At 43.6% G+C, this 67,663-nt stretch overlaps 2 protein-coding genes across 2 annotated transcripts; both read left to right on the top strand.

The window, feature by feature from the left end:
* The first annotated feature begins 7,726 nt into the window (after positions 1 to 7,726).
* LOC130366700 (olfactory receptor 6F1-like) lies at positions 7,727 to 8,671 on the top strand. Its single transcript, XM_056569020.1, has one exon. It carries the CDS (start codon positions 7,727 to 7,729, stop codon positions 8,669 to 8,671), a length of 945 nt encoding a protein of 314 aa, XP_056424995.1.
* Positions 8,672 to 16,733: 8,062 nt separating this feature from the next.
* Positions 16,734 to 48,239, top strand: LOC130366699 (olfactory receptor 1500-like). The gene is given in 5 exon segments (XM_056569019.1): positions 16,734 to 16,899; positions 18,454 to 18,605; positions 20,460 to 20,516; positions 47,282 to 47,602; positions 47,604 to 48,239. Coding segments are annotated over 5 exon segments (1,332 nt in total).
* Positions 48,240 to 67,663: the final 19,424 nt, after the last annotated feature.

Raw genomic sequence — 67,663 nt, 5'->3', positions numbered from 1 at the left:
ATCTTATGCTGTGGGTTCAGCTCCACTATTCAGTGAGGACGATCTAATAGAGGACAGTCAGCAGCTACTGCCCAGCCAAGAAGTGGAGGAGACATCTGCGCTTCCTCCACTAGGCGGGCAAGTAGTGATGAGAGGAGAGTGACTTTGGAGGTGATGTTGCCAGGGTTCAGGGTCCTGAAGCAGACACTGTTGCGGCACTGCTTCGCGGCAACCTACCTTCCCGGGAGGTAGTGGAACAGGGGTTCCTGGAGACGGCGGCAGTAGCAGTCAATTAGTGCGGACTGTTGGTGGGAAAATCAGCTACTCGGCGGTGTGGCAGTTTTTCATCAAGCATCCGGAGGAGGTTCACGTAGCCACATGCAATTTAAAAAAAATATCTTTAATCTTTCCAATTGTGAGGCCCTATGGTCTCGTCAGAAGAGCTTCTACAGGAGGGAGACCATGCCCATAAGAGCTTACACTCTACAGGAGAGATAGAGAGACCTCACTGATCATAAGAGCTTACACTGTACAGGAAAGAGAGACCTCACTGACCATAAGAGCTTACACTGTCCAGGAAAGAGAGACCTCACTGACCATAAGAGCTTACACTCTACAGGAGAGACCTCACTGATCATAAGAGCTTACACTATACAGGAGAGAGTCCTCACTGACCATAAGAGCTTACACTCTACAGGAGAGAGAGACCTCACCGACCATAAGAGTTTACACTCTACAGGAGAGAGAGATCTCATTGATCATAAGAGCTTACACTATACAGGAGAGAGACCTCACTGACCATAAGAGCTTACATTTGTCAGGATTCGGCAGGCTGGAGGTGGATCCTCTGTGTCAGAGAGGGATTGGCGTGGACCGTACTGGTGGACCGGTTCTAAGTTGCTACTGGTATTCACCAGAGCCCGCCGCAAAGCGGGATGGTCTTGCTGCGGCGGTAGCAACCAGGTCGTGTCCACCGGTAACGGCTCAACCTCACTGACTGCTGAGAGTGGCGTGGGACAGGAGGACTAGACAGAGGCGAGGTCAGACATAGCAGAAGGTCAGGGCTGGCGGCAAGGTTCATAGTCAAGGGCAACGGCAGAAGGTCTGGTAACACTGGTAAGGCAAACACAGAAACGCTTTCACTAGGCACTGAGGCAACAAGATCCGGCAATGCTGGGAAGGGGAAGTGAGGTTTTATAGGCATGGAGCAGATGGAAGCTAATTACACTGATTGGGCCAGGCACCAACTAGTGGTGCACTGGCCCTTTAAATCTTAGAGAGCCGGCGCGCGCCCTAGAGAGCGGAGCCGCGCGCGCCAGAACGTGACAGCCGGGGAACGGGACAGGTAAACAGATTGGTATGCGACCCGCGAGCGGGCGCGTCCCGCTATGCGAATCGCATCCCCGCCGGCAGTGACAGTGCAGTGCTCCCGGTCAGCGGGTCTGACCGGGACACTGCAGAGAGGAGAACGCCACGAGCACTCCGGGGAGGAGCAGGGACCCGGAGCGCTCGGCGTAACAACATTATACAGGAGAGAGAGACGTCACTGATCATAAGAGCTTACACTCTACAGGAGAGAGACCTCATTGATCATAAGAGCTTACACTCTACAGATGACTCATCCTTGCCCATGAGAGCTGACAATCTAAAGAAGTAAGATGCCCGCTTATAAAAGCTTACAATATAAAGGAGAGAGAGGACCTTCCTGTAAGAGAGAGGACCTTCCTGTAAGAGAGAGGACCTTCCTAAAAGAGAGAGGACCTTCCTTTAAGACCGGACAATCTACAGAAGAAAGTGTAAGAGTCTGAGCAAACAACTCAACAATAAGAAATCCCCAAAGTGTTATGAGACATTGTTGTCAAACACATCATCCAATTACTTCACTAATTACCATTTCTGTCAATCTGTGACTAATAAAGTAATTACCAGTTAGGACCTGACACCAACTAATTATTGAACGAGGTAACGAGTCCCGAGGGATCCTCCCCCGGCTGTGTCAATGATATAAAATGACACAATCTTCACACTGACAGCTGTTCACTATTGATTGAGGGGAGAACGTATCATTACGAATCAGGTAACCAAGGTAAGGAGTTATTCCATTCATTTACACACAAATACTATAACATTCCCGTTAGAGATGATCTTATTACTGGTGAGGTGTAAATTGTGCCTGTTATTTAACCCCTTAACGACCACGGGCGTAAATGTACGTCCTGGTCTGGCAGTACTTAGCACACCAGGACATCAGTACACATTACGGCATCTCCGGCAATGCGCATGTAAAAATAGATGATTGGATCGCCTGCAGCGCTGCCGCGGTGATCCAATCATCTGAAATGGCGGAAAGAGGTCCCCTCACCTGCCTCCATCCGTCTCCCGGCATCTCCTGCTTTTGTCTGAGATCGAGCAGACCAGAGCAGAAGAACACCGATAATGCTGTTCAGTGCTATGTCCTATACATAGCACTGAACAGTATTAGCAATGAAACTTTTAAAAATAAAAGTATCTAGCCATGGGTGTCATTTTAATCGTATTGACCCACAGAATAAAGAACACATCTCATTTTTTCCGTAAAGTGTACAGTGTGAAAACGAAACCCTCCAAAATGTGCAAAATTGTGGTTTTCATTCAAATTTCCTCTACATTTTTGGGTTTACCGTACATTTTATGCTAAAATGAGAGGTTTCATTACAAAGTACAATTGGTCACGCAAAAAATAAGCCCTTATATGGGTCTGTAGATGGAAATATAAAAGAGTTATGGATTTTAGAAGGTGAGGAGGAAAAAACGAAAAGGCAAAAATAAAATTGGCTGCGTCCTTAAGGTTAAAATCCCTTAACCCCTTAAGGACTCAGCCCATTTTGGCCTTAAGGACTCAGACAATTAAATTTTTACGTTTTCATTTTTTCCTCCTCGCCTTCTAAAAATCATAACTCTTTTATATTTTCATCCACAGACTAGTATGAGGGCTTGTTTTTTGCGCGACCAGTTGTCCTTTGTAATGACATCACTCATTATATCATAAAATGTATGGCGCAACCAAAAAACACTATTTTTGTGGGGAAATTAAAACAAAAAACGCAATTTTGCTAATTTTGGAAGGTTTTGATTTCACGCCGTACAATTTATGGTAAAAATGACATGTGTTCTTTATTCTGAGGGTCAATACGATTAAAATGATACCCATTATATATACTTTTATATTATTGTTGCGCTTAAAAAAAATCACAAACTTTTTAACCAAATTAGTACGTTTATAATCCCTTTATTTTGATGACCTCTAACTTTTGTATTTTTCCGTATAAGTGGCGGTGTGGGGGCTCATTTTTTGCGCCATGATCTGTACTTTTTTTTGATACCACATTTGCATATAAAAAACTTTTAATACATTTTTTATAATTTTTTTTTAAATAAAATGTATTAAAAAAGTAGGAATTTTGGACTTTTTTTTATTTTTTTTCGTTCACGCCGTTCACCGTACGGGATCATTAACATTTTATTTTAATAGATCGGACATTTACGCACGCGGCGATACCAAATATGTCTATAAAATATGTTTTTTACGCTTTTTGGGGGTAAAATAGGAAAAAACGTACGTTTTACTTTTTTATTGGGGGAGGGGATTTTTCACTTTTTTTTACTTTTACTTTTACATTTTTTTTACATTTTTTTTTTACACTTGAATAGTCCCCATAGGGGACTATTCATAGCAATACCATGATTGCTAATACTGATCTGTTCTATGTATAGGACATAGAACAGATCAGTATTATCGGTCATCTCCTGCTCTGGTCTGCTCGATCACAGACCAGAGCAGGAGACGCCGGGAGCCGCACGGAGGAAGGAGAGGGGACCTCCGTGCGGCGTTATGAATGATCGGATCGGATAATTTTTGCTCTGTCTGGTTTTCAGTGCTATGAACTAGCAGGGAGAAGCGCTTAGTGGTAGACTTCACGCCCCAGCTCATAGTAATCTCCATCCTGTGATCACATTAGAAATCTATGGGGCTGTCTAGAAAAGCAATGCACGGCAAGAACTGAAGCGCGTTACCTCTTTACATTGTTCAAAAGGTAGTTAAATTATTGCTATTGTGTATTCTACTGTTAATTTGTTATGTTTTTTTTTGTAGCAGTTAAAGGGGTACTCCACTACTGAAGCCGGCGCCAGGAGCTCGTGACGTCATAGCCCCAACCCCCCTCATGATGTCACACCCCGATCCCTCAATGCAAGTCTATGGGAGGGGGGGTGCGACAGCCGTCACGCCCCCTCCCATAGACTTGCATTGAGGGGGCGGGGCTATGATGCCATGAGCTCCCGGCGCCGGCTCCAGCATTAGGAACAGTTTGTTCCAAATGTTGAGCAGTGGAGTACCCCTTTAACCATTGATCTAGAAGGAATTCTGTGTTTTTTTTTACTTATCGGGTATTTGATCCTGATGAAGTCAGAAAAAGCAAAACTAGTCAGACAGTAATAATGATATCCTTATTTTATTATTCTGTGCACCCGAGGAAATTTGGCCTCAATGGTGATCTGTACTTTACGTTAGAGGAGGAGGTTAGAGAGCAGCAGAGAAAACTAGTGAGATTCGCAAAAGATTATCACTGAGCTACATCCACTGTCTTCACACTATTAAACAGTCACTGTTGTCAATATGAAAATTGAAGGGGTACTCCACTGGAAAACCTTTTCTTTTAAGTCAACTGGTGCCAGAAATCCAAAAATCTTAATCCTTCCAGTACTTATCAGCTGCTGTATGATCCGCAGGAAGCTCTTTTCTTTTTAAATTTCCTTTCTGCCTGACCACAGTGCTCTCTGCTGACAGCTCTGTCCATGTCAGGAACTGTCCAGAGTTGGAGCAAATACCCATAGAAAACCTCTCCTGCTCTGGACAGTTCCTAAAATGGACAAAGGTGTCAGCAGAGAGCACTGTGGTCAGTCAGAAAGGAAATTCAAAAAGAAAAGAACAGCAGCTGATAAGTACTGGAAGGATTAAGATTTTTTTAATAGAAGTAATTTACAAATCGGTTTAACTTTCTGGCACCAGTTGATAACATTTTTTTTTTTCCTGTGGAGTACCCCTATAAATATGAAGTCACTTTGTATCACATGTTCTGAGGTTTACCAGGAAGCCTAAACTCTCAGTGCCAGTATTCTGAATTCTGGGGGAAAAAAAATTCTTTATAACTTATACGAAAGCATCAGCTGTGACCATTAGTATTCCTCCATTGCATTCTCCTATGAAGCAACTAAACTAAAATCAAAAAGATTCCAAAGATTTTTTTAGGAGACTCCATAGCAAATGATACCTAACTTGAACTGTAATAAAACAGCAGAATAACTCAAACTATGCGTAGTCAGTCCAATTGTCCTCATTTTAGAAATAAAATAAAAATAGGGCTAAAAGAATAATGTGACACATATGTAGAGGAACATTCTAGACAAATATTGGAGCAGAACATTGGTTGGTAAGGGGGATATGCCTTTTATTCTTTTGTTCGCAACAAGTTGTTACATACGCGCCATTCCCAGTGCCAACAGCGCATCTATCTTCTCGACACACTCAGCAGCATCCTTGGTCGTCCCCACAACAGCCTTGCAAGTCACAGGGCCTTTCATCAGTAAAACACCAGGCCAGCCAATTAGGAGTTGGGAGCCCATGGCCGATCAGCTGTGGCTCTGGTGCTTACACCTCCCGGTGCCAGGACCTTTAAACTTGCTCTGTATATTCACCTGCGCCCATGATAGAGGTTCTTCCAATCAGTCGTTTTCTTTGTCCCCTGTGTCTGTTTATCCTTGCTGACCTCCTGTGACTTAACCTTTGCTTGTTCCCTGATGTTGCTATTTCCCAGGTTTGACCCCTTGATGTATACTGTTCTTACATTTTCCATCTGATTTTGTACCATGCTTCTCTCTAGGTTTAACACACAGCTTGTCCTGACTCTGGCATTGCCTTTGTAATTTTGTACCTTATGTTACTAGTGAGGAGCGGCAGGGGCCATATTCGAATTTGCGATATTTCGCGAATATATTGACGATTATTAGTCCTATGTTCGCGAAATTCACATATTCGCTATGTTTGTTCACTTTTTGTTCCATGCGAAAATTCTATTGGAAAATTCACATAAACATTTGCATGTGAAAAAAAAAAAAAGAATATGCGTCATTACGAATATATAGCACTATATTCTAAATATTTGCGAAATCGCGAAGTGACGATATTCGCGATTAAAATTCACATTTCGAATATTCGTGCTCAACACTATTACTGACCTGGTTTTTCTTACTATTCTGACTACTTCTAGGCTCCTGCATGTAGTCCAGTGTAGTAACCATTGACCAGTTGGGGGCTGCCATTTATGGAAAATCCTCCAAAAAAATGCAGAAAGGGGTTTGGGGCAAGCAGTAGGTTAAATTTGTTCCTTGCACCAGATGTGACACAAACTATATTTAACACTTGTCCAAAAGATAGATGACAAATATATGATTGCTTGGATTCCAAGATCACTAGACCATGGGTCCCAATTCTCTTGTCCTTCTAACCACTTTGAGGAAGATTTAGAATTTATGATCAATAAAGCATGCATACTGCCTCTCTATTCCAAGTCTTTGGATCATTAGCTAAGTACAGCTTGGACCTACGACCTCCATTGTAGTGACTGGATGTGCTGTCAGAGGTGGATACCCCAGTGAACATACATTTACTACTTATAATATTGATAATTTCCTATTGAGAAAAAACGTCTTTAAAAAACAGATCAGTACTAAAAACATTTTTTAGTCAATATCATAAGATGCTATGGGTCCTTAAAGTGGTACTCGGAGGCTCGCGATGTCATGGTCACGCCCGCTTGTGACGTCAATGACCCCTCAATGCAAGTCTATGGGAGGGGGAGTGACGGCTGTCATGCCCCCTCCCATAGACTTGAATTGAGGGTGTGTGGCCATGACATCACGAGTGGGGCCCAGACATGACGAGCCTCTGGCACTGCACCAGACGCTCTAAACGAGCTGATAGGGTATAAGATGTCTAGGGTGGGAGTACCCCTTTTAAGTAGAGTCTTTGGATGGCATTGTGTCTTTTTGGCTCACAATGATAATTAAAGGGGTTAACCACCATTAGGTGATTTTAGTATGTACCTAGCAGACAGTAATGGAATGCTTAGGAAGGATTTGCGCTTGTCTTGGGGATAAATGGCTATGTTGTGAGATTACCATAATGCTGTGGCTAGCTTTTTGTGAACTGGTCTTTCCTGTTTGACTTTCCTTTTTTTTTACTACAAATCCCACAATTCAATTTTCCTCCCTCCCACACAGCAGCCACCCCACCCATTGAAACATAAATGAGCTGCATCCATTCAAAAGACCTGTAGTTTTCAATCAGGGTGCCTACAGCTGTTGCATTAGTTGCAAATTGATCTTTCTCCCACCAAGCGATCGCTCCACCCATTTTGTATGCTGGTAAAAATAAATATTGGAGGGAAAAATCACAGAAGAATTGTGAGAAAACTGTCACAAACAGGTACATACACTATATTATGAACTACACTAACTTTACAGCCTCTGTAGCATAGTCCTATAAAAAAAATCCTGGAATACCCCTTTAATGCTGTACTTTACATGTGCCATTGGAATATACTGAAGACTTCCTCAATTTCAATAAAAATCCACATTAGCGGACCTGTGTGATAAGACGTGTCTTTGCATTTTCAGAGCCCTATATGTAGAGTGAAGAGTCCTCTACAACATGGCCGGAAACCAGACAGATGTGATGCAGTTTAAACTCCTTGGATTTTATGAACTTCAAGGTCTTCAGATTCTTGTGTTTTGGATTCTTACAATAGTTTATACAGTGACGGTGGCAGGGAATACCCTCATCATTGCTTTGATAGTCATCAGTCATCCCCTCCATTGTCCTATGTATTTCTTCCTTTCTCACCTCTCGGCCTGTGATATCTTAATCAGCACCAACGTCTTACCCAACACTCTGAAGGTTCTCCTAAATGGTGGCCTCCAGATGTCCGCCCAGAGCTGCTTCACTCAGTTGTATTTCTTCGGAGCTTCTGCCATCATAGAGTGTTGTCTTCTCAGCGTGATGTCCTATGACCGGTATTTGGCCATTTGTGACCCTCTACACTATTCTTCCATCATGAACTTTAGACTTCCTCCTTACTTGGCTGCTTGGTCCTGGATGATGGGTCTTGGGGTGGCTTTGATCACCTACTTTCTTTTACTGCAGATTTATTTCTGTGGACCGGCCACCATTGACCATTTCTTCTGTGATTTGCCTCCTCTCTTGAAGATTGCTTGTTCGGATTCGTCGGCCATACAGATAGCAGTGTCTCTAGTGGCCATTGTCATCGCTCTTCTACAGTTTGTATTCGTCATCATCAGCTACATTTTCATCTTTTCTTCCATCCTTAGAATATCCTCCACAGCTGGAAGAAATAAAGCCTTCTCCACCTGCAGCGCTCACCTGTCTGTGGTTTGTACCTTTTACGGGTCACTCATCGCCATCAATATCATTCCATCTGAAGACTACTCCTTCAATCTGAAGAAACTTTTATCTCTTTTGAATACGGTGGTGACTCCGTTATTTAACCCTATCATATACAGCCTGAGGAACAAAGACATTCAAGAGGCAATTTACCAAGTTGTGTTTCAGAAAACAAAATCCAAAGAAAGATGGTAGCAACGCTCGCTTTAAAGGGGTACTTCACTGAAAACATCTTATCCCCTATCCCCTGGGGAACCATGCAATCTCCGGGCCGGCAGCAGTGGCGTCCAGAACACGGAAACTTGCATCTTCCGCAATCGTGAAGTCACGCCATGCCCTCTTCAGTCATTTCTATGTACTAGCCATCACACCTGCTCCTATATACGTGAATGGAGGGAGTGTGGTGGCTGGCATCTTCAGTCATTGGGCACGGAGCGGAGTTCGCTCCCTGCACTGAATGACAGGGGTGCCGCAGTGGAGATTTCGTGAGTCTCTAGCGACCGGACCTCTGCAATCTAACACTTTTGGATAGAGGATAAGATGTTTACCCCTTTAAAGTGTCCAATGTTGGTTTCCTGTCTGTTCTTCAAAGATCAGTGAGGAGAGATGCAGCTCCCCCTGTGCAGTACAGTTGCTGAGGCAACTGCACAATTTCTAGTGAGTTCTGAGTCCAGTTCATCAGAAAAGGGAAAGCGAGCTGGAGACCAATGCTGGACTTTTAAGACAGAAATTCTCATAGGGATTTTTTTTAATGGTAATGCAGCCATGTGTACTTGTGTACGTGTAGTCATGACTGACATAGCAGGGTGGTCTGGGGGGTCTCGCTTAGCTTCTCTGAGCTATGCACTACTGAGTAGACCGGTTTTGTTGTACCTATCCTGGGTCTACCTGTGTAGATGTTGTGTTCTTTGGGATATTTGTCCTTGTTACTTAAAAACATTTGTCTCATTTATGATACTTTTTGGCATTTTATTTTATTTATTGATTATTAAATGTTAAGTTTTGGGCACTTCAAGTACTATTTCACCCTGAAAAAAAAAACATAAGAAAAAGGAAGTGTTAATAAATGTGAATAAACCCACCCCCCAAAAATAAATAAATAAATAAATAAAATAAAATAAATTACTTTTTTCAAATAACATAATATGAACAAAAATAAATATTAACATATTTGCTGTTGGCGCTTACTGCATTTATTTTACTGCATATATGAAATACAGGAAGAATTGATCCATGCACGGGTGAGTGCCACAATTTCTTCTCAGCTAGTACTGTTTGGATTTGTGGAATGGATGATATGTAGATCGCCCCCGTAGGATGAAACAGAGGTTATTGCTTGAGCAGCTACGAACGTGGGCGAATTAGCAGCATAGAGGTGCAGCAAGCGCTAGACTCACTTTCTAGTTGTGGGTTTTTGTAAAAAAAAAAATAAATACCAGAATTCCTGATTTTTGGTCAATTCATATGCCAGATATAAAATAGTTTTAGGGGCCAGAAGAGGACTAATGTAGGCATACTCATTTACTTACGAAAAGTTATAGGGGGCATTTATAAATGTTCTTTAGAGCCTTTTTTTTTTTTGCTTATATCTGGCCCATGAATTGTTGCATGTGCGCCAAAGAACATTTTTTTTTAGTTAATATTCCTCACAGGGAGCTGTGATTGGTCAGGACTAACCGAGCAAACAAGGCTACCGGCGAGAAATATGAAACCGTGGCATCCGCTCTGCCTGCCCCATCCAAGTAGTGCGGAGCGGGTGCTATTGATGCTGCGTTTAGTGTGATCGCAGCATCAATAGGGTGACAAAGGGAGAGGGCTTCCTCGGGCTCTTCATCGGCACCCCACAAAACAATCGCGGGCTTCCGATGGTAGCCACGGCTGATAATGGCTTCTATTGTAGGGGTGTACTGCACTGTATTATCTGTGTATAAAAAAAGGTGGAAAAATTTTTTAAGAAAAATGAAAAAGAAAATGTAAATATAAAAAAAATATAAAAAAAGAAAAAAATAAGATGCACATTTTTTCTGCACAACTGCTACTTTTTGATAAGTCAAAGGGAAGGGAAGGATCATAAGAAGTGGCTTCTAAAGTGATTTATTATTATCTTTTTTTTTATGTGTGCCAAATTTATAAACTTCAAAAAACACTTTTCAAAGACAACAATGATAAATGCCCCCCCCCCCCCCCCCATAATTTTTTAAACATATACAATAAACTGACAGAGATACCACTAAGTCAAGGCTTAGCCATACACTAGTATGTCTGGAAGGTCGAAAAAATCTATATTTTTCCAATATTGCAAGGAAATACAGTGAAAAGCTGCTGCTGCATCTTGCCTGGATAAAAAAATACTTTAACCCCTTAACAACTACAGAAGTAAATGTACGTACCGGAGCTGTGGTACTTCGCGCACCAGGACGTACATTCACGTCCTGTACATGACTGCGAGCATCGGCTTTTAGCAGTATCTGCAGTGATCGTGCTGATGTCCACCATTAACCCCTCAGATGCTCTGATCAATACAGATCACGGCTTCTGCAGCAATGGTCGTGTTGAACTGGATGATAGGATTGAGGGGACGGGCGTGACGTCACACGGGGGCGGAGTCCTGACGTCACGGACTTCCGTTCCCGGAGTCGCGACCCAGACCCTCCAGCGGTTCCGGTGAAAAACCAGGTGGGTGCCGCATGCAATAATGCAGGGGTTCCCAGCGGCGGGACCCCCACGATCAGACATCTTATCCCCTATCCTTTGGATAGGGGATAAGATGTCTAGGGTGGGAGTACCCCTTTAAGGGGTTAAAAGCAAGTTAAATAGAAAAGTGTGTGACCGCTGGATGTGCATTTCAAAGTTGGCAATTAAAATGAAAATGTTGGGTGTACAGTAATGGTGGAGGAAGATGAGGAAAAAGCCAATCTACTAAATGTCTTTTTCTCAACTGTATTAACACTGGAAAAGCCCCCTCCCATAGAGGGGGTGGGGCGTGAAGTCATGAGGGGGAGGAGCTATGATATCACGAGCTCCCAGAGTCGGCTCCTGCATTCAGAACAAAATGCTGAGCAGCGGAGTACCCCTTTAAGTACTGTGCTAGACAGACCTGCTTATAGTTAAAGATTCTATAATGATAGGGAGTGTTCCACAGGACTGGTGCTTAGCAAATGTCCTACCAATAAGTCAAAAAGGGATGCTAGGAACTAAAGGCCTGTAAGTTTAGGTCTGGGAACTATAGGCCTGTAAGTTTAGTTCTGGGAACTATAGACCTGTAAGTTTAGTTCTGGGAACTATAGGCCTGTAAGGGCTGGTCTTGCAGCCCTCTTACTCATGGAAACAGTGTTTCTGCTGTGGAAAAAGTGCAGGTTCCCATGCGTTTCTTCAGGACTTGAGCCCTGGGTTAGCAACTGGCTCAGCGATAGTAGGCACGGGGTGGGGATCCATCGAACTTACTCTGGCTGAGTGACAGTTACTAGTGAGGACCAGAGGGGGCAGTACTGGGTCCACTTCTTTTTAATATCTTTATTAATGACCTTGTAGAGGGATTTCAAAGTAGAAATTCAATATTTGTGGCTGATACTAAACTGGGTAAGATGATCACCTTAGAGGAGGATAACATAATATTAAAGAGGGATCTGGGGAAGCTGTAGGTGCGGGGTACAGACATGACAAATAAAATTTATTGTGGAAAAATGTTATAAGGTTATGCATTTGGGCCCAAAAAAAAAGTACATTCATATGCTAAATAATAAGAAATTAAATAAAAATACTACAGAAAAGGACTCTGGGGTACTGGTGGACATTAAACTCAACTTTAGTCTTCAGTGCCAGGTAGCGGCTGCCAAGGCTAATAAAGTCATGTGATGTATAGAGAGGTATAGAGGGTCCTGACAGGGACATAGTTACCTCTGTATAAATCATTAATCAGATCACATATGGAGTATTGTTTCTAATTCTGGGCCCCTGTATATGAGAAGGATATGGCTGAACTGGAGCGGGTGCAGAGGAGGCGACAAAAATAATAATGATATGGGAGGATTACAGGACCAAGACAGGTTATCACTTGGGGTTATTTAGTTTGAAGAAGACATCTTAGGGGGATCTGATCACAATGTACAAATATATGAATGGACAGTACAGAGATCTTTCTAGGGATCTTTTTTATACCAAGGCCGGTAATCATGACAAGGGGGCGTCCTCTACATCTAGAGGAAAGAAGGTTTCACCATCATCACAGTCAGAGATTCTTTACAGTAAGAGCAGTGAGACTATAGAACTCTCTGCACATGATGTTCAAGGGGGGCCTCAATGTTTTTCTGGAAAAATATAACATTACAGTTTATGGATACTAGATTTATAGAACGTTGATCCAGGGATTTATTCTGATGCCATACTGGGGTCGGGAAGGAATTTTTCCTCTGTCATGTGGCAATTGGCATCAGCCTTACGTTTTTTTTTTTTTTTGCCTTCCTCTGAATCAACAAAGTAGGGTTCTAGGTTTAATTTGATGGACTCTTGTCTTAACTTTACAAACTGTGTAACTACGTAACAGGAGCACTATTTTGAATATCTTTCTTTACCTCTTAATGACATTGGATGTAAATGTACGTCCTCTGGGACATAGCGCACCAGGAACGTGCATTTACATCCTATACATGACGCTAGCACTGGAGCGGTACTCGCATCATACACGGCAGGTCCTGGTTGCTATCATCCACCATGGACCCGCCGGTAATGGCGGACATCAGCGATCCTGCTGATGTCTGCCATTTACCCCTCAGATGCTGTGACTGTTACGCCGAGCGCTCCGGGTCCCTGCTCCTCCCCGGAGCGCTCGTGGCGTTCTCCTCTCTGCAGCGCCCCGGTCAGACCCACTGACCGGGAGCGCTGCACTGACATTCGCGATGGGGATGTGATTCGCATAGCGGGACGCGCCCGCTCGCGAATCGCATCCCAAGCCACTTACCCGTCCCGGTCCCCGGCTGTCATGTTCTGGCGCGCATGGCTCCGCTCACTAGGGCGCGCGCGCGCCAGCTCTCTAAGATTTAAAGGGCCAGTGCACCAGTGATTGGTGCCTGGCCCAATCAGTCTAATTAGCTTCCACCTGCTCCCTGTCCATATTACCTCACTTCCCCTGCACTTCCTTGCCGGATCTTGTTGCCTTGTGCCAGAGAAAGCGTTAGTGTTGTCCAAAGCCTGTTTTCCAGATCTTCTGCTATCCTCATTGACTACGAACCTTGCCGCCTGCCCCGACCTTCTGCTACGTCTGACCTTGCCTCTGCCTAGTCCTTCTGTCCCACGCCTTCTCAGCAGTCAGCGAGGTTGAGCCGTTACCGGTAAATACGATCTGGTTGCTACCGCCGCAGCAAGACCATCCCGCTTTGCGGCGGGCTCTGATGAAAACCAGTAGCAACCTAGAACCGGTCCACCGACACGGTCCACGCCAATCCCTCGCTGACACAGAGGATCCACATCCAGCTAGCCGAATCCTAACAGTGACCAATACAAATCACAGTATCTGTGGCAATGCAGCACTTGGCCACGGGAATCCCATCAACCAAGATGGCAGACGGAGGTCCCCTTACCTGCCTTCGCCGCTTTTTGGGGGCCTTCTCCTCCGGTCTGACATTGAGCAGACCAGAGAAGAAGATCACCAATAATACTGATCAGTGCTGTCCCTTATGGGAACATAAAGAGTTAAAAAAAAAAGGAAAAAAATTGAAAAAGCCCCTCCCAATAAAAATGCAAATATCCCCTTTTCCTCATTTTACCCCTAACAAGCGTAAAAAAAATAAAAATAAAAAAGAAGAAGAAACATATATAATGGTCACATCACTTAAAAATAACATGTAATTAAATACCGTATATACTCGAGTATAAGCCGACCCGAGTATAAGCCGAGACCCCTAATTTCAACCCAAAATCCCAGGAAAAGTTATTGACTCGAGTATAAGCCTAGGGTGGGAAATACATCATCCCCCCCCGTTCATCATCCAGACCCGTCATTAACATCCTCATCATCATCACTACTGTCATCATCCAGACCCTCATCATCATCACCTGTCATCATCCCCTTGTCATCATCCCACACATCCCCCCTTCATCATCCCCTTGTCATCATCCCCACCCCCCTTCATCATCCCCTTGTCATCATCCCACACATCCCCCCTTCATCATCCCCTTGTCATCATTCCACACATCCCCCCTTCATCATCCCCTTGTCATCATCCCACACATCCCCCCTTCATCATCCCCTTGTCATCATCCCACACATCCCCCCTTCATCATCCCCTTGTCATCATCCCCACCCCCCCTTCATCATCCCCTTGTCATCATCCCACACATCCCCCCTTCATCATCCCCTTGTCATCATCCCCACCCCCCTTCATCATCCCCTTGTCATCCTCCCACACACCCCCCTTCATCATCCCACCCCCCCCCTTCATCATCCTCTTGTCATCATCCCACACCCCCCCCTTCATCATCCTCTTCTCATCATCCGCCCTCAGTGGTCTTCAACCTGCGGACCTCCAGAGGTTTCAAAACTACAACTCCCAGCAAGCCCGGACAGCCATCGGCTGTCCGGGCTTGCTGGGAGTTGTAGTTTTGAAACCTCCGGAGGTCCGCAAGTTGAAGACCACTGTGGCCTTCAACATCATCCAGCCCCCTCTCACCCCCTTTAGTTCTGAGTACTCACCTCCGCTTGGCGCTGGTCCGGTCCTGCAGGGCTGTCCGGAGAGGAGGTGGTCTGGTGGGATAGTGGTTCCGGGCTGCTATCTTCACCGGGGCGCCTCTTCTCCGCCCGGAATAGAGGCGTTGCCTTTACAATGTCGCAGAAGTACGTTGGCAATGAACGCACCTCTGCGTCGTTGTCAAGGCAACGTGACTATTCTGAGGCCGGGCCCGAAGCGCTTAGAAGAGGCCTCCCCGGTGAAGATAGCAGCCCGGAACCACTATCCCACCAGACGACCTCCTCTCCGGACAGCCCTGCGGCACCGGACCAGCGCCGAGCGGAGGTGAGTACTCAGAACTAAAGGGGGTGAGAGGGGGCTGGATGATGTCGAAGGCCGCAGTGGTAATTTTGTGAAAACATGTTGAGTTTTTTTAAAGTAGTACGGTAATAAAAAAACATTTAAAGGGGTACTCCGGTGAAAACCTTTTTTCTTTGAAATCAACTGGTGGCAGAAAATTTAACATATTTGTAAATTACTTCTATTAAAAAATCTTAATCATTCCAGTACTTATTAGCTGCTGAATGCTACAGAGGAAATTCCTTTCTTTTTGGAACACTGATGACATCACGAGCACAGTTCTCTCTCTGCTGACGTCTCTGTCCATTTTAGCAACCGTGCATAGCAGATGTATGCTAAGTGGAGCATGGTGCATGGTGGCTCAGTGGTTTGCACTGCTGCCTTGTAGTGCTGGGGACTTGGGTTCAAATCCCACTAAGGACAACAATAAATAAAGTGTTATTATAATTATAATAACGTCAGCAGAGAGCACTGTGCTCGTGATGTCATCAGAGAGCATTCCAAAAAGAAAAGAATTTCCTCTGTAGTATACAGCAGCTAATAAGTACAGGAAGGTTTAAGATTTTTTAATAGAAGTAATATGTTACAAATATGTTTAACTTTCTGCCACCAGTTGATTTAAAAGAAAAAAGGTTTTCACCGGAGTATCCCTTTAAAGATGAGTGTCATTTTAATCGTATTGACCTACAGAATAAAGAAAACATACATTTTTTTACCGTAAAGTGAACAATATTTTTTTTGGTTTGCCATAGATTTTATGGACAAATGAGTGATGTCATTACAAAGTATAATTGGTCACGCAAAAAACAAGCCCTCACACGGGTCTGTAGATGAAAATATAAAATAGAATACAGAAATTGGGGCCCAGAGTCGTGAATATTAGGATAACATATGTTTATTTCAGTATATAATGTATAACGTTAGTATACTTGTGAACTGTGAATCACAGGGCCCTTGTGAATCAACAGAAACCCAAAATGGTTGTTCAATGGTTAATACAATAAAATTTAAATCATGGCAAATAAAAAGGGTTATTACTCCTTGTTTGTATATTGCTGTTTAAGGTCCCTCCCCTTGGATTCCTGAGGAATCGTTGTTGGATGCAGCTGCACTCAGTGTGTTATCGGCCATTAGCCTCGTGGTATCCCGTTGGTTTGTTTTGGCTCGGACACCTAACTGGAGAAATTGATCTTGTCTACTGGTGACATTAATTATCTCTGTTTTCATATTTCAATATGGATTTTTTATTGGTCCGTGAGTCTGCACGAGATACGATTATTTCCCAACTTATCGGCAATGTTGTAGTTCAGAAATTGTCGGAACCTGAGCAAAATCAGGAGGCACTGTCTGATGTGGATATTAAGACATTGAATGAACTTTTTAAGCAATATGAAGATATTTGTAAGTTAGAAATACAGCAGAGTATTGATGTTCTTTTCTTATCTAGATATGCAGCTAAACACATTTCGCCTAGAGGTCTCCGTCCTTCGATTGAATCCTCTTTTCCAAACTATGTTATTTTCTCCCGTGATTGGGAAGATTTTTTTGAAACCTGTTCACAAGGCATGATTGAGCGCTTGTGGGCTAAACGAAATAGCTTGTCAAAAAATTACCTGGAATCTGCACGTAATATTAGAGCTTCCTTGACATCGTATAGTCATTATGGTATTTTTTGAAAAATGGATGCTGCTGTTTTAAACAGGTTAAAAAAGTTCGAACTTGATATTATCAATAAAAAAGCACATAAATTTAATAGGGATTTGAATGACTATGCCTGTGGCCAAGTTCGCAAATGGCCCAGATATAGTCATAACAACCCCAAACAAATGGGAACTAGTCATGATTTTGTTGCCGATCCCCCTGTATTACCATCTTCAGTAGATATTCACACTACTGGTAAAGTTGACGCGACTGTAGTTTTTATACCCTTAGGAGAAAAAAACGCAAGCACCCATATGGGCTTTAATGCTAATGATATGAATAAGGTTTTGAGTTCAAATTCTGTTAATGTGAATTTAAGACCACAGAATATGGGTGCAGTCCCAAAAAGATATCCGAGTACGAACCATAGTGGTTATCCCAATACTTCCAAGAATAATTATAAAGGGAAATATAATGTAAAAAATCATCATGAATTTAGATCTCCTTCTAATGGGAGTCGTTTGATTTATAATTCTAGATTTCATAAAAAACAGAATACACCGAGGGTACCCATAGACCCTCAGTTATTAGCTATTCCCTGTGAAAACCAACCTGGAAAATTAATACAACAGGCTACTCCCTTACCGCAAAAATTAATTAATACTAATCAATGTGTGAAGATGGTATTGCATGCTGCTCCCCCACCGCAGCATGTAAACCAGGTTTCAAATACTTTGCAATTTGAAAAGCTAGTTCAGACACTGCCGCAACACGTGAATCTGATCCACACACTGGATCCACCTGTTGATGGATCCTGTGGTGATGAATCAATGTCAGAAGATATTAGTCTCAATAGTTCTATACTCACGGTACATGATGTTTCTTCTTCTACTTTGCTTCCATAGTCCGACAGACACCATCTCTGATTCTAGCCTTTTTTTAGGCTCCCGTCCTATAATTGCCAGCACGGTCACACTCCAACACATGGAGGAGTGTGTCACCACCAACCGTATCACTCAATATTTTCAGCCGATTGTAACAAAGTCAAGAAAAATAAAATTCAACATCGAGGTTGCAGGGGAGGCAGGAAAAATAGATCAAAAAGGTCCCAGTCCAGATTCCAAGAAGAACAAAAATCTGCTATAATAAATTCTGAACCAAGTTTTCCTAACAATATAGTTAGAGATAGTGATGGTAAAATAATTTTTTTTAATTTATCTTCTTATGTCTTGGCCCAAAATGAAAGCGACTTATTAACAAAAGGGTTATCTTTCTGTCCAGTCTTGTTACCAAACAATTTTCAATTATTTTTAGATTTGAATCGGTTTACACGTAAACTTACACTTAGTAGTCATTTTTCCCTTTTGAATAAACGTAATGCCCTAGTGGAGGATCCACATTTGGGGCAATCTAATATAAGAGTTTTACCAACCCTGGATACTTCAAGTAATACTGAAATTAAGCATGTAAAAGTAGCCCCCCCTTCATCATTTTACCCTATCCATATTAAAAGCCCTTATGTTGATACTTTCTACCAGATTGTTTCAAAGGAACTTTGTTCTTTACGGGATAGCCATAATTTTGGCAAAATACAAGATAATCTAAGTGTTGTTGAACGACAGGCTGTTAAAAGTTTACAGGATAATTCCTCTATAATTATCCACCCCGCTGATAAGGGGGCGGAGTTACAGTTTTGGATAGAACTGTGTATATTTATGAGGCCCTCAGAATCTTTTCTGATAAGGAGTATTATGAAATCTTGGTCAGTGATCCTTCCCCTAGGTATTTTGTGGAGTATAAAGAGTTAATAAAAAGTGCTACTGATAATAATTTGTTAAATAAAAAAGAATGTGACTTTTTATCAGTTAAAAATTATTCTTTCCCCATTTTCTACTATCTACCTAAGTTGCATAAATCCCGATTTTGTCCCCCAGGTTGTCCTATTATTTCTGGTGTAGGTTCACTCACTTGCAATCTATCACATTATATATATATATATATATATATAGATTTATTTCTACAACCTTTTGTTCTTTCTCTTCCATCCTATCTTAAAGATTCCACACAGTTAATTAGGGAAGTTAGTAACATTATTTTTCCGGCTGATTTTTTGTTTTTGACACTCGACGTTTGTGCACTTTACTCCAATATTACCACCTCTATAGGTCTAGCGGCCGTAAAGGAGGTTCTTCTTTCAGATGGTAATTTTTCACCCACCCAAGCACTTTTTATTATTGAATCTATTTTTTTTTATTTTAGAACATAATATTTTTAGTTTTAATGAGATTATCTATAGACAATGCAGGGGCTGTGCGATGGGGACTTGATTCGCCCCTAGTTATGCCAATTTGGTTATGGGGCGCTTCGAGTCCTCTCATATCGCACAGTCCCCTGCTTTTAATCGGTATGTCACCTTCTATAGGCGATATATTGATGACCTGTTCATTATTTGGACAGGTTATTTTTCTCAAGCACAAGATTTTGTTGACACTCTTAATTTGAACACTTGGGGTTTAAAATTCACTATACACTGTTCTTCCTCTTCTATTGATTTTCTTGATCTCCAACTCAGAAAGAATTCTGACGGCCGTATAAAAACTAAAACATTTTGGAAATAAATAGCCTGTTGGACTTCAATAGTTCTCATTATACCCAGTGGATTCGCAATGTGCCCTATGGGCAATATTTGCGCATCAGAAAAAATTGTACATCTAATACTGATTTTTTGGAACAATCCCATATTTTACAGAGTCGCTTTAGAGAGAAAAATTATCCAAAATCTATTTTAAATGAAGCTTTCAATCAGGCTAAGGTACAATGACAAGAGGATTTGATAATCGATAAAACTGCTGCGAATAATATTGAGAAAGAAATCATAAACCTTACAATTGATAAATGTAAAAACAGTAAAAAATCCAATAAGAATTGCAGTCATAATTTTGTCACCAATTTTAACTGCGCAGCATCCAAGATAAAAACAATACTTAATAAATATTGGTATATATTAAAAGGTGATCCGATTCTCAAAGATATTTTGTCTGACCACCCGGGTGTCACATTCCGCAGATCCCAAAATCTGTGGAATTTGGTGGCCCCCATTGAAGGTCTGAAGAATAACCGATTTGTTATATCCAATTGTGTAGTACAGGATAATGGTACTATTCCATGTGGAAAAATGAGATGTAAATGTTGTATCATGATAGAAAAAGGTGATAATTTTGTTTGTAATATTTCGAAAAAAAAACTTTTGGATCAAGGGAGCGCATGGTTGCGAAAGCAGTTATGCGGTTTACCTTTTATCTTGTATTTGCGGTCTGCAGTATGTGGGCCGCACCGTTCAGACGGTGCGGTCCTGCATGAATAAACATCGGTCCAACGTGGGAAGACAATTCATGTTACACAGTGTCTCACGACATATTTGTCAAATCCATGCAGGGAATTTTGATTGTCTAAAATTAAAAATTATTGAAGTTATACCATCTACTATAAAAAATTGTTTCCAAAGGTTAATTAATAGAGAATCATAGTGGATTTTTTCACTGGGTTCCCTTTTCCCTGGTGGTTTAAATGAGAGGATCGAGAACGCTGTGTAGCTTGACCGGCCTTCTATTATCATATTATAAATATATTTTAAATATGTTATAAATATATTATATGTTTTTGTATATTTTTTATATCTATATCTAATTTCTTTTAGTTATGTATGTGGTATTTTTTATCATTAATCTACTAGTTTTTATGTGTGTTTTTTATGTGCTTCTGCCCATTGCTTTTATACCAGCAATGTGCGGGTTAACTATTATGTATAAATACTGCATGTGTCTCTACCCTCAACATGCCTGATGAAGCTGGTCATCCAGCGAAACGCGTTGCATGCCGGGTAAATAAACCATTTTACCTTTGAAGTCTTGTGCGCTGCCTTTATCCTAGGCTGTTCCTTGGAGGGATCCGTCTGAGTACAATAAAATATGGCTTTTAAAGTACATAAAATAATCCTTTAATTAAGTGTCCACACATCTATAGGAATGAAAGCAATGGCTTAGCGATTTGGTAAAATGCAGTGATTTCTCTCATAGTCTTGGTTTGATATTTCCACAATTATTTAGAATCCAGTTAGAATAAATAGTAAATGTCTTGAATAAAGAATTCAGCGATTTGTGTAAAGTTAGTTAGTGGCAATTGTATCAGTTGACTTTAGAATGTAACAAATCTGGATCCTCTATGCAGGGGGCTCGCTGGTGGAGACACAGCCGTCTCCCAATAGTGCAGCGGCAGTGTTAAAAAAGAACAGCGTTTTAAAAGTTTAGTCAGAATGGGTACCTTCTGTAGATTGTGCTGATCGCCGGACGAGTCCCAGTCCCTGGACAGAGGGTGTGCTGCTAGAGACTCTGCTGTCTCAGATGTGCAGCGGCAGCAGTGGGCTCAGTCCTTGGATACTGCAGCGGTTCTCCATTGTATTCTTGTCGAAAAGGTTGATGTGGCACTTGGATTGTTTGTGGTTGAAGTTGGACGTGTTTCAGGTCCTCCTTAGGACCTTTCTTCAGCAGCTAAACATATGTCAGCACAATACTATCGAACCAAGACTATCAGAGAAATCACTGCATTTTTACAAATCACTAAACCATTGCTTTCATTCCTATAGATGTGTGGACACTTATTTAAAGGGGTACTCCGCCCCTAGACATCTTATCCCCTATCCAAAGGATAGGGGATAAGATGTCAGATTGCCGGGGTCCCGCTCCTGGGGACCCCAGGGATCGCTGTGGCAGCACCCCACTATCATTACTGCGCAGAGCGAGATCGCGAGATGGGCAATACAGGGGCCGGAGCATTATTACATCACGGCTCCGCCCCTCGTGACCTCACAGCCAACCCCCGTCAATACAAGTCTATGGGAGGGGGTGTGGTGGTCATCACGCCCCCTGCCATAGACGTGCATTAAGGGGACGGGCTGTGATGTCATGAGGGGAGGAGCCATGACGTCACGCTGCTCCGACCCCTGTATCACCCGTCATTACACACAGAGCGAACTCGCTCTGTGCAGTAATGATGGCGGGGTGCCGCAGCAGCGATCCCCGGGGTCCCCAGCATCGGGACTGCGGCGATCTAACATCTTATCCCCTATCCTTTGCATAGGGGATAAGATGCCAGGGGCGGAGTACCCATTAAAGGATTATTTTCTGTGTTTTAAAAGCCATATTTTATTGTAATAACCCTTTTTATTTGCCATGATTTTAATTTTATTGAATTAACCATTGAACAACCATTTTGTGTTTCTGTTGATTCACAAGGGCCCTGTGATTCACAGTTCACAAGTATACTAACGTTATACATTATATACTGAAATAAACATACGTTATCCTAATATTCACGACTCTGAGCCCCAATTTCTGTATTCTATTTAACATTTTTTGGCACTGTGGGTATAGGTGTTATTTGGGCAGCTCGAGTCTCAGGTTGCCAGGTCAATAGGAGCCTCTCTACCACTCTTTTTTCTTGGGAAATATAAAATAGTTATGGCTATTAGAAGGCGAGGAGGGAAAAAATTTAACATTAAAATTAATTTGGCTGTGTCCTTAAAGGGGTACTCGGGTGGAAAACATTTTTTTTTTAATCAGCTTGTGCCACAAAGTTAAACAGATTTGTAAATTACTTCTATTAAAAATCTTAATCCTTCCAGTACTTATCAGCTGCTGTATAATACAAATGACATTCTTTTCTTTTTGAATTTTTTTCTGTCTGTCCACGGTGCTCTCTGCAGACCCCTCTGTTCATGTCATGAACTGTCCAGAGCAGGAGAAGTTTGCTATTGGAAATTGTTCCTGCTCTGGACAGTTCCTGGCATGGACAGAGGTGTCAGCAGAGAGCACCAAGGACAGATCAGAAAATAAATTCAAAAAGAAAATAACTTCCTGTGGAGCATAAAGCAGCTAATAAGTACTGGAAGGATTATGAATTTTAAATAGAAGTCATTTACAAATCTGTTTAACTTTCTGGCACCAATTGATTTAAACATTTTTTTTTCCACCAGAGTACCCCTTTAAGGCCCAAACCCCTTAAGGAAGGAGGGTGTGCAGATACGCCATTGCGTCCCCGGGCATAACTGACCCCCTGGTCCCATTACCGAAGTTTGAAGCATGCTCACTAGCTGAGCGCCCTTCATACCCAGTGGGTCCCATTTGCTGTCATCAGCAGAGGTGTGCAGACCTGGGATTTTATCACTCTGTAAAGCTGCTAGTTATAATGTCCCTGCACTCTCTATGTACTCCCCTCCCCCTGCCTGTATACCCCTATGGTGCCATACAGTACAGCAGAGAACACAGCAGAGAAGCCAGGAGCTGTACAGATATAACTGCCTGCTTTGGTGGCACACAGGACAGGTGAAGACACTGTAGAGGAGCCAGGAGCTGCCCAAATCAGATACATAACCATACCTGCCAGCAGACCTCATTGCTGCCGTAGAGGACATGGCAGAGGAGTTTGGAGCTGTACTGATCAGATACATAATCTATAACATCCTGCAGACTTCTATGGTATGGACCACCAGGTCACACCTCTAGGACTGGTTCTTAGTAGGTGATAGTTGGTCAAGTCATACCCCTCGCCATGTCCCACCCCATGCTGAATATGAGCTGCATAATGCTACAAAACCTGACAATTCAAATGCCAAGCTTCTGTAGGAAGGACACTTTATGTAATGTCCGTGTATTTGTTTTTGTATTTTTCTGTTTAGGTGTGTATTCCCACAACTAGGTTGTTCTGAGCAGTATGCTATTCTCCCTGGATAGGGAATAGTTAAAGGGGTTATCCACCATAAGGTGATTTTAGTACATACCTGGCAGTCAGTAATGGACATGCTTAGGAAGGATATGTGCTTGTCTTGGGGCTAAATGCCTATGTCATGAGATTACCATAACACTGTGGCTAGCTTTTTGTGAACTGGTGTATCCTGTTTGACTTTTTTTTGGCTACAAATCCATTTCCTTCCTCCCACACATCAGCAACCCCACCCATTGAAACATAAATGAGCTGCATCCATTCAAAAGACCTGTGGTTTTTCAATCAGGGTGCCTACAGCTGTTGCTTTAGTTGCAGATTGATCCCTCCACCCATTGAAGCAGACAGGCTCCCTGTCATCAGCTGACTAGTCAAGTCTCGGCCACATTGCAAGCTGGGAAAAATCCGGACAACAGTCATTTTGTATGCTGATAATAATACATATTGGAGTGAAAATCACAGAATTATGAGAAAACCGTCACACACAGGTACAGACACTATATTATGAGCTACACTAACTTTACAGCCCCTGTAGCATAGTCAAATTTAAAAAATCCTAAAATACCCCTTTAAAGCTCAGAATCAATGAGAACTCTGATGGGTCTATTATAACCAGCCTACCAACTTGCTCTGGTGCCACTAGCCACTCAGATGCTGCCGTGTTGGTGCACCTCCATCCTGAGCCAAGCATCGGCGTAAAAAAAAAAAAAAAAATATGTATGTTTTTTGCTTGAATTTTGTTTTTTAGAGGGTCCGGTGGCCCCTCTTTAACCCCTTAAGGACCAAGTGTTTTTCAGCTTTTGCACTTTCTGTTTTTCCTCCTTAGATTTTTAAAATAATGTTGCACCTAAAAATCCATATGATGGCTTTTTTTGTGCCAACAATTCTACTTTGTAATGACATCAGTCATTTTACCCCAAAATCATTGTGTGACAAAATGAAAGAAAAAACGCCATTTGGTAAATTTTGGGGGCTTTCCACACAGTACATTTTTCGGTAAAAATGACACCTTCTCTTTATTCTGTAGATCCATACGATTATAATGATTCCCTACTTATATAGGTTTGATTTTGTCGCACTTCTGTAAAAAAACATAACTACATGCAGAAAATGTTATATGTTTAAAATTGTCATCTTCTGACCCCTATAACTTTTTTTTTTCCCCCATGAACGGGGCTGTATGAGGGCTCAGTTTTTCTGCTGTGATCTGAAGTTTTTGTCGGTACCCCTTTTGTTTTGATCAGACTTTTTGTTTGCTTTTTATAATTTGTGTTTCATTTTTTTTATAATTAAAAAAGGGACAAAAAATATACTATTTTGGACTTTGGATTTTTTTGCACATACGCCATTGACCGTGCGGTTTAATTAACAATATATTTTTATACCATATATGCTTGTTTTTATTTTTATTTACACACTTTTTGAAATAGGAAAACGGGGGTGATTCTGATTTTTATTAGGGAAGGGGTTAAATCACTTTTGTTTTTAAACTTTTTGTATGCAGGTTTATAGCCCCCTCTAGGGTTTATAACATTGCAAATACTGATTGCAGGCACTGTTCAATGCATTATCATAGGAATGCATTGATCAGTGTTTTTTCTGCACTTGATTGCTCAAGCCTGGATTTCATGTTTGGAGCAATCAAACTCTAATCAGACAGTCGGGAAGAAGGTAAGACACCTCCCGCTGTCTTATCAACTGTTCGGGATGCCGCAATTTCACGGTAGCGGTCCCGAACAGCTCCACTGAGCTAACTAGCATTGTATTCTCCCATTTTAGACACCACAATCAACTTTGATTGCAGCATCTAAAGGGTTAATACCGGATATCAGCCCGATCGGCGATGTCCAGTATTAGCAGTGGGTCCTGGTTGCTGAAAGCAACCGAGACCCCGCAGATACAAAGCATGCTCAGAAGCTTCACATATCGGGAGCCGGCCGCAGACACAAGTATATATCCGTGGTTGTTAAGGGGTTAAAGGGGGTTGCTGTATTATCCGTTTATTTGTTTTTCTATTTTTCTGTTTAGGTGTGTATTCACACACTAGGTTGTTCTTAGCAGTTTTCTATTCTCTCTGGATAGGGAATAGTTAATGCTCAGAACCAATGAGAACTTTTTAAACCATACTTCTCCTGCATTCTTGGCTGGTTATTTGTGCAATATTATCTGTGTTTCAGCCAGATATTATCTGTGTTTCAGCCATGGTTAAATAGTCTTGTTTATTGTAGATTTTAGTCTGTTACACCTTTTTTATTTTTAGGATTTACGTCCGTTCTGCTTAGTCTGTGTTCACACTGTGTTTGTCTAGTGTTACCTGTGCTCTGTATGTTATAATTCCTCTTTGGTATCCTGGAGTCTATTTAGACTCATCCGGTTCTGGTCTAGAGTTTTGTGTTTTATATTTCTGTTTCCTACTAGGTCAGCATCCTGATCACACAGTGGAGTGTGCCCACTGGCTAGTAGTCTATTTGGCTTTATTATGCTGTCTACTCTTTTTATGGAGTGAGGTGTCCAGTTTGTTTCTGTTCTGTGTCCCAGTGTGAACAGTGTCCTATGTTACCTGATCTGTGTAGTGTTTTAGTTTTCCTTTCTTCCATACATCCCTTGCATCTTCTGGTTTCTGCTGTACATCTGTTCCATACCTAGTCTTGTTCATTTTATCATGTCTGCTGTTTATCTGGATTCTGGTTTACAAACTGCTTGTTAATACTCTGTTAATTTTCTGCACTGTTTGTGAGTTTATATTCAGTGTGGTATATCTGGTTGTCTTGTAGTTTTCCCGTTCAGTTTCTGGACTGTGACCGACTATGTTTATTATTTGTTTTTACGCCACTTCACTTTAGCACAGGGAGTGGGGATTCACTGTTTAGGGTGGGTGGGAAAGTATGCAGGGAAAGTGTTACTAGGGACAGATTAGGGCTCACTCTCCCTGTCCCCCAGTTGGTCATGACACGTTATAGGTGCTAGGAGCTGTACATATCCAAAAGATAATTCATATCTGCCTGTAGACCTCTAAGATGCTGGACAAATGAGGACACTGCAGAGGAGTCAGGAGCTGTATATATCAGATACATAACCTATAACTGCCTGAAGACCTCTGTGTTGCCCTACTAGACATTGGAGGGCACTGCAGAGGAACCAGGAGCTGTACAGATTTGATAAACAATCCAGAACATTCTGCAGACCTCTATTGTGCCATACAGTACAGATGAGGACACTGCAGAGAAAACAGGAGCTTTACAGATCACATGCATAACCCCTAACTGCCCGCAAGCCTTTTTGGTGCCATAAAGGACACGTGGGGACACTGCAGAGGAGCTAGGAGCTGTACAGATCAGATACCTAACCTATAACTGCCTGCAGACCTATTTAGTGTCATACAGTACAGATGAGGCACTGCAAAGGAGTCAGGAGCTGTATATATCAGATACATAACCTATAACTGCCTGAAGACCTCTGTGTTGCCCTACTAGACATTGGAGGACACTTCAGAGGAACCAGGAGCTGTACAGATTAGATAAACAATCCACAACATCCTACAGACCTCTATTGTGCCATACGGGTAAGAAGACTGCAGAGGAGCAAGGAGATGTACAGACATAATTTGCAACCCATGGCCTTTTGGTGCCATACAGAACATGTGAGGACACTGCAGGGGCGCCAGGAGCTGTACAGATCAGACACATAACTTACAACTGGCTGCAGAACTTCTTGGTTCCATATAGAACATTTTTTAACCAAAAACTGCATGCTGACCTCTGTGGTGCCATGTAGGACAGGAGAGGACACTGCAGAGGATCCACAAGCTGTACAGATATAATTTGTAACCCATAACTGCCTGGAGACCTTTATGTTAGCCAAACAACACAGGTGAGGACACAGATAATATTGAACAGTATTCAATTTAAAAACATTTAAACATAGCGTCTTGTAATTCTTACTTCACTTTGGCACGATGTCTACAATCCTCTGGAAGCTCTGTAGGAATATAGGAAGACCTTCCTCTTCTGCCAGGGACTGACCCGGAAAACCCCTGCCCAGGCACAGAACCACAGCGATGGGTGCTTCATGTGACCTTCACATTCAGCGGGGTGTCCATGGCCAATGTGAGCCACCCAGAGGTAAAAGGTAATGCTCTAAGTATTGGCCCTTACACTTGCTTATTCAGGTGCTATGTTACCGGTCTAGTGAGTGTCTAGAGTGTCTAACTACAGTACAATAAGGGGACCAACCCTTTCCTACTGCCACTGGGCCACCACAAAGGAGCTTGGCGACAGGTTTCTACACCCTCCACCTTTGTGACACTTTACTGCTTTGGGGCACTCTGGCTCCCCTGTTGCAAGGGAGGAGTGCATACTCTTTGGCATTTTAAAGGAAAGGTGTTGGCCATGTTCAGGTTGTTCCCTTTCTCCTCAGCAGGAAGTTGAGATCCTTGTTACCCAGCTGAAGGGTGTTCCCCAAGGGAGCCTCTTAGACATGTTGCCATGTCACTCTGAAATCTGTCAGCCAAGTCAATTCTTATCAGGTAGAGGACACTAAAAAGACCTTAAAAGAATATTGAAGGAGCAGAGACTGAAATCCTCAGAAGCTAGCTAAGGAGGGTATTTGTTCAGTACCCAGACAGTTCCTTTTTGAATTATAGAGCTTTTAGTCATCCGTTCTATGCCACCAGCTGACTATCCTGGAGGTGCCAAGCCAACAAGCCCCATGGCAACAGGGGGTTAAATTATAGCTAATCAAAGTGCACAAGCCCAGGTTCTATACCATGTGACTAGTGGTATCTCCAGCTTTATTTATTTATTTATTTATATATATATATATATATATATATATATATATATATATATATTTATTTTTATTTTATTTTTTTTTTTTTTTGGGGGGTGGCAAACTGGGAGCCAAGGTAGTGGGGGGGGGGGCAATTGTAACAACACTACATTTATACTCTGTGAGAGCAAATGATCTCTGGGCTGCAGGAAGCATAGGGGAGTTTGACTCTAAAGCTCCCATTGACCACGTGGAAAAGAAGTGATAAGCCACAGTGGGAAGCCTGACTGCACCACAGTGGGAAGCCCCTTTAGATAGCAGTAGTAGTAATAGTAGTCCCTAGGTCCCTAGGTAGTAATAGTAGCAGCAGCCCCCTTTAGATAGTTATCATAGTAGCCCCCTTTAGGTAGTAGTAATAGTAGCAACAACCCCCTTTAGATAGTAGTAATAACAACAATCTCATCAGACCATAGCACATTTTCCCACATGCTTTTGGAGGACACAATGTTTGTTTTTGAATACTTCAGCCATGTTTGGATATGTTTTGTTTTGCCCCCATCCAAATTCATATGAAGAATACGGGAGATTATTGTCAAATGTAGCTTGCAGCGAATACTTTCCAGAAGTTCCTTAATTTTCTTTTATGTTGCATAAGACCTTTTGGAATCCTACATGACACGTTTTGTTTTTTTCTTTTCATCAGTTTTGGAGGTAATGTTTCTGTAGCGCCATATTTTATCCACTTGACGATGTCCTCACTGTGTTCCATGGTGTATTTGATGCTTTGGAAATTCCTCTCCTGATATCTTTCAACAATGAGATCCCTCTGATGCTTTGGACCCTTTCTGCCAACCGTGGCTTTTGAGATGCAACTAAGTAAATGTCAGGAAAATCCTACTAGAACAGCTGAACCTTATTTGTGATTGTTCACTTTAAATGATGGCCGGTGTGTAACGACTTCTATATAACATGAGTTTGAATGTGATTGGTTGATTCTAATGACAGCCTAATCCCCACTTGTAAGAGGGTATGCACAGTAATGCAACCAGGTTATAGTTTGTTGTATATATTTCTATATTTCCCCTCAAAGATTGCAGTTTGTTTTGCAATTGATCCTGACATTATAAAAGAGTATGTAGACTTTTATATATCCACTGTATATATTGTGGGCAACTGATCTAAGAGATTGTCTATTCAGCACTGATATTCAGGATGGTATAAGAGGGTAAGCCTGAGAAGGCATCTATCAGTGTGTGGGGTCCCGGATATGGAGGAATATGCAGAGATTGTGTTGCTCTGGAGCTGTGATCAGGAGTTATGCAGATGGTCGGAGTCAAAGGTTGACCCTGTTTATGTACCCACCGCTCTCTGTACTTCTGCCTTAAATGAGTTCTGTCGGGTACTTCTCAGTGCTGGTTAGCTCAGGCTAGGAGACCAGTAGTGGCACGCAGAGGGTTGCCTCAAATGGCTCCAATGACACCTATAGCCCTGAAAAAGTGGGGTGTATACCATCAGGTCCAGAGCTTCCAGCCATGTACAGGCTTTTTGTGGACACTGTCAGAGCCAGAGGTGCAAGGGGTTAATGGATCTAATGGCAAGGCAGTGAGAAGTGCGTCCTCTCTCATAATGATCCACGGGTGTCTGTCATCATTAGTGTCCCCCAGCCTGGCTGAAGACAATAGTTGTAGGGAAGCCGATGCAGCCTTGGGACAGTCGACAGTCAGGGTAGAGTCAGTGGGGGAGATTATCAAAGCCTGTGTAGAGGAAGAGTGGTGCAGTGGACCATAGCAACCAATCAGATTGCTTTTAATTTTTATAAAAGGCCTCTAAAAATAAAATAAGTAGCCTGATTGGTTGCTATGGCCAACTGCACCACTTTTGCTCTGCACAGGGGCATGAGGGAGAGGAGGAAGGGGAAGTTTATCCTGACAGGAGAGGTTGAACATAGACTTCGCAATCCAAACTAGGACCCAAGTAAGCTTATGGCAAGGCCTAAAGCACATCACACACACACACACGTGTATATATATATATATATATATATATATATATATATATATATATATACGGTATTTATCGGAGTATAACACGCACTGGCATATTTAACACTCCCCCCCCCCCATTTTAACAGGGAAATTTAAGTAAAAAAATTAATACATGTAAGATAACTGACTTAGACTAAATGTCATATCATCCCCCCAACTTTGATTTCCCCTGTACCTCAGTTTGGTCCCCCCCCCCCAGTGCCACCTCATTCCTCCCCTTTTTCAGCCCCTGTGCCACATTTACACCCCTTACCCCCTCACCCACTCATCATTCGCCCACCCTCTCATCATTTCCCCCATCATTCCCTCACCCTCTCATCATTCCCCCCATCATTCCCCCATCATTCCCCCACTGTCTTATCATTCCCCCATCTCATGATTCCCCCCCACTGTCTCATCATCCCTACCCCCCTCATCATGCCCCCTCTCATCATGCCCCCCCTGCCTCAACATCTCCCTTCTCCCCCTACTTTTTATTGTTTTAAAGTGGCTGCAGCAGCGGCTGCTTGTTAAGGATTAGCAGCCCGGCCGCGGCCACTTTAAATAAGTGACCAGCGGCGGCTCCTGCGGGTTCAGACTTTTCCCCGCTCTGCTTTTTATTTTATTTTTTTTCCCTTGCCTCCCTTCTCCCCCTGCTTTTTATTGTTTTTTTTTTTATTTTTATCTTCCTTACCTAGCTGTGCTCCGGCAGGCATGGTCAGGTGGCGGGTCTTGCGGGCTGTGCGGCCAGTGAAGCAGGGGAGTGACGTCCTATGGCAGCTCCGCTGCACAGCATCAGGGACATCACTTTTCATTCAATGCTGCTGCCTCTGGTCACTATTCTAAGGTGGCCACGGCTGGCTGCTGAAGTTAAACAAGCTGCAGGTAATAATGAGTGACGTCCCTGATGCTGTGCAGTGGAGCCGGCAGAGGACATCACTCTCCTGCTTCACTGACCGCACAGCCCGCAAGACCCGCCACCTGACCAGGCCTGCCAGAGCACAGCTAGGTAAGGAAGATAAAAATAAAAAAAAACCAATAAAAAGCAGGGGGAGAAGGGAGGCAAGGGAAAAAAAATTAATAAAAAGCAGAGCGGGGAGAAGTCTGAACCCGCAAGAGCCGCCGCTGGTCACTTATTTAAAGTGGCCGCGGCCGGTCTGCTAATCCTTAACAAGCAGCCGCTGCTGCAGCCACTTTAAATCAGTGACCAGAAGATTTATCGGCATATAACACCCAGGCAGGGTTTTTGCCTTGAATTTAAGTTTTAAAAGTGCGTGTTATACAACGATAAATACGGTATATATAACAGACCTGCATCCCACAGTTGGGAATTCATGTACTTAACCTATTGATTTAAAGAAATGAAAACTGAGCTAAACTGTTAGAGATGTGCATCAATAGGTGACTACAGCTCAGTGTAACCACCTCTTCACTGCACCAGGTTAAGGGGTATGGGAGGTCTGGTGGAGTCACTCAAGCCACTGTTATTACGGTGAAGTCCACCATGAATTGTATCTTGACTAGACCATGACAACCACTGAGGACTACTACCCTCATCATCATTCACCTACACCAGCCTACAGCCCCTCTGACACCATTGAACTCCCCCTGGGCTGTGTTGCGTATGTCAGAGAGTATGTTCCTCTGCATAGAACCATCTGTTCAAGACATAGAATGGAACATTCCTATTCTGATGATGTCATGTATAACTGAATGTTTAACATATTATTATAAATAAATAATTGTAATTCTTCTTCTACTAATGAATTACACATTTAGTTCTATATTTCTCTATTGACCGGAACCCTGTAGACTCATCAGAGTCTCCAGGGGGTTCTTCTACCTGGTCCCTTGTCTTCATCTTGTAGATAAATATCGGCAGGTAATGCTTCACATTCAGGGGTCTGGTGGTCATAGAAGCTGATGCTGCTCCTGTATAACATTGTCCTCCATCCCCCCCAGAGACCTGAGAGCAAAGAGAAGAGATATTCATCTGAACATGGAGAACAAAGAAATATCTGATGTAAGTGACATTTATATAATATTTCAGTGGAAATATCTGATGTTGGTGACATTTATACAACATTACATGAGAAAGATTTCTTATAGATGACTGGAAATTTCGGAGATATTATTGTTCGTCCACACAGATCAGACATAACTATAAATCTCCTAATATTATGTAATTCCCCCTTAGGCCCCCTTTTCACTGCCGTTGCTCCCCATCAAGAACGGCCGTTAAAGTCTCTCTCTTTTGTGTGTGACTTTAACGGGAGTTTTCGTGACGGGCGGCAATGGGCAAAAACGGGTTCTGACGGCTCCCATTTACTATAATGTTTTTTTTTTTTTTTTTACGGGACTAGCGGTAGAGAGAGACGACACAAGCAGTAATTTTTCTCCCACTATTTCCCCAGGCTCCCCCAATGGCTGTAACTCTGCTAACTGTGTGCTAATGGCAGTTTGTAAGAAGCCTTACACTGTCAAACAGCTCTGACCCATCAAGCCCCTGACTCCATAGACCTGTGATGTGTCATGTGGTATCAGCAGCAGATCCTGTCAGTTGTGAGGTGCGGCATCCATGGATGGATCTTATTTCTCCAGAAAATCCCACAAATGATCAATCGAATTGAAATGAAGTCTTTCCAGTAATGTCCACATGATGCCAGGTCCCATATTGTGTTTTTAGCTCAGCACATTCCATCACCTCTACTTGTAGTGATTCCTGGTGCACATTATGTAAAGGAAACCATAAATTAATAACGAGAAGTTTTTCAAGTGTTGGAAACGGGTCACCATGTTCCCTCAGAATGACCTACTGATACATAACCCCTTACACAGGAAGCTGCAATCCCCTGAGTGATCTGACTCCTTTCTGTAAGTTTCATCTAGACATCACAATTTGTCTCTTGTCATAGTTGCTCAGATTCTTACTCTTTCCTATTCTCAACATTAAAGGGGTACTCCGCTGCTCAGCCGTCACATCCCCTTCCATAGATTTGCATTGAGGGGGCGGGGTTATGACATCACAAGCTCCTGGCACCGGCTCCAATGTTCAGAACAGTTTGTTCCAAACGCTGAGCAGCGTTTCAAAACTGACTGGTTTTTGAAGTTTCCACCCGATGTTGTTCACAACCCAAGTAATCCATATATATACAAAGAAACCAAAACAAATGAGATCAGAAATGAAGTTATGTGTAAAAATGTAAAATGACAGAGAAAAAGTATTGAACACACTTCCTGATATTTCTGTATTACTGTATTTATCGGCGTATAACACGCACTTTTTAGGCTAAAATTTTTAGCTTAAAGTCTGCCTGCGTGTTATACGCCGATAAGCCGCTGCCTCCCCCATCCCCGGTTGTATAATTACCTGTTGCCGGGGTCGGGTCCGCGCTGCTTCAGGCCTCCGGTGTGCTTCCCCTGCGTCATTGCTATGCGCTGCGAGACGCAATGACGTCACTCGTGATTGCGCCGCGCCGTGCAGTGTATAGCAACGACGCATGGGACGCACACCGGAGGCCTGAAGCAGCGCGGACCCGACCCCGGCAACAGGTAATTATACAACCGGGGATGGGGGAGGCAACGGGGCAGCGGCGCCGGCAATGGGTGCTGCTGCCCCTTCTCTCCCCTGTCTGTCGGCGCCGCTGCCCCATTGCCGGCGCCGCTTCTCTCCCCCTGGCTATTGGCGCCGGCAATGGGGCGCCGGCACCGATAGTCAGGGGGAGAGAATGGGCAGCGGCGCAGATAGCCAGCGGGAGAGAAGCAGGGGCAGCGACGGCCCCTCTCCCCCTGTCTTTCCTGGGGGTGTATCGGGGTATACGCATGCACACACATTTTTACCCAAATATCCTTGGTAAAATTAGGGTGCGTGTTATAGGCCGGTGCGTGGTATACCCCAATAAATACGGTACTTTGTACAGAAGCCTTTGTTTGTAACGATGGCTCCAAGACACCTCCTGTATGGAGACAGTAGAGTCCTGCATTGTTCTGGGGGAATTTTGGCCCATTCTTTACTACAAATGGTTTTTATATCCTGAAGGTTCCGTGGGCCTCTTCTATGAATCATGATATTCAGTTCTTTCCATATCTTTTCAGTGGGATAGATGTCAGGTGATCGGCCGGGCCTTTTGAGAGCATGAGAGCATCCTTGGTGGTGTGTTTTTGCCCCCAGATGAAATCTCCGTTTTCAGAATTCCAGAAGTGGAGATTCCATAGTGTGAACATACCCATAGTCTCAGGTCACATGCTGCAGATTTGCTAAAGAAATTTCTGTTTGCCAAATGTGTCTGAATGGGGGCGCGGGAATCCATGTACTTGATGCAAATAAGAACCCCTATCAGAAGTGAGGAAATGATTTTCAATGAATAAAAATTTCTGCAGCAAATTGGATTTCTACAATTTCTAGTTTTGTTTGGAAAAAATCTTATATTCTCGTGATTACTGGGCAGATGAATAATACACTTAAAGGGGGAACAAACTCTTCCGAACGCTGGAGACAGCGTCAGAGGCTTGTGATATCATAGCACCGCCTCCTCAATGTAAGTCTATGGGAGGGGGCGTGCATTGAGGGGGCAGGATGTGACCTCATGAGGGGGGCTATGACGTCAAGAGCTCCCGACGCTGGCTCCAGAGTTCGGAACAGTTTGTTCCAAACGCTGAGCAGCAGAGTTCCCCTTTAACTCATATTGTGGTCATTCATACATTTTCAAAAATTATCCACTTTCCATAGGATCAGGTATAAAATACGGATCAGTGTGTGGGCGGGGGGGGGGGGGGATAGAGGTGGAATGGTCCGACTTTTGAGATCCCCACCAATCCTGAGAATGGTGAAAAAATTATCCCCAGAATTAATGATGCACCATACATACACAGCTAGTCCTCCATTCATTTTCTATTAGTAGGATTTATCGCTTTAATACTTATTTCCCATTGTGTTGTGTTATATGACTTTGAAATAACGTAAAGACATGAAGTTACAGTATAGTAGACAATATATGTGTGGTAGCCCTTGGGGGGGTGTTGGTAGTGGGGGTATTGTTTCGGTAGATGAGGGGTTAATGTTAACCCTATAGTTCGTGACGCCAGGCTGAGGGCTAGTATGCTGAGGTAATTCTCCGGCCTATCGCCGCCCTTCCCAGTAATGATAGGTGCATGTAATAAAATGAATGAAGATCCACAAGGTAGTTGAACTTTAACTTGAAGAACTTTACTTAGATGATTGCAGTACATCCAATGAACAATAACAGTCTCAGGCAAACAGTCTCTATATATCTCAATGACTGACAAGTGTTGCGGACCTTGAAATAATTTAAAGGCTCTGAATTTAGGGTAATTATTGCAGATCCGTCTGGATTTAGGGGATAGATAAGGTCCGGTGATCCTGCAGAGGGCTTAGGGATTGATGCACTCGCGATTCTAGATATATCAGCCGCTGCCGCAAGGCTCAGGCCTAACTCACTGCAATATACAGCTGCGCAGATCCTGCTCGTTTGACAGCCCGGGAACAAGAGAGAGAACAATGGCCGCCGCTCCCTTATATGGGCAGGGGCGGGGCAAATCTGATTGATCCGAACATCCGTCACTCACTGTTACACAGTGTGATGGGATTGACCAGGTCACAAGGACCTCCAAAGGTCCTAAAGCAGAAATACCATAGAGTTCACCTAACCACATGACCCGCAGGTCCTGCTACGCTATAGACAGGTAATTAACTATTTATTGGCATTTATTTCATATTTACATGCTTCCTAAGTAAGCTATTAGTGCAATAACTATCTGGATGAGAGGTGACTAAGGGTGAACTAGACAATGGGGACCCCGACGTCCTAGGGACTCTGGCTAAGGGGACCAACACACGCAGGTATCGGATAGGATACGGTACCGGGACACCACAAGCCCCCTTACTTAAGATAAGTCGACCTTGATGCCTGTCCCCTAAGACAGAGGGACTAGGACTAGAACAGGATGATCTAAAAATTTGCAATACATCATAAGTAAACATTGAACACATTTACATTCTCTGATACTCTTAGGCTGGGTTCACACCACGTTTTTCAAATACGGTTACCGTATACGGTTTTCCGCTAAAAAACGTATGGCAAAAACCGTATGCAACCTTATACAACCGTATGACTCCAAATTAAAACGTATATGGTTTTTCCCCGTACGGTTCTATCCGTTTGCATCAGTTTTTGCGCGCGCTTTTGCTATTTTGTTGGAATCAGTTTTCCAGCAATTTAATAAAGTTACTATTGTTCTATTGAAATTCCAATCTGCGCATGTGTCAACTCCAAAAACGGATTAGAAACACCGTATACAACCGTATTCTGAAATTCTGTGTACGGTTCTCATAGACAGCAATGTTAAAAGAACCGCATACGGTTCGCATACGGTTTTCCAACCGGAGGCAAAAACGTGGTCGACAGCGTTTGTGCCTACGGTTGAAAAATCGGCAAAACCGTATCCGAGGCAAAACGGATGCAACCGTACACAACATTTGGAATACGGTTTACAATGCATTCTCTATGCATACGGTTTCGGATAAGTTCGTATACGTTTTTTTGCGGAAAACTGTATACGGTTACCATATTTGAAAAACGTGGTGTGAACCCAGCCTTACTAGTATCTGGACTAGACAATAGAAATCTATCTAGACATTGGTGCTATCTAGACATAAATGCTATCTAGACATTAACAAAGCTATCTGTCCTTTAGTTTCTAGCTTCTCAGACATTTTCATTAAGCTTACTATACATTCTAAGCTTACTAGACAATTAGGCAGCTATCTGACATATAGTTGCTAGCTCCGAAGATATTTTTATTAGCTCTCTACACATTCTTGTGAGGCTAACTGGACATTCATATAACTCTCTATACATGAGACTATCTAGACATTAGTTCAGCTCTATATACCTTTAGCGTCAAGCTGACTAGACAATTTTAGTATTATCTCACACATTTTATTTCTTTGCCAACAATAAGTTACCTGTAAGTACACATAAGGTTATACTGGCTAGCCGGAAGCAAGGTCACAGTAAGGGTGGCTGCTAGGGTCTATCGGCTACACGCTACTTACCCCTAGAGCACTTTCAAAACAACCTAACTAGGTTATTCTTAGAATTACGTGTTTAATTCTATATTAGCAAGAGCACCTACTTGCCAGGCAGAGCATATCACACACGCAATGAAAGAGAAGAAGAAGTGTACCTAACAGTGGCAGGAATTGGGTATCAATATGCTACAATTCCTAAGTGTTTTCTTAAGTGAGATATATTTTGTTAATGTGTATGTACTAAAAAGACTTGAGGTAGTACATTTAAGTCAGTAATCTAGGGTACTGAAAAGTGATGGGCAGAGCATTGAAGTGGGTTATCAAAGGGACTATGTGTGCATGTACTAAATGTGAGTCCTGGTACCTTATGGGTAGTTTCCCTGTGTAGTCCTTTGAGACCGCCGCAACACCACCTCCGAGTCATCAGGAGTTCCTTCACTTGAGGATTCTTCAAGAACTTCAATCCCCAAGGGACCAGCTGGAGGGCTGGAAACGGAAGCAACATCTTTGGTTGAACTGAGGGGTTCTCTTAAGACAGGCGGAGTAGTGGCATCTATATCTGGAGCAGTCACTGGAGCAGGACTGATGTTGGGTGTAGCAACCAATGGTGGTTGACAGGGAGCAACAGCTACTGGCAACTGACTGGGTGGTGCAACCAGTGGCGGCTGGCTGGATGGAGCTGGAAACGGTATGCCCCAATACATGGTAGGCTGCTGAGAAGGGAACAAAGGAACGTCCATAGTGGGATGAATTCCTTCTCACGGCACATTCTCTCATCGGCCGTGGCGGAGGTGGAGTAGAAGTAGCAGGAGGATCAGGAGGAGTAGGAGGAGATGGTCCAAGCATATCTTCTTTCAGGCACACTTTTATCCTATTTCTGTGGACCACCTGTGGCTCGAACACGTCTTTTTGTATCTCGTACACGTCCATTTCAGGGTAAGGAACCGCAGTGATGGTGTATGGCTCCGTCTCCCACAAGGAGTCCAATTTATGGGTCTAGGAAATTTTCTGAGCCATACTTTATCTCCAAGCTGCAAGGGCTGAGCAGAAGCATGTTGATTATAATCTTTCTGCTGGCGTTCATGAACTTCACCCATTTTCTTCTCAACGATGTCCTTGGCTTCCTCAATTCTTCGTTGATGCTCTGACACCCAACCTTGGGAAGCCTGAGGGGAATTGTTGAAAGGTGCCTGTAGCCCGAAGGTTCGATCCTTTGGAAATTGGCCGTGTCGGCCCATCATCAGGAAAAAGGGCGTATACCCCGTAGAGCAGTGGACAGTGTTGTTGTAAATTTCCAGTAGTTCAGGCAACAACTGAGGCCACTCTTCGTGCTTTGAGACAGAGGCAGCTCTGAGCATCTGGATAAACACTTGATTGATCCTCTCGCAGAGCCCATTCCCTTGGGGATGGTAGGCCGTTGTCCGGAGCTTCTTGCAATCATGCAACCGGCAAAGTTCCTGGAACAACTGGGCTTCAAAGGCGGTTCCCCAATCCGTGAGGACCTATTCGGGACACCCCAGAGGTTGGATCGAATGTCGATAGAAGAGCTGAGCAGCAGTCTTGGCGGTAAGATCCTTGACAGGGACCATGACCACCCACTTGGACTAATGATCCACCATTGTTAGAGCATGACAATAGCCAGATCGAGTGGGGGCCAGCTTCACATGATCCAAAGCAACAATTTGATTCAGCCTTTCTGTACAGATGGGATGCAAAGGGGCTCTTGGGTCCCTCCGGGGGTACTTTATCACGTTGCACACGGAGCACTCGGCACACCATTTCTTGATGTCTCCCCGCATCCACACCCAGTAAAATCTCCTTCTGACGGTGATCTCTGTCTTATGGACCCCGAAGTGTCCGGATTGATCATGATAGGCATTCAGGACCATGGCTGCATCTCTTCTGGGAACCACAATCTGATGTATGCGGTCTCCGGAAACTGGGTCCAGGGAATTTCGGTAAGCCAGCCCCTTGTGCAGTAACAGGCGATTCCTCTGCCGCCACATCCGCTTCAACTCGAAGTCCCCGTGGGCCTTGCGCACCCGAGTGGGCACTTTCTTGTAGAGGCAATAGTCTAGGAGGTCCCCGATAACTCGGCTTTCATCCTGAAGTGTCTTCCAGGTGGACAGATCTTCAGGGACTTTGGAAGCTTCAGGTCCGTCACCCGCCTGGGCAGTTAGAGCATTCTGACTCACGAACCTTCGGTGGAAGGGAGGCATTTCCACATCTTCCCACACATCTTCAGCAGGGGGTGCTTCTCCTGAGGCCATGCGAGAAAGTACATCCGCATTAACATTGGTTTTCCCGCAGCGATACTTAATATTGAAATCATAGTCGGCCAACCGAGAGGCCCAACGCTGTTCAAGAGCTCCCAACTTAGCAGTGTTCAAATGGGCCAAGGGATTGTTATCAGTGTAGACCGTGAAGGGAGTAGCAGCCAGATAGTCTTTAAACTTCTCAGTAATAGCCCAGACCAGGGCCAGGAGCTCCAGCTTGAAGGAGCTAAAGTTGGCATCATTCTTCTCAGCACCTCGAAGATGCCGGCTGGCATAGGCAATCACCCTCTCTTTGCCATCTTGCACTTGAGATAAGACCGCCCCCAGACCTTCAAAGCTAGGGTCTGTGTATAAATGGAATGGCAGTCTGTAGTCAGGATACGCCAAAATGGGGGGTTCCGTGAGGAGGTACTTCAGGGCTCGAAAGGCATCTTCCTGTTCTTCGGCCTACTGGATGGGAAGCCTCCCATTATAATTATCCCGGACAGTCCCTCTCAGTAATTCGGTTAAGGGTCCAGCAATTTGAGCAAAATGGGGGATGAAACGCCGGTAATATCCAGCAAACCCCAGGAAACATTGGACGTCTCGCACCGTCCTGGGTGTAGGCCACTCTTTCACAGCACTCACTTTGTCTTGATCAGGCTGGACTCCTTGAGCACTGACGACATGTCCCAGATAGTGCAATTGTGGCTTTAGCAAGTGACATTTGGAAGAATTAACCTTGAGTCCATGTTGGATAAGGACTTGGAAAACTTCTTTCAGGTGATCCAGGTGTTCCTGATATGCTCGAGAATAGACGATGACGTCATCTAAATACAACAAAACACTCTGGAAGTTAAGATGCCCCAAGCATCGCTCCATTAGGCATTGGAAAGTAGCTGGTGCATTGCATAGTCCAAAGGGCATAGTTTTAAACTCGAAGAGACCCATAGGGGTCACAAATGCAGTCTTCTCTCTGTCCTCTTCTGCCATTGGCACCTGCCAGTAGCCGCTCATCAGATCAAGCAGGGAAAAGTAGGTGGCCGATCCCAATGCAGTCAAAGATTCTTCAATGCAAGGGAGAGAATAGGCATCCTTATGAGTTATGCCGTTCAACTTCCGGTAATCCACGCAAAAGCGGATAGTTCCATCTTTTTTCTTCACCAGGACCAAAGGTGCAGCCCAAGGACTCTGGCTTTCCTGGATGACATCGGCCTCTTTCATCTCCATGAGCATTTTCTTTATGGTCTGATACATCCCAGGAGCCACAGGGCGATGTCTCTCTTTAATGGGTGGATTGTCTCCGGTGAGAATCCTATGTTTGATCATGGTGGTCCTGCCAAAGTCTGTGGGGAACTTGCTGAAAGCTTCTTGATATTTCTTAGCCACCTGGATGACTCCTTCCACCTGTTCCTTTGGGGCATCTTTGCCTCCTATCTGTAGTTGGCGCCACCAAGGCTCTGCAGGAGTCTGGTCCTCGTTGAACCACTTGTGATTTCAAGACTAGTGTTGAGCGGCATAGGCCATATTCGAATTCGCGAATATTCGCGAATAAATGGACGAATATTCGTCATATTCGCGAATATTCGCATATTCGTAATATTCTCGTTTTACTTCCGCATATGCGAATATTCGTGTATGTGAAAATTAAGATATGCGAAAATTTGCATATACAAAAAATTAGCATAAACGAAAATTCGCATATGCGAAAATTAGCATATGCAAATTTTCGCATATGCGAAAATGCGCACGCCAGTCTCACACAGTAGTATTAGAGCCTTCTTACACCACACAAGCTGGAAGCAGAGAGGGATGATCACTGTGATGTGTACTGTGAAAAAAAAAAAAAAAGAATATTCGTAATTACGAATATATAGCGCTATATTCGCGAATATTCGCGAATTCGCGAATATGCAATATTCGGGAATAAAATTTGAATTGCGAATATTCGCGAGCAACACTATTCAAGACCACATCTCTGACGTCTAAATGGTGTAGAGTAGCCACTGGGGTGTACTTGGGTAGTTGGACCGCAACTTAAGAGAGATTAATAAGTCTCACTGGAACCTTCCCATTACGTACTGTTACCAGGCTTTTAGCGGCTCGCTCCAAGGGACAATCTTCCAGTAGAAGGGGTTCCAAGAGTGCTTGGTAATCTTGATTTTTCACCCCGGGTCGGGCACGACACCAAATAACTGTCTCCGTCTGTGGCTGTAGACTAATGGCACGTATATCCTGGATCCTCACTCGACAGATTTCCCCTTGATGATTCACAAACTTCTGTTCTGCTTGGAGGATTTTGAGGTGGTGTTGTGCAGCTCGCCGACCTGGGGGTGACAGGTGAGGGAGAGATGCATGTAGTGCACAGACCCAGGGGCGGACACAGACAGCAGAGGGCCCCTGTGCAAAGAATGTGCCTGCCCCCCCCCCCATATGTCTATTGTTCAGGAACCCCCCCCCCCTCAATGCTACTAACTACTAACCCCTGCTCTCATTAGCCCCCCCCCCCCGGTTCCATTAACCCCCTGCTCCTTGCATTCACCTCATCCTGCCCCTCCTTCCATTCACCCTCCACTTCTATTACCCCCCCTCATGCTTCCATTGACCTCCCTGCTCTTTCTTCCATTCACCCCATCCTGCCCCCATTCCATTACCCTCCCTGCTTCCATTAACCCCCCTCCCTGCTTCCATTAATGCCCCTCCACCGCTTCCATTAACCCCCTGCTTCCAGTAACCCCCTCCCCCCGCTTCCATTAACCCCCTCCCCATGCTTCCATTACACATACACCCCCCACTTCCCTTAACCCCCCTGCTTCCATTAAACCCCCCCCCCGCTCGTTCCATTCACCCCATCCTGCCCCTCTTTCCATTCTCTCCCCCTGCGCTTCCATTACACACACACACCCATTTCCATTAACCCCCCCTTCTTTCATTACAATCAGGTAGATAGATAGATATGAGAGATAGATAGATAGATATGAGAAAGATAGATAAATATGGGATAGATAGATAGATATGGGATAGATAGATAGATAGATAGGACATAGATCAGTGTTTTCCAACCAGGGTGTCTCCAGCTGTTGCAAAACTACAACTTCCAGCATGTCTGGACTGTAGTTTTGCAACAGCTGGGGGCACCATGGTAAGGAAACACTGATCTATGCCCAGTCTACCCATCTATCTATATATCACAGTGTTTACCAACCAGTGTGTCTCCAGTATTTGCAAAACTACAACTCCCAGCATGCCTGGACAGCCAAAGGCTGTCCTGGCATGCTGGGAGTTGTAGTCTTGCAACATGTAGGCACTTTTGTTGAGAAACACTGCAAACTTGCCAAGCCCTAACCCGCTCATCTTTATAAAGTTACCTACTGTTCACACAGCCCACGGCCCTCAATGGGATGCAGAGTAATCTGAGACAGGGGCCACATGATGCCGGGGATGAAGAGGAGCTGAGGCAGTTGTTCTTCATGAAGTTATCGGGGGATGAAGCACGGCCTGATGCAGGGACAGGTCAGAGGGCTTGGAGCTGACTTCCTGCCTGTGCGGGGCACGTCTACTCCCACCAGCCCCTCTGCTCTTAAAGCGACAGTTACACTAACGGTGGGGGCCTCCCTCTCAAGGCCCGGGCCCAGCGTACAGATACCTCTATAGCTATGCCACTGGCGGTGGGCCCCCTTACTTGCTGGGCCCTTGTGCAGTTGAACCTGCTGCACATATGGTTTGTCCGCCCCTGGCACAGACCATATCATCAAAACAGTGCCTCATAATATTCATGCCTAAAATGAAATAAGCTGACCCGTCATCCCTAACATTGTTGACAATTATACCCTGCCTTCCTAACACATGTTTTCCCACCTGCACCGTGGCCTCCCAGTAACCATTCCTGGGTACTGGTTTTCCGTTCCCTGCAATTACTCTAAACTCCTCTTCCTGAAGGTCACACAGCCTTTGCGGGCCCCAGTACATATAGAAAAACCCCTGCGGAATTGTGGACACCTGAGACCCCGTGTCTATCAGAGCTTGTAACCGGATACCTTTAATCATCACCTGTACATAAGGACAAGAAGCTACATAAATAGACAGTCCCTTCTTGTCCCTGGTTGATTCTGGACCTTCATCCTCTACTCCTGGGGTGCGGTCCTCAACCCCAGGGGACACCTGTTTAAAGCCCAGCATTGGCTCTTCCTGTGTCCATTCTTGTTACAATAGCTGCAGACGGGTCTCTGACTCCCAGGTGGTCTCACAGGAGGGGTACCAGGTGGACCAACAGGGCGAGGGTCAGCCTTCTAAGGTGGTGGTGTTGCAGATCTAGAAGGATTTGGCAGTACCGCCATTTCTTTAAAGGCCTTGGGTAACTGTTCAATGTCCTGTTTAATGTCTTGTAAGTCAGCTGTCCAAGGGCTAGAAGAAGGTGTTGGCGGGGCAGATTGAGAAGGGACCGGCGGCTGGGGCGCAGGCCCCAGAGATTCGGTAGTGGGGACACTAGTTTCTTCTGTCTGAGGTCCCGACTCGATCACGAGTCTCTTAAAGGGTACCTCTAATGAAAAAAACTTTTGATATATTATAGATTAATGTATGCAGAATAACTTTACAATTGCATGTTATTAAAAAAATCTGCTTCTTTCTATTTAATTTTCCACTTTGAAGAAATGACCACTAGGGGGTCTCCCAACCAGTCCTGGCAGCAAGCATTTCAGACTCATGCTGGAGTCCTAAACACTACGAACTGCCAGTCTGCTTTGTTCACAAAGGAGAACACTCAGAGCTGCCAGCCTGCTTTGTTCACAGCCTGTTTGGCTGTGAACAAAGCAGGCTGGCAGCTCTGAGTGTTTAGGACTCCAGCATGAGTCAGAAATGCTTGCTGACAGGACTGATCGGGAAAAATACAATAGAAAGAAGCATATTTTTCATTAACATGCTATTGGAAAGTTATTCAACATTCATTAATCTAAAATATATCAAAAGTTTATTTGATGAGAGGTACCCTTTAAAGGCTGGGAAAGCCATGTCAGGATTCTGCACGGCCAGCATTCTAAGTTGGGCCTTGTCCCATTTTTTCAGTGCCCCTTCTATAAAACGGTCAATCAGTACTCGATTGCCCTGATCGGGCGTGATGCCGTCCAACTTCTGCACCGCCTCTAGTGCGCTCTGCAAAACCACTGCATATGCTTGGAGGGTCTCACCTGGCTTCTGGCGCCGTTCATAGAGTCAGAGGTGTACCTCCAAGGGAGAATGAGATTCAAACACCTGGGAAAGTCCTTCAAAAATCTGTCCCACTGTAGCTTTATCAGCCGCTGGCCAGGTGCGAAGTTCTTCCTAGGCGGGTCCCTGGAGCTGTGTCAGAAGCAGCTGTACCTGTTGATGAGTGGGAAGTGCATAAAATCCAAAGAGGCTGTAGAATTTTTCTTTAAAGTCTCCTAATGTAAAAGGGTGCACAGGATTCCCCAAGAAGACAGGTGCAGCAACAGGGGCTCCCAACACATAAGGAGAGACTGAAGGTGGACTTGCTGGGTTCTGCTCCACCTGTGCTGGACGTCTTGCTGGAATCACAGGCAGAACACGTCCTTGTGAGTGTTGGTGAAGACGGCAACACCCTTCTGGCTTGGGTTCGAGAGCCCGTTGGTGGGGCCACTGGGGCATCGCCCCCTTGCTGTTCAGATCGGGATTGTGGGGCTGCAGGTTCTGAATTTGGTATGCTGGCCCTTTAAATAAATCTTGAATTCCTAGGTCCCAAAGAAATACGCAGTTGTTCTCTAATCTGAAACTTGAGAGCATAGATTTTAAATTAGAGAGCGGTGACCTGAAACTCAACAGCCTTTAATTGAAATTTTAGTGCGTTGATCACTAGCTGAAGTGACTCTATGTAGGACTTCAATTCGGCAATCTGGTGTCCTCCTCCTCACAGCTTGCAGCCCGTTGTCGCACTCTGCGCCTTTTCCCATGCTGAACTGTCTCTCTTTGTTGGTTTCTGGCACCAGACTCCAACAAAATGGCCACCGCGCCACCGAAGGCTTCGGTGGGCGGGGTCTCTGGATCACGTGCGCAGGGATGTCCCGCGCTAACTTGTAGTTCCGTTGTACTGTTTGCCTCCCCCTTACTTTGCATGCGCACTTCCTCCACACAGCACTGTGTGCACAACCCCTTACTCCGGAGTATAAGTCAGAGTACATAAGTAAAGTTCTTTTTCTAGGGGGGAGTACACTTTCACTAATGGCGACTGTAGTAGGCACACACCCGTATCCTGTTCGTGCAACGCCAAAAAGGCTTTGTGGTAGCCCTTGGGGGGGTGTTGGTAGTGGTGGTATTGTTTCGGTAGATGAGGGGTTAATGTTAACCCTATAGTTCCTGACGCCAGGCTGAGGACTAGTATGCTGAGATAATTCTCCGGCCTATCGCTGCCCTTCCCAGTAATGATAGGTGCATGTAATGAAATGACTGAAGATCCACAAGGTAGTTGAACTTTAACTTGAAGAACTTTACGTAGATGATTGCGGTACATCCAATGAACAATAACAGTCTCAGGCAAACAGTCTCTATATATCTCAATGACTGACAAGTGTTGCGGACCTTGAAATAATTTAAAGTCTCTGAATTTAGGGTAATTATTGCAGATCCGTCCGGATTTAGGGGATAGATAAGGTCAGGTGATCCTGCAGAGTGCTTAGGGATACACTCGCGATTCTAGATATATCAGCCGTTGCCGCAAGGCTCAGGCCTAACTCACTGCGATATACAGCTGCGCAGATCCTGCTCGTTTGACAGCCCGGGAACAAGGGAGAGAACGATGACCGCCGCTCCCTTATATGGGCAGGGGCTGGGCAAATCTGAATGGTCCGAACATCCGTCACTCACTGTTACACAGTGTGATGGGATTGACCAGGTCACTAGGACCTCCAAAGGTCCTAAAGCAGAAATACCGTAGAGTTCACCTAACCACGTGACCCGCAGGTCCTGCTACGCTATAGACAGGTAATTAACTATTTATAGGCATTGATATCATATTTACATGCTTTCTAAGTAAGCTATTAATGCAATAACTATCTGGATGAGAGGTGACTAGGGGTGAACTAGACAATGGGGACCCTGACGTCCTAGGGACTCTGGCTAAGGGCACCCACACACGCAGGTACCGGATAGGATACGGTACCGGGACACCACATATGTTATAACATTTCTACATTGGTCAAATAAAGAGGTCACTAAGTCTTGAGTCTTATGATAAGTCATTTCTTTTGGATTGATAACACATTATACCTACTGCCTAGATCTACATACAGGAGAACAACAGGACGGAGGTCACAGAGTTCCTTCTCTTAGGATTTCAGGTCAGTCGAGGGTTAAGACTTTTCCTGTTCTGTCTGTTCCTTGTGGTTTATAATCTGATAATATATGGGAATCTCCTGATCATCACCCTGGTGTCCACGAGCAAGAACCTCCACACCCCAATGTACTTCTTCATCTCACATCTGTCCATCAGTGACATCTTGTTATCCACAGATATTGTCCCCAATATGCTCCACATCCTACTGAATAATAGAGGGGCCATGACTTTTATTGGTTGTATCACTCAATATTATTTTTTCAGCTTCCTCAGAAGTATTTGAGTGTTTTCTCCTCGCTGTGATGTCTTATGACAGATATGTGGCCATCTGCAATCCTCGTCGTTACTCCTCTATCATGACAAGTGGACATTGTGTTATACTGACCGTCATCTGTTGGCTGTTTGGATTTTCTGTTACTTTGATTTTAATCATAACAATAGCAAAGCTAAACTTCTGTGGTCACAATATCATTGACCATTTATTCTGTGATCTTCTTGCTTTACTAAAACTTTCCTGTTCTGACACTTTTATTGTTCAGTTTGAGAGTTACGTAATAAGCGTTCCAACTGTCTTCATCCCAACCACCATCATTGTTGTGTCTTATACTTATATTGTCCTAGCAATCCTAAGGATCCCATCCAATACTGGTAGACAGAAAGCCTTCTCCACCTGTAGCTCCCACCTCATTGTGGTCTCCATATTCTATGGGACGTTGTTCGGTGTTTATATTGTCCCAACAAAAGGACAAACAGTGACTATGAGTAAGATCCTCTCCCTGCTATATACTGTGTTTACTCCTTTGGTCAACCCCATTATATACAGTCTGAGGAATAAAGACATTAGAAAAGCTGTACAGGAAACACTTCATAAGCATCTGATCTGGAAATCATCTATAATATAATATATAGGTAATCCACAAATAGAATAAAAAACAGATCTTGTGGGGATTTTTGTATAAAAACCTTGTGGGTTAATGTTTATGATGTCTGGCAGCTCCCACAAGATGTTTTTTCCTTCTATAGTTTATCTGTATGCCCTGGTGTTTTCCCAACATTTTAGGGGTACTCGCCCCTAAACATCTTATCCCCTATCTAAAGGATAAGGGATAAGATGTCTGATTGCGGGGTTCCGGTCGTCACCTCTCATAGACATGAATAGAAGGGGGTGTGGCATGGTTTCACAAGGGGTCGTGATGTGACGTTATGACCATTGCCCCCAAAACCCAGCATTCCAAACAATCCAAAGAATCCATGTGCCTGACATGTTCTATGTGTAACGTCTTCTAAATAGGAAACATGATGAAGTCCTGTCTACACATTTAGACCACATCATGAATAATATGCTATATTTAAAGGAAGGACTGGTAGATTTTTCATTCAGAATATCAGAGCATCCTATGGCGGCCCAGGATCTGAAATTTTGGTCCCAAAATTGAAAGTTAAAGTTGACTAGTAGGTGAGTTCAAAATAACCTCAAAATATGTCTAGTAAAGGAACTGGTAGGACAGGGTAGAGGACAGAATACCCCGGCCATGTCCTCCACCTGTAAGAATGTAGGGGGCAGTTCCAGCACCAGTACAGGTAGCAGCAACAGCAGCCAGGTGCCTGGTGGTAGTAGCAGCAGCCACAACACCCAGTTATCCCTATCTGCTGGAGGTTGTGTCGTTTCAGAGGAGAGAATGCCTATTCAGGACTGGATGAGTCTTAAATCTTCATGGGGGATCTAGAGTCAAGACAAAGGAGTTGTGTGAGGACAGTCACACTGGTGGATGTGAAAGCAATGGCAGAGCGTAGCACTAGAGGGACTGGTGGTGGCAGACGTATTGGACGTGTGGTAAGGCTTTATGGTGGCTATGTTGAGGGAAAGCAAGGAGCCCAAGAAGTTCATGCAAATGTAATCAGTATGACTGCATACCCTTCCTTACTTTTATTATAAAATACTAAATAGGGAGTATACATTGGGGCAAAAAAGTATTTAGTCAGCCCCTGATTGTGAATTTTTCCCACTTAAAAAGATGAGAGGCCTGTAATTTTCATCATAGGTATACCTCAATTATGAGAGACATAATGAGGAAAAAAATCCATAAAATTACATTTTCTGATTTTTAAAGAATTTATTAGCAAATTATGCTGGAAAATAAGTATTTGGTCACCTACAAACAAGCAAGATTTCTGGCTCTCACAGACCTGTAACTTCTTCTTTAAGAGTCTCCTCTGTCCTCCACTCGTTACCTGTATTAATGGCTCCTGTTTGAACTTGTTATCAGTATAAAAGACACCTGTCCACACCCTCAAACAGTCACACTCCAAACTCCACTATGGCCAAGACCAAAGAGCTGTCGAAGGACACCAGAAAAAAAAAATGTAGACCTGCACCAGGCTGGGAAGACTGAATCTGCAATAGGCAAGCAGCTTGGTGTGAAGAAATCAACTGTGGGATCAATTTTAAAAAAAAATGGAAGACATACAAGACCACTGATAATCTCCCTCGATCTGGGGCTCCACACAAGATCTCACCCCGTGGTGTCAAAATGATCACAAGAACGGTGAGCAAAAATCCCAGAACCACACTGGGGGGACCTAGTGAATGACCTGCAGAGAGCTGGGACCAAAGTAACAAAGGATACCATCACACTATGCCACCAGGGACTCAAATCATGCAGTGCCAGACTTGTCCCCCAGCTTAAGCCAGTGCATGTCCAGGCTTGTCTCAATTTCTCTAGAGAACATTTGGATGATCCAGAAGAGTATTGGGAGAATGTCGTATGGTCAGATGAAACCAAAGTAGAACTTTTGGTAAAAACTCAACTCGTCGTGTTTGGAGGAGAAAGAATGATGAGTTGAATCCAAAGAACACCATACCTACTGTGAAGCATGGGGGTGAAAACATCATGCTTTGGGGCTGATCATTGTAAAGGAAAAAATGAATGGGTCAATGTAACCTCCTTCCATCAGCAAGGGCATTGAACATGAAATGTGGCTGGGTCTTTCAGCATGACAATGATCCCAAGCACACCGCCCGGGCAATGAAGGAGTGGCTTCGTAAGAAGCATTTCAAGCCTAGCCAGTCTCCAGATCTCAAGTCCATAGAAAACTTTGAATGGAGTTGGAAGTCTGTGTTGCTCAGCGACAGCCCCAAAACATCACTGTTCTAGAAGAGATCTGCATGGAGGAATGGGCCAAAATACCAGCAACCATGTATGAAAACTGTTACGCTGAGCGCTCCGGGTCCCTGCTCCTCCCCGAAGCGCTCGCGGCGTTTCTCTCCCTGCAGCGCCCCGGTCAGACCCGCTGACCGGGAGCGCTGCACTGACATTGCTGGCGGGGATGCGATTCGCATAGCGGGACGCGCCCGCTCGCGAATCGCATCCCATGTCACTTACCCGTCCCGGTCCCCTGCTGTCATGTGCTGGCGCGCGCGGCTCCGCTCTCTAGGGCGCGCGCGCGCCAGCTCTCTGAGACTTAAAGGGCCAGTGCACCAATGATTGGTGCCTGGCCCAATTAGCTTAATTGGCTTCCACCTGCTCCCTGGCTATATCTGATCACTGCCCCTGCACTCCCCTGCCGGATCTTGTTGCCTTAGTGCCTAGAGAAAGCGTTACTGTGTTTGTCCATACTGTGTACTTGACCTCCTGCTATTGCCTTATTGACTACGATTCTTGCTGCCTGCCCCGACCTTCTGCTACGTCCGACCTTGCTCTTGTCTACTCCCTTGTACCGCGCCTATCTTCAGCAGTCAGAGAGGTTGAGCCGTTGCTAGTGGATACGACCTGGTTGCTACCGCCGCTGCAAGACCATCCCGCTTTGCGGCGGGCTCTGGTGAAAACCAGTAGCAGCTTAGAACCGGTCCACTAGCACGGTCCACGCCTATCCCTCTCTGGCACAGAGGATCCACATCCAGCCTGCTGAATCGTGACAAAAACCTTGTGAAGACTTACAGAGAACGTTTGGCCTCTGTCATTGCCAACAAAGGGAGATAACAAAGTATTGAGATGAACTTTTGTTGTTGACCAAATACTTATTTTCCACCATAATTTGCCAAGAAATTATTTAACCCCTTAAGGACTTTGCCCTTTTTCACCTTAAGGACTCGGCCGTTTTTTGCAATTCTGACCACTGTCAATTTAAACATTAATAACTCTGGAATTCTTTTACTTATCATTCTGATTCCGAGAATGTTTTTTCGTGACATATTCTACTTTAACATAGTGGTAAATTTTTATGGTAACTTGCATCCTTTCTTGGTGAAAAATCCCAAAATTTGATGAAAAAAATGAAAATTTAGCATTTTTCTAACTTTGAAGCTCTCTGCTTGTAAGGAAAATGGATATTCAAAATAATTTTTTTTGGTTCACATATAAAATATGTCTACTTTATGTTTGCATCATAAAATTTATGAGTTTTTACTTTTGGAAGACACCAGAGGTCTTCAAAGTTCAGCAGCAATTTTCCAATTTTTCACAAAAATTTCAAACTCGATATTTTTCTTCATATTAGAAATACCCCATAAATTACCCCATTATAAAAACTGCACCCTCGAAAGTATTCAAAATGACATTCAGTCAGTGTTTTAACCCTTTAGGTGTTTCACAGGAATAGCCGCAAAGTGAAGGAGAAAATTCACAATCTTCATTTTTTACACTCGCATGTTCTTGTAGACCCAATTTTGAATTTTTTCAAGGGGTTAAAAGAGAAAATTTTTACTTGTATTTGTAGCCCAATTTCTCTCGAGTAAGGACATACCTCATATGTCTATGTAAAGTGTTCGGCGGGCGCAGTAGAGGGCTCAGAAGGGAAGGAGTGACAAGGGGATTTTGGACGGAATATTTTTCTGAAATGGTTCTTGGGGGCATGTCACCTTTAGGAAGCCCCTAGGGTGTCAAAACAGCAAACAAAAAAACACATGGCATACCATTTTGGAAACTAGACCCCTCGGGGAACGTAACAAGGGATAAAGTGAGCCTAAATACCCCATAGGTGTTTCATGACTTTTGCAAATGTAAAAAATAAATAAATAAATGTTTTTGCCATCCATCTAACAAGTGTACCAACATGATAATCAAACCTCTACGAATTATGTAGTTATTGAAAGCTAACATCTTAATCACTATAATTTCTAATATTATTGGTATCTATTCCTCTGGTATTGTTGGAATGAAATCAACAGAGAACAAAGATAAGAGAATAACGTCGGCGACTCACCATATCTCCTTTCTTTTCTTTTATTGCAAAAACATACTCACAAAATACAAATAGTATCAGGGTGGACTAGTCCAGGGGGGTACAAATCACGCCCCCTCCCATAGACTTGCATTGAGGGGGCGGGCATTACATCATGAGGGGGCAGGGCTATGACGTCACGAGGTCCCGGCGTCGGGTCCAGCGGAGTACCCCTTTAATTGACGTGACCTTTCCAAAGACATTGTGAGGATATTTATTGTCAGTCTTGCTCCCTGTCTGTATACGTCTTGCCTGACGAAGGGTCCATTCCAGACCAGAAACGCGTTGCTGTAATGCTAATAAAACATATTTTAGTACATGAACTGTGTGCGTCCTAGCTGTTTTACACAACACTGGACCAGTGCCAAGAAAAGTTCAAATTTTCCTATCTTATTAAAACATTTTTGAATATTGACATACTTCACTAGGGGTGCATATTCCTTTTTCTTTTTTCTTTCTGTCTGTGCAAATTATAAATAAAGATATTAAGACTAATATAAAGATATAACAATTTTCTCTTAAAGGGGTACTCCGGCGCGTAGACATCTTATCCCCTATCCAAAGGATAGGGGATAAGATGCCTGATCGTGGGGGTCCCGCCGCTGGGGACCCCTGTGGTCTTGCACATAGCACCCCAGTTAGAATCAGTCCCCAGAGCATGTTTGCTCCGGGTCTGATTACTGGTGACCACGGGGCCGGCGGCGTGTGACGTCACGCCTCTGCCCCCGTGTGACGTCACGCTCCACCCCTCAATGCAAGCCTATGGGAGAGGGCATGACAGCTGTCTCATTGCACATTCGGAATTTTACTGCCAGTAATGTATATGAGAAGAAGATGATGTTACGCGTCCTGGAGAAAATCTAAAGGTAAAGACATTTTTATGAAGAAATTGGATTTCACTTAACATGATTTGAGAGGAAAATATGACAATTTTGGAGAAAAAAAATTGTAGAGCATTTCCTAAAAAAAAAACATTTTCATCAAGAAGCAAGACTTTACCAAGCTGCCATCCACATAGGCAGAATCCAGCTGCTTGTTTCATACATTCATCTCCAAATGTAGAACAGTAAAGTCATCAAAAAGACGCATAAGATATTGGTGGTGGTGATTTTTTCATATTTATAAAAAAAAAAAAAAATAACTTTATTATATAATAAATAGCATACAAATAATTTTGGCAAGTAGCCATAAAAATAGAGCCTTGGTATGAACCGTATCACACAAAATAATTATATGAAGTTACCGACCAGTTTGACAACATAAATGATCCCATTAGAAATACCAGTTCAGAAATATCGGAGACTTTTAAGTTATAACAAAAGGAACTAAAAGTAAAAATCTATGTTACATTGTGAATTAAAACACATAGACTAGGAAAGAAAATCCCCCAAAAACAACTAAATAACTATAAAAAGTGACGCAACAAAAACAAAAAAAAAAAACCTTGCCAGCTCACCCAGATGTGGGGTAAACACCAAAGAGCAGCACGGACTCGATCCCCTGAAAATCTGAAGGTAAGGCTCACAATGTCCAACACATCTTCAGCTTAAACTTCACTTTTATTTCAAAAAGCCATTAAAAACATAGGAAATCCATCACAGACAACTTTAGCACACCGACATGTTTCAAGGATTAAACTAGCCCTTATTCATGGTGACGCAAGTAGCTCTCAAAACATGTTGTGATAAACCATTTTGTGAGTTGCTATGCTTTCAATGGATTTTTGACGATTTTTTTTTTAGCTGAAGACGTGCTGTACATTGTGTGCTATTATGTGGCCATACCGCGAGAGTGAACTTGGAGTATTAAAGCAGACAGCCCGTCTGGCGGGAAGTTTTTGTTTTTTGATGCCCAGGCAGTCTGTTATAAGAAATAAACCTGTGCATACTTTTGGCACTCCCACGTGGCCTCCAGTAAGCTGCTCCTGGTCTCCAGTGCTCTCTGGGTGCTGGACCAAAGAAATAGAAAGAGGAGTGAAGCTGCAACTGACACTATGTCAATCACTGGCTGAAACGGGACATTGCTGCAGCCCTTGAGTGGCATTTAATGTATTTGGCCCTTGCAACCGGAAAAGGAGAGCACCAGAAATCAGAAGCAGCGTCGGTGGAGGCAGCAAGGAGCACTGAAGTATTTACAGATATATTTTTTAATGAAAGACCCAATTGACATCCTCATTAAATAAAAATAAAAAAAATCCTTCCCCCAGAGTACCCTTTTAAAATAATTTGAGAATTTAATTTCTAATAATTTTTTGTACATTGCTTGATTGACCTATAAAGAGCCAACACTTATATAGAAAATGCTTTCAACCGGATTTTGACTTTTTTTTATGTTCCAACTCCTTCATGAATGAATGAATTCACCTGTATGCTTTCCGTCCTATTACTCCATTTCATAGTAACATTGTAACATAGTTCAAGGAAAAAGACCAGAGTCCATCAAGTTCAACCAATAACCCTAATAAGTCCCTACTGAGTTGATCCAGAGGAGGCAAAAACCCTCATACTAGAGGTAAAAATTCCTTCCCGACTCCAAATATGGCATCAGAATAAATCCCTGGATCAACGTTCTGTCCCTATAAATCTATTATACATAACCAGCTATGTTATTACTCTCCAAAAATGGATCCAGACCTGTTTTGAATTCTTTTACAGAGTTCCCCATGACCACCTCCTCAGGCAGAGAATTCCACAGTCTCACTGCTCTTACAGTAAAGAACCCCCGTCTGTGCTGGTGTAGAAACCTTCTTTCCTCTAGATGTAGAGGATGCCCCCTTGTTATAGATACAGTCCTGGGTATAAATAGATCATGGGAGAGATCTCTGTACGGTCCTGATATATTTATACATAGTTATTAGGTCGCCCCTAAGCCTTCTTTTTTCTAAACTAAATAACCTTAATTCTGATAATCTTTCTGGGTACTGTAGTCCTCCTATTCCCCATATTACTCTGGTTGCCCGTCTTTGAACCCTCTCCAGCTCCACTATATCTTTCTTGTACACTGATGCCCAGTACTGTACACAGTATTCTATGTGTGGTCTGACCAGTACTGTACACAGCATTCTATGTGTAGTCTGACCAGTACTGTGCACAGTATTCTATGTGTGATCTGACCAGTACTGTGCACAGTATTCTATGTGTGGTCTGACCAGTACTGTGCACAGTATTCCATGTGTGGTCTGACCAGTACTGTACACAGTATTCCATGTGTGGTCTGACCAGTACTATGCACAGTATTCTATGTGTGGTCTGACCAGTACGGTACACAATATTCCATGTGTGGTCTGACCAGTACTGTACACAGTATTCTATGTGTGATCTGACCAGTACTGTGCACAGTATTCTATGTGTGGTCTGACCAGTACTGTGCACAGTATTCCATGTGTGGTCTGACCAGTACTGCACATAGTATTCTATGTGTGGTCTGACCAGTACTGTACACAGTATTCTATGTGTGGTCTGACCAGTACTGTACACAGTATTCCATGTGTGATCTGACCAGTACTGTACACAGTATTCTATGTATGGTCTGACCAGTACTGTACACAGTATTCTATGTATGGTCTTACCAGTACTGTACACAGTATTCTATGTGTGGTCTGACCAGTACTGTACACAGTATTCTATGTGTGGTCTGACCAGTACTGTACACAGTATTCTATGTGTGGTCTGACCAGTACTGTGCACAGAATTCCATGTGTGGTCTGACCAGTACTGTACACAGTATTCTATGTTTGATCTGACCAGTACTGTGCACAGTATTCCATTTGTGGTCTGTCCAGTACTGTACACAGTATTCCATGTGTGGTCTGACCAGTACTGTACACAGTATTCTATGTGTGATCTGACCAGTACTGTGCACAGTATTCTATGTGTGGTCTGACCAGTACTGTACACAGTATTCTATGTGTGGTCTGACCAGTACTGTGCACAGAATTCCATGTGTGGTCTGACCAGTACTGTACACAGTATTCTATGTTTGATCTGACCAGTACTGTGCACAGTATTCCATGTGTGGTCTGTCCAGTACTGTACACAGTATTCCATGTGTGGTCTGACCAGTACTGTACACAGTATTCTATGTGTGATCTGACCAGTACTGTACACAGTATTCTACGTGTGATCTGACCAGTACTGTGCACAGTATTCTATGTGTGGTCTGACCAGTACACCATTGTCACTCGCCTGTGTAACCCCATCATCTATAGCTTACGGAACAAAGACATCAAAATGACTATAGGCAAAACAATTTTTTTAAATAACTTTTTTAGAGAACATTAGGGATTGTGTCCAATATTTACACGTAGGATAGCTTGGACTTTATGCTATAAATTTCAAGAATATTGAGACTTACATCTTAGGCACAACCTTAATAAATATAATTATGTAAATGATCAGTTGATTAAACTTTATCTGTATTCATTTTTTCTACACTGCAGTGCCACCTATCAGCCCCTCTAACCTCAACACAATAAGTTTCCGGAGGCTGGTAGAGATGCTGGTCAGTGTATGCCGAGACAGCCCATGTATCCAGTAAACCAAAGAGCAGGCTACCAGATATAAAATTGAAACACACTCAGTTCTGTGCCAATTCTAGGTGTTTTCCTTTGATAAATGTAACTTTTATCTGATTAAACTCTGTTATTGACCTAGCTCATTGACTACTCACCTGCACTACATCCTGTAGCGCTCCCTCTGGTGCTCCTTGCCTTACCGCTCCTATCCCAGGTCCTATGCCGTCTGTTCTCTACCATTTCTTCTGTTACAGGTCCCTGCCGGCACAATGTTTTCCTCCTGGCTGTGTCCCACTCATCACTCTACTGCTATGTCTCCAGGCTTGGCCCCTAGGAGCCCTCCGCACATATTCTCACAGATTTTATTCTAAAGGTGATCTCTCCTGATCCTGATATACTATGTATCCTGACCTGTGCCTGGGTAACATTCTGACTCATGACCGACTGATGCCATGAACTGATACCATCTGGTCCACATGGCCAACCACTACTTACAATTGGACCACACTTCTGGAGCGACCTGCTACCCTCTAGCGGCTAAATTCCAGCTTCTGGATCCAGGGGTGGGATAAAGGGGGAAGACCTAGAAGCTACTTAGATTCCATTCCCAGGCGTGGTCCAAAGCCAAACCAGTATAATAGCAGAGCCGCTCCACATTACACTTTGTAAGATGCTGTATAGCCAGTTCTACTGGAATTCTACAGTTTAACAAAAAGATTGGCTCGATGGACTAGTCACCTGCAATACTCCCTAAAATTCAGCGTAACTGTATCTGTCTGACACCATGATTGCTATAAGAAAAATATTTTCAGAAAAAACCCTTACAGAGACCATTAAAGATCATTTGTAACCTACCAGAAGGTTCTGTGGCAACATCCAACGTACAACTTTTCTTTAAAATATTAAGTGATGTAGATTATATTAAAACTTAGGGGGAGATTTATCAAAGTCAGTGGAGGTGCGCTGATTTTATACACAGGTTTTGATGGTGCAGTTGGAGTGTACATGCACCAAATTTTGTAAGGTCCCCTTCTCTGTGTAAATCCCTTGATAAATTCCCCCCCATGGAGTGTAATGTGGAATTTTGTAATAAATCAATGAATTAAATATTATCTATTATTCACCTTTCCGTACTCCAGCTCCATCTTCAGCCACTACCACAATGGCCCTGATTTACTAAGAGTGTTGGGTAGTTTTCTTTGTGGATTTTTTTCCACAACATATATTTTTCTACGATATTTACTAAGGTTTCCCTACATTTTCCACTTTCCCTACATTTTGCTTTTTTACACATGTTCCGATCTGTCGGGTTTTCCTCAGCTCAAATCCACCAAATTTTTTATGGAAACCTTAGTAAATATGTTGGGATTTTTTTGACGGGGACATGCCCCCTTTTCGGTGACCTTGCCCCTTTCCTGATGGCCACGCCCCTTTTTCAGGTTTTCTCACTAAAATGGAGAGCTGGCTGATTTTTTTTTTTTTATTCTGGTGCAAATTTTATCACAGATTGAATTGCTGGCGCACAACCCAACAAAACATGTTACATGTTACAATATTTAATCATGGCCAATGAGTTTTCACAAAGGTGATTTACCTGAATCTCTGTTATTGACCTTGATTGTTCCTATTCTCCACTATTCCATATTAAACTGTATACCAGGCTCTACTTAAAGGGGTACTCCGGTGGTCAACGTGTTTTTCCGTTTTTGACTTACCCTATATGTTTTGTTTCATTTCTATTCTTGTTGTTTAGCCTACTCTATTTTCGTTCTTTGTTGTCTTTTTATCCCCCACTATCTTTGCTTCTATTTCATGTTTCTTGCTGTGCTGAAAACTACAAATCTCAGCATGCCACATGCCTTGCTGGTTTGGGGTGGCTCCTTTTTTTTGTTTGTTTGTTCCTCCCTTTACCCATCCTACTATTTTCCCAGGTCGGCCCCCTTATACACAGCACACTAATATAATCAGCCCTGGTTGGGATACACTGGCATACACACACAAAAGGGACTACAACTCCCAGCATGTGTCATTCAGGAGTCTTCAGTCTGTGGTATAACACCAACATGCTTCCTCTGTAGTCTCCTGGGGGTTGTAGTTCACCACACCTCTGTAGGGCATTCACCAGTGTTTCCCAACCAGGGTGCCTCCAGGTGTTGCAAAACTACTACTACCAGTATGCCCAGACAGATAAAAGCTGTCTGGGCATGCTGGGAGTTGTAGTTTTGATACAGCTGAAGACACCCTGGTTGGGAAACAATTCACTTTGTTTGTGATAAACTGAATAGGCTAGGCCAGTGTTTCCCAATCAGTGTGCCTACAGCTGTTGCAAAACTACAACTCCCAGCATGCTCAAAGGCTGTCAGGGAATGCTGGGAGTTGTAGTTTTACAACAGCTGGAGGCACACTGGTTTGGAAACACTGGTGTAACATGAGTGTATGCTGAATAGGCCAGGACAGTGTCTCCCAATCAGTGTGCCTCCAGCTGTTGCAAAACTACAACTCCCAGCAAGCCCAAAGTCTGTCCGGGCATGCTGGGAGTTGCAGTTTTTATACAGCTGGAGGCAGACTGGTTTGTAAACACTAGCATACACACCCATAACAGGGACTAAAACTCCCAGAATGTGTCATTCAGGAGTCCCCCCCCCTTCACATATAGAAATCATCCCCAGTCCGAGATTTATTCCCCTGCAGTCTGTACATCCCCAGCCCGTGCACCTTGTTATCCCTTCACATACATCTTCTATGTATTCTTTCAGTGCAGACCCGCGTCCTCAGAAGACAGAGCAGGGGGAGGGGAGATGAGGAGCTGTGTACAGAGCAGGGGGAGGGGAGGCGAGGAGCTGTGTACAGAGCAGGGGGAGGGGAGATGAGGAGCTGTGTACAGAGCAGGTGGAGGGGAGGTGAGGAGCTGTGTACAGAGCAGGGGAAAGGGAGATGAGGAGCTGTGTACAGAGCAGGGGGAGGGGAGGTGAGGAGCTGTGTACAGAGCAGGGGGAGGGGAGGTGAGGAGCTGTGTAGGAGCTTCTTGCTCTCATGCACACCTGCGTCCTCCCAGAGGGGGAGATGAGGGGGCGTGGCCTATCTCTGTCATGCACACCTGTGACCACCTGGAGGGGGAGATGAGGGGGCGTGGCCTATCTCTGTCATGCAGTTTTGAAAGAACAGAGAAAAAAAAAACATGACATCTTGCCCACAGCCTAACCCTAACCTGTGGACAACAGTAAGAGATCCAACACAGAACTACAGAATTTCCTGGGCCACAAACAGGTAAGAAAAAAAGACACATGCTGCACAAATATATAATACATGTCAATTGCAAAAAGCATGAACATTAAAAGAAGATGCAATACAGCCAAAAATCTTAACCACCGGAGTACCCCTTTAACTTGTAGTTTAGGAAGGGGATATTGAAAATTATAGAAAGCCTAATATTTTTCATATAAAATATGTTATCAGCCCTGTGTGAATTCCAATAATTCTGCAGTAATGCTGTTATTCCCCGTTGATGTAGTCACCTATCAATCCAAGATTTCCCAGCCATGATGTAGCACCAGGCAGGAGACACCAGCAGACCTTGCCAGCCATCAATCGTCAGAATAGGTGGAATCCTTCTCTTCAAGCAACTCCAACCGTCTGCCGACTGGTCTCCGATCACCAATTCATTGCAGACCCATGCCACAAGGCAGCATGAGCATTACATACCGATGGCCACACACCAAGAGTCAGAAAAGCTTCAAACAAGCTGTCAAAAGGGAACGGTAAGTCTCCCCTGTCATGTAGGTTTACTTGGGGGTTAAGTGCTTGTATTCAGCGGAGATCTGCAAAAGTCCACAGGGTTTAGAAATGGCAGTTCAGCATGGTTATATGAAGAGAGAACAGAACATATATCCCTTGTGTTAGTGCAGGAGCATTTATCAAGCTTAGTAATGAGGGGTCAGCAACGGCTCTTAGCAATGTTGTTCTGGGGTAACAAGCTGGTGGCTTTGCGGAGTTCACACAACTGTCATTCATATTCACTTACGACAAATTGCCTGTAGTAAACTCTACAACACCAATCCCTGCCATATAGGTGAAGTTAAGAATTAGCTCATCCGTGGCCTGTCACAGCTCGTACCGGTGTGGACAGCACCCTCAATACTCAGGAAAGCATTGAAGGTGCTGGAAAGATTGTCCCGCGCAAAGGCTCTGGAACAGCAAATCTTTATTAATAAAAGCACACGGACACTTGGCCTTACTCATACGGTATGAGTAAGGCCAAGTGTCTCTGACTGAAACGCGTCACTGTCCTGTTGTACCGTGGGCTTTTATCAATGAAGAAGATTTGCTGTTCCTGCGTCATCGGGCTGGACAATCTTTCCTTCTGTTTCTGAATACCCATACCGGTATCTGTTTGACTCCTGGCTTCCAGATGGCCTTGCTCTACTTCTGCTACTCCATCTCTCCATATCATTCCCTGTACATTTAGAGCTATACGTTTCACTATGGAACTTTTCCCATTCTCTCTGACTCTTCTTATTGATATAAAGATAAGCATTTTTGGGACCAGCTAAAGCACATGTGTCATACTCAAGGGCCACGGGCTGAATCAGACCTGTAATGACATTTTATGTGGCCCTGAGGGTCCAGGCACATTTCAGAGCTTGGGTCCACTCTTTGTGCTGTCACTACCTCTGCAGGCGCTGGATACATTTGAAACAAAGCAGATACAGAGCACAGTGCCAGCACTTGGCAGAAGAGATGGTGCCAGCACATGGAGTGCGTGCCATCTTGGATTCTGAACACACAGGCCCCCTGGCTACCCTCCAAGGTAGGAAGCTCAGTGCTTAAGAGGTGAAAGGCACTGACTATTGTCTAACCTGGTCCAAAAGGACAATTTGGCCTTCTACTTACCAAGTGGTGCAACATAACATCTCTCATGGAATTATTTGAGCTCCTTTGGTGTTAAATAATCTGAGACACCATATAGCACACACCAAAGGAGCGCAAATAATTCTAGGGATACTCTAGTGAGAAACATTTTTTTTTAAATCAACTGGTACCAAAAAGGAAAAACTGATTTTTAAATTACTACCTATTTAAAAATCTTAACCCTTCCAGTACGTATCAGCTGCTGTATGCTCCACAGGAAATTGTATAGTTGTTTTCTGCCTGATTACAGTGCTCTCTGCTGACACCTCTGTCCCTGTCAGGAACTGTCCAGAGCAGGATAGATTTGCTATGTGGATTTGTTCCTGCTCTGGATACTTCCTGACGTGGACAGAGGTGTCAGCATAGAGCACTGTGGTCAGACTGAAAAGAACTACAGGAAGAAATACAGCTTCCTCTGCAGTATACAGCATCTGATAAGTACTGGAAGGAATAAGATTTTCACATTTCTGCCACCAGTTGATTAGAAAAAATGTTTTTCCACCCTAGTACCCTTTTAACAATATTATTGTGGCAACCTGGGGAAATTGTATGATGGTACTTTGCAGCAGTGTCATTGGTGGTGTGAGTTGTTCTGCGTCCCCATGTATCTCTCCAAGATGCACACAATATTTGCCAGTTGATAGGTTGCACGTGTTGGTACCATAGTGGAAACCTCAGGTCCATGTACCATGTGCTGGTGATGTTGGTCGGATGCCCTTAATAGTGTTTACAGGTGCAGATAACCAGACACAGGAAAACGAGGAGAAGGTGCAACTCAAATTTACTTGGAAAACATCAGATATAAACAGCAGTAAAAATTAGTTTCACAAACTTTCAGGCTGTAAGCGCTTCAAGGGTTACTAGTGTGTGCAGGGTAGAGGTGTTGGTTACAGTGTATTAGTATTAGCAGTCAGGGTTATTCCAGGACATGACTTGATGAGCAGAGCCTGACTTTTTCCTTGACTCTGATAATGTGACTTTGACTTGTAGGGACTCCAACAAGTCAACATTGTACTCACTATAGAAGGATCTTCTCAGGGGTTTAGCTGAGGTAACTTTAAGATTGTAGCACAGACCAGCACAGACAGGGTTTCTTTACTGTAAGAGCAGTGAGACTATGGAACTCTTTGCCAGAGGAAGTGATTATGGTGAAGTCAACAATAGAGATCAGGAGGGGCCTAGATACATTTCAGGTTATGGAGACTAGATTTGTGCGAGCAGATCGTTCACTGAGGGATTTATTCTGATGCCATATTATTGGTCGGTAAGGAATTTCCCAGCATAAGGCAATTGGCATCAGCAAAGGTTTTTTGCCTTCCTCTAGATCAAAACAAAAGGTACACAGTAGAGTTATAGATTGAACTTGATGGACTCGGTCTGCTACACCGGGCCATATTTACAGGGCACAGAGAGGTAAAGTTCTCACACTATTTACTTTTGGCACGGAAACGTTTTAACAGCGCCCCTCTGAACCCTGCTGATGATAACTAAATCTCTAAATGCATTTGAAAACTATGGAATGAAGCCATTGGATCCTAGGTCTTCCATTTGCTATCATAGCCTTCAGGCCACTTCAGACCTATGAATGACACTGACAAGGGGCTGAGACCTCCAAATGAGCTGTCATGATGCAGTGACATCATCACAACCCTGCATGTTGTGTCTGCCCACATGAGTACCGTGGGCCTGGGTTAATAATATTTCTTGATGCTAATATGTTAGGTTGGTATAATATATTGAACCCAAATAACCAGCTGGGAAACGTTAACTACAGTATAAAAGGGCTCATTTAGGAGGCATTATTACTAGGCAGAGGGAACATAGAGGCATTGTTTACAGTTTTGGGGCTTAATTAAGATGATCGTACATTATCTGACAGCTATATCTCTTGTTCACCCCATAAACGGGGATATTCAGATTGGCCAAACATTAATTTGTTCTGAATGGGGATAGGAGAGGTAAGCCTCTTCCAGACAGCTCTGGTGGCAGCTTGTCAATAAGAAAACTCTTCCTACATGCTTAACCCTTCACGTTCTTAACATTATATGTTGGGAAAGAGTCAAGAGGCCACACTACACTATAGATATGCCTCTCTTGGGCTAGCATTAAGCCTACCGTTTCTGGGCATGTAGGATCCAGCTCATCCCTGCCTAAAAACATCTTGTGGAATGGGTGGAGTGCACAAAGTAAGATGGAGGCAGCCACTCCATCCACATATGTACTTGTTATGTATTATAGTTGTGCAGGATGTGCTGACCAATTTTTTCTTTTTATGTTACATATGTGTTGTTTCAACATTTTTGAAACAACACACCCGAGCATTACTCATTAACCCTTTAATAAAGTAAAAAAAATCTTCTTTCCTTGTCCTGAATTAGTCCTGATCTTCCTCCTGTTAAAAAAAAGAAAAAAGTAAAAAAAGAAGATAGAATAAAAACCAACCATACTTACATCTCCAGCTTTTGTCCTTGCAAAAGCATGAATGTTTCTGGTACACAGCCATAAAGGTGCACTGCTCTTGCCTGGGAGACCCAGCACATGTTAGCAATTAAGGGGGAGGGCAAGGCTATGAATGGCAACCTCAAACTATTTATTTAAGGCTTTCTTTAGCTACAAACACTCAGTTTGTTACCCAGTGCTTCTGCATTTTTGCCTCAAAAATGAATCACTATGTTTAATAGAATAATAGCATGATGTGTCCGCCATGTTGTCTGTTCTAAATAGACCACAGTGTATTCTAAAGTTCTTCTACAAAAGTGCCAGTCTGGGAGAAGGATACTTATTGTCTCTTTAGATATTTATGGCTGTTTAGATAAGACAGACAGAAATTCACACATCTGTGTGAAAGAGACCTCCATGGTATTCTTATCTCTCCAATAAATTTGGATGTCTAGGTAGGCTCCAAGATGTCTATGAGAATCCAGGTTTTCATTACTTATATATGTCAAAAATAATCCCTGAATTGTTGATTATGGCTCCATAAGTCAAGTTTGGAATGTGGGTTTGAAACCTATATTGGACAGTTAACCCTTAATGGCAATGATGATAATTGCTTATGCAATAGCACCCCCTAGCATATGGGTAGTTGACATTACACCGACAGGAAAGGCATTATGGGTAATATAGTGATGTCATTATCATATGTACATGCCCAACCTACATTCATTTGGGAATTCCAATTTAGGAGGGTGTGTCTAACTAATTAAAAAGTCTGGTAAACCAGATGTTAGTAAATGTGGACTGTGGACTGTAGTCTGTAGAGAACACACAAAGACACAGGAAAGAGGTCCAACCAGGTCAAAAAGCGATGTGAGATCCCAGCAAGCCAGGCTGATCACATGGTACCAGACCAATGGCTACCCATGACAATGAGATGGACCGTTCAATTTTCCTAGGACCAGAAGCGAGGTTCTTACATAGACTTGGTAAGAGACACAAAAATGGTATTCCATTTATCTAAGACTGATTTGGATAATGTGGATGGAATTTTGCCATTTAGATTGGTGAACAAGTTAATTAAATAAAACAATTAATTATTTCCATATTGAGATTATAGTGTTATGATATTGTGAGACTTCATTCTACCTGCAGAAGAATTAAGACTCATAATCTATAAAAGCATTAAATAATTGCTTATACATATTGATAGAATTCCTACTCCCCAAACTAAGTGTTATAAGTATATTTCCCACACAGGAAACTTGCTTCAAGTTCTTCCTCCTAAAATATAGTCTAGTGAGATCATAAAATTCTGCTATTTGTCTTAATGTCTTACCAAGATCATGTATAGAGAAATAGTCCAGAATGGGGCGGCAGCATATTAAATTTCTTCCATGTTTATATCCTTAGATGGATTTGTCCATTCTTGGAATCATGTGATTTGTAGTTTGTTAGAAGGGGGCGGGGAGTGTATTTAGCATTCCATATTGATATGTCTATAATTAGATATTGCCCATCTTTATATCATGAGGTTCCTCTGGACAGAGTGAGGTATTAACCTTTTTATTGTATGATATCGTACCTTAGTAGCTTTTGTTTCATTGTAACACGTTACCTACTACTCTCATGTATTGTTCTACTATATGTAGTCAGTTAGCAAGCTTGTAATGTTTACTAATATATCTAATTGATATTCTTTTGCATATATCATTGTGTTTATTACTCATTTATGTTTATAATCTTATAACCAATAAATCTGCATACTCTTATAATACCTGTGTATTATTGTATAATGCAAAACTACATCCTTAAGCGTTAATGTCATCCCATCATAAAAATAACTTGTTGATATCTGAGGAAATAGTCGGACTCTGATGTGAATTGTATTGATTGGCTTTGTCTACAATTCACCAGGTCATACATTTTATATTTTTATAATTTTTAAAAATTTAAATTTTTCACAATTAACTCCTTGGGGACGAAGGGCGTATGCATACGTCCTCGCGTCCCGTCACTTAAGGACGGAGGGCGTATCCATATGCCCTCTGCCTTTCTGATCACCGCCGCTCGCCGGGCGGTGATCGGACCTGGATGACTGCATATATCTATCAACAGGCATCCCATGGCAATGCCTAGGGGGATCCTAAGACCCCAAATGTCAAATCGTTGGTCAATTCAGACCAGCGATTTGCCCACGATCCAGGCTAATTGGGTCACTGGTGACGCGATCGCCTGGAAAATAAGAATGATCTTAAGGATAGGAGTGAGGTGGCAGTGTTGCCACCCCCTCCTATCCCCTGCCATTGGTCGGTCAAGCTGACCATCAATGGCAGGAGGGGGGCGGGGGGGTTAGAGCTCATTTCCCCCGCTCTGGCCACCGATCGAAGTCGGGCAGATCGGGGGGGGGGGGGGGGGGGAACACGGGCGGCGAGGTGGGAACATGGCCTGACTTACCCGGACCGGCGGAGTCGGCATCCCGGAGCAGCGGCGGCAGCAGGAGGAGCAGAGGCCGGAAAGTGCGTCGGAGAAGGCTACAGTGAAGATCGCGGTAAGTGATCTTCTGTGTGGCCTTCTAAAAGCTACAAACTACAACTCCCAGCATGCCCACACAGCCAAAGGCTGTGTGGGCATGCTGGGAGTTGTAGTTTTGCAACATCTGGATGGTCACAGTTTGGAGACCACTGTGTAGTGGTCTCTAAACTGTGGTCCTCCAGATTTTGCAAAACTACAACTTTCAACATGCACTGACTGTCCAGGCATGCTGGGAGTTGTAGTTCTGCAACATATGAAGGGCCAGATATTGCAGAACTACACGCCCAGCATCCCTGACTGTCTGGCCATGCTGGGAATTGTAGTTTTGCAACAGCTGTAGGCACACTGGTTGGGAAACACTGAGCTAGAGGCTGTTTCCTAACTCAGCGATTCCAACCCGTGTGCCTCCAGCTGTTGCAAAACTACAACTCCCAGAATGCACTGGCAGACTGTACATGCTGGAAGTTGTAGTTTTGCAACAGCTGGAGGAACATTGGTTGGAATCACTGAGCTAGAGTCTGTTTTCCAACTCAGTAGTTCCCCACCATTGTGCCTACAGCTGTTGTAAAACTACAACTCCCAGCATGTACGGTCTGTCAGTGCATTCTGGGAGTTGTCATTTTGCCACAGCTGAAGGTTTGGGGCACCCCCCCCCCCCACATGTGAATATACAGGGTACATTTACACGAACGGGTTTACAGTGGGTTTCCTTCT

Source organism: Hyla sarda, chromosome 4, assembly GCF_029499605.1.
Source record: "Hyla sarda isolate aHylSar1 chromosome 4, aHylSar1.hap1, whole genome shotgun sequence".
NCBI classification, from domain to species: Eukaryota; Metazoa; Chordata; class Amphibia; order Anura; family Hylidae; genus Hyla; species Hyla sarda.
Note: the sequence above shows the minus strand (reverse complement) of the source record. Positions and strands in the feature narration are given on the sequence as shown.

Coding starts and splice junctions, on each gene's coding strand:
- LOC130366700 (XM_056569020.1), top strand. CDS start 7,727: ATGGCCGGAAACCAGACAGATGTGATGCAGTTTAAACTCCTTGGATTT.